A 72089-nucleotide genomic window follows, 5' to 3' on the forward strand; every position below is an offset into this window, starting at 1 on the left:
TTACATGCATTTGCTTGGCATATATGAAGGATACTAATCTTTGAAAGTTGATTTTTAACCCTGTCATGTTGCTGAAATTGTTGATTGTTTCTAGTTTTCTGTTGGGATTTTCAGGGTCTCTTATGTATACTATATTATCTGCAAATAGTGATAACTTTACTTCTTTTTCCTATTTGTATCTCTTTAATTTCTTCTCTTGCCTTACTCTGGCTAGTGCTTTCAACACTATGCTGAAAAGGAGTAGAGATAGTGGGCAGCTATTTCTCCTTTCTGATTTAATAGGATTGCTTTGAATTTTTTCCATTCAGGATAATGTTGACTGTGGGTTTGTCATATATACCCTTTATTTCATTGGGTTCTACTCTTTCTGGGACTTTTATCATGAAAGCATGTTGAATTTTGTCCAAGATTTCTTCTATATCTATTGAAATGGTCATGTGATTTTGTCTTTAAGTCCATTTTATATGATTTTATATAAATATTGTATTTCCAAGATAAGGCCAACTTGATCATGGTGGATGATCTTTTTGATATGTTCTTGTATTAAGTTTGCTGGTACTTTAATGGAGATTTTTTTTTTTGCGTTGATGTTTATCAGGAATATCAGTTTGTACTTTAGGGGTTTCTGTTTTGTTTTGTTTTTGTTTTTTGTTTTATCTTTTCCTGGTTTGGGTATTAGAGGCTTTGTAGAACAAGTTTGGATGATGGGAAATTTCCCTTTTCCCTTCAACTATGGCAGATAATGTTTCTGGGTGCAGTTGTCTAGATTAGGAGTCTTGGTCTTTTGGGATGTGTATATATGTTCCATTCTTTTCTGTCTTTTAGCGTTTCCATTGAGAAATCAACTGTTATTCTTATGAGTTTTCTTTTATATGTGACTTGTGTTTGTTCTCTTGCTGCTTTCATTATTTTTTCTTTGTTTTATTTAATAAATGTTTTGACCATGGAAAGCCATAGGCTATTTGTCTTTTGGTCTTGTCTAGTTGGGGTTCAGAGTGCTTTATGTATCTGTATGGCTAGGTCTTTTCATAGTTTAGAGAAGTTTTCTTCTACCATTTTTCTAAGAATATGATCGATTCCAGTGGTGTGGGATTTTTCTCTCTTTTATTCCCATAATTCAAAGATTTGGTCTTTTGATGCTTTCTTACATGTCCTGTTTGCTCCTTTCTCATACTTTTATTTCTGTCCCTTTTTCTTAATTTTTTCTAGATTCTCTACTATCTCAGAGTTCTGATATTCTATCTTCTGTTTGATTTGTTGCATATGTAAGACTCTCCTTTGTTTTCTAGTCAGGTTATTAGGTTTTCAATTCCATCTTTATTACAACTTGAGTCATCTTCAACATTTCCATCTCGTTTTAACTCAGTTTTCAAATCTTAAATTGTCTTCATTATTTGTATATTTGTATTTTCTTCAACATTACTCAAGTGCTTATTGTTTTTCTTTTGGTGTTCACTAAGTACTTATTTATGTCTTCTTTCCATTCCTTGAGTTCTTTGATAAAGCTTATTATTGTTCACAATGAAGAGGCTCATGGCTACAGGTCTTAAACTAGACTTGTGTTTGCAGATGGCAGGAGGTTGGGGGGAAGGGCAAAGTGAGAGAACTGACTTACCAAGAAAAGGTGGTTTATTCACTAAAAGGATGCCTTGTGTCATTAATTCTTGTGATAAAAAAGATCTGGAAAGCAACAGATTAAAATGTAGGCTATAAAGTGAAAGACTGAAAATTGGCAATTTTAAATTAATTCTTGCAAGTGTGAGTGGAACTAGTATTAAAAACACAAAAGGATGCTCAGGCAGTAAATATATATTGATTTTATATTTAGATATATATTAACATAATAAAGTATGTGTAAATATATAAATCAAAGCATATTTTCATATTTATTATAGTAATCCATTTTACTGTGATAATGTGGTAGAGAATAAATTAAATTTATTTTATCCATGAGGCTATTTTACTGTGTTTTGGTTCTATGAGACTTTGAATCATTTTAGCATAACTTCTTAAAAATTAAAGATTATTTTTGCAATTAGAACTTAATGTTGAAAGCCAGCACATTTCATTTATCAATAAACCTGAGATTAACTGATAGCTAAGTTCTCAGAAACGCTGAAATAAATGATCTTTCTTTCTACTCTTCTCACCTCTGCTCTCCTCTAAAATAAATCATTTCCAAACTGTCAACAAGGATGAGAAATTTCTAGCTAAAGACCTTTTTTTCCCTCCTCTAAGGCCTTGAAAAGGGGGGCTTAGACTGAAAAGCGTCATAACTACAATAGTAAGTGCATTCTAGCAAGAATAAATAAAATTGCAAAGCCTGACAGTGAAGAATACGGAGAGGAATTCAAGTGACTAAACCTCAAATAAAGGATTATCCTTGTTTGTGAGAAATCTATTCCAGTAAGAAATCGATACAGCAGCCTCTGCATGCAGAAGCAGCTGTGCAGGCTTGGGTGCTACAGGAAAACTGCAGCTGAGACCCATGGTCATATAGGACAGTAGTCTGCCAACAGATTTTTGGGCCAACACCTGCCTTGGCCTCCTTCTGTATGGTTATTGGGCACTGGACACACTATTTAGAGAGTAGCTGTCCTAAATTAATGGTACTCACACTGTGATTGGCACTTTATTTTTATAGCTCTATTAACTTTTATAATTTGAATTTCTACTCAGTGAAAGAGAGAAAGAAAGCAGAAAACTATGAACAAATTGTTAATTGGTGCTAATTGCATTAAAATACCCTGGCAGTAGTGGAAGTAACAGAAATAAAGTGAAATTTAACATCCTTTAGCATTTTAGAGTTCGAAGTAATGGGTTTTCTGAGGCCCCTTGAAATGGTGTGATGTCACTAACTGTAGTATCTGCAGACATTCAAACTTGGATTGAAGTTTTAATATGTGGAAAGGTATGTGCACTTGTCAAGCAAATTGCTACTGTTAGGTCACATTTTGTTAGTTAAAAATGTGCTTATTCATATTAAATTTTCTGAAACAAAGTTATTGAAATGTATGTATTTTTTTGTCAATCATTTATTAAGTACCTCCAATGAACCTGTCTGTACAAGTCAAAGTAGAAGAGAATTGAAAGTCAAACACAAAGATCTCTGCTATTTTGAAATTGTTCCTCTAATTAAATATGTTCTTTCCAAATTCATTATTAATTTAGTTAATATTTAATGTTTTCTTTTAAAAAATAAGATCTATCCTAATAAAAATTATGTGTATGTGTACATGTCTGCATATGGGTTTGTGCATATGAATGCAGTTTCTCTAGAGTCCAGAAGAGGACACTGTGTCCCCTGGAGCTGGAATTACTAGGCAAGTCTATATGAGCCACCCCATATGGGTACTGGAAACCCAACCTGGGTACTCTGCAAGAACAGCAAACGTTCTTAATCACTCAGCCATCTATCATTTCTCTAGCTTCTCTTCACGTTTTGAACATGTTCTCTTTATATATGTTTTAGATATCTCTGTCTCTATTTTGTGATACAAAAGCAAAACAATGAAAACATACTTCTGCCTTAGGAGCTGAAAATAAAAAAAACCCCAGAAAATCCTGATTTACCCAGGATTTTCTTGCATGAAGGTTTTCCTTCTGCATGAAGGATTGTGCATTTCTACTAGAGTATCCTTTTCCTTTGTTAATTGCCCTAATTAGGGTTATCATTGTTATGGTAATATTTTATTTTTGGTAACACCAGGACCAAAAGCAAGTTAGGGAGGGAAAGGGTTATTTGGCTTTCATTTCATTGTGGTCATCTCTAAAAGAAGTCAGGACAGGAACCTGGAGGCATGAGCTGTTACAGAAACCATGGAGGGGTGCTACCTACTGGATTGCTCCCCAAGGCTTGCTCGGTCTGCTTTCTTATCGAAGCCAGGACCACCAGCCCAGGGGTGGCACCAGCCAAAATGGGTTGGGTCTTCCACCATCTATCACTAAATAAGAAAATGCCTTGCAGCTGGATATGGTGGGATCATTTTCTCAATTAAGGTTTTCTCCTTTCTGATAACTCCAGCTTGTATCAAGTTGATAGAAAGCTAAGTCAGCACATTAATTTGAGGAAAAAAAAAATCATGCTAAGTTCAAAATTTGTCACAATGCTAGAAAAGTAATGCATGTCACACTTTGAACTTAGATATGCAAATTTATAGGAAGACATAACAGCCATTGAGTCAAAAGAATTTGTTCTTTATGGATGTGAGGAAAGGGAGCCCTTATTCACTGTTGGTGAGATTGTAAACTGGTCTACCCATTCTGAAACTCAGTGTGGCAAATTGCCTAAGAGTTAAAAACAAACCTGCTATATGACCCAGCGATATCACTCATCAGCATATTCCCTTAGTAGTCAACATTCTACTTTACAAATACTTGCTCAGCCACATTTATTGCTGTTCTGCACACAACAGCACAACCAAATTTGTTTCAATTGAAGAATGGCTATTAAAAATGAGGTACATATACACTATGGACTATTCAGCTATAAAGAAAAATAAAATCATGAAATTGTAGGTAATTGGATAGGACTAGAGATAATCGTATGAGGGAGGTAAGCCATAAGTGTAGCTTCTGTCATTTCTAGGAGACATAATCTCACAGCAAACTCCCTGATCCTCTCAGTCTTTTTCCTCCTCTTCTGCATTGATGCCTGGGCCTTAGGTGCTGAAGTTGTGTTGTAGATTTAGTTGGGTCTGTAGCCCTGAAACTTTGATTTTGACGATTTTAATCCATTTTGGTTTTCTATAATGGTCTCTATTTCAAAAGGAAGTTTCCTTGATGAGAGATGAGAACTACACGTATATGTGGGCTTAAGGATAAATATTTAGAAACTTGCTAATGATAATGCTTGTTTAGTGAATCATTGGTGGTAGGTTTTCCTCCAAATCACTGACTTTACTAACTCTGGGTAGTTGACTAGTTTTCCAATACCAGGTATGATTTCCCTCTTGTTCACTGGGCTTTCAGTCCAAGTAGAGAGCTGTTTGGCACTTCCAAAGTATGGGTATCACTTCTATGCCCTCAGGGTTATCATGACATGCTGCCATCAGGATAGGCCCCTTAAACGTAGGTGTGTGATTTCTATTGCAAATGATGTAACATCCACTTACTAGGAAAGGCATTGCATATATTAGTACTCCTAACACTTCTTGGGAGTGTGCCTCAGGGATCACAACCTGTATAAATTTGAAAGTTCTAAAAGGCAATCATGACTTTGTGTGTTAGTTCAGATAGTGCCCTGATTGTTATGCCATCCTTATGAGGATGTACTGAACTATTAAGATCCTGTTGCTAGAAACTTAGTAAGACACAAAAGAGAGTTGGGGATTACTCTGGCAATTATCTTAGGGCTGAGTTTAGGTGCTGCAGAGCCATCTACAGGGACATCCGCCATTGCCCTGCAACATAAAGCTTATGGAGAATTGAGAACTGCCATTGACTTAGATATAAAAAGAATAGAAAAGACTTTAACTGACCTCCAAGAATCCCTGACCTCCCTTTCAGAAGTGGTCCTTCAAAATAGGAGAGGATTAGACCAGTTATTCCTTAAAAAAGGAGGTCTGTGCTACATTAAAAGAAGAATGTTGTTTTTATATAGATCACTCAGGAAGAGTTAAAGACAATTTAGCTAAGATTAGAGAAGTATTAGAACAAAGTTTTTAAAAACATAGAGAGCTCAAGACAAAAGTTGGTTTGAAACTTGGTTCAATTCTTCCCCTTGGTTCACAACTCTGGTTTATTGCTTATTAAAGAACATATTGTTAAGACAACAATATAGGCCCATCACTAATGATGAGACTGAGTTATGATTTTAAGATTAAAACTACAACAAAAGAAAAAGGGGAGAATGAAGAAATAAAGTTTCATAGATGTGAAAATAAAGCTCTAAAAACAAGATTTTGAGAAATACATCTGATGGTCAGGATGCCTATGACAAACTTATGACCTTTCCGAGAGATACATCTGACGTCAGGATGCCCAGTGATATGATAAAGTTTTGGTGATCAAGATATTGAGGCAATTTTGACTAAGCTAATTAAGACAAAATAATAACAACTGTTCTCAGAAAGATCCCCTACCCCTCCCTGTGGTAAATTCCGAGAACAACTGCAAGATGTCATCCTGACCCTGTCCAACCACCCAGTTCACCCCACTCTTAAGAGACGTGCCAACTTAGCCCTTTCCCAGTGATTCTCCAAGTCCACTTGGAGGAGGAAAGTATCTAACTGAGCTAAGAACAGCCCTTTGAGCAGGCAGGCCAATACCTGACCAGATACTTTGTCCTGTGTAGCACCAATGAGAATAAGCCAGCTAACTCTGTTGCTGAAGTCTGCCCTCTGTAACAAACAAAAGTTGTGTGGTTTTTGGATTCCAGGTTGCCTCTCCCTGTGTGGATGAGCAACTCCACGAACATGGATTAAAAACCTTATACCCTCATGCAGCAGTCACTTTGTCAATCCGTGCTCTATGGGTGGTGCTCCTGAGGTAAGGCCACTATGGGGTCTTACAACACTAATCTTCAGAGTATTGCTATTGTGGCTAGAATTCTTGTCCCCAGAAACTAATATTCAAGCAGAAATAGAGAGTAACAGAAAGTTCAGATGTCAAAATCATGAGAATTCTGTTTCATAAAGCTTGTCTGTAGGAATTAAAGCATATTAGTTGAGAAACATAGTTTGTCCTATATTTACTCTGAACAGATGCCCCATGTGCCCACTAAGTACAAGGCACTCTTAGGAATCAGATTTGTCTTTATTGTTCAGTCACATTCTAGAGATCCTGAATGAACATTAGGAATTTATTTTTATGAGTACTTTGGGTGAATCCAATTAGACATACTTTTATTATTTGAAGATTTCAGATGGTTCATAATGTATTTTGATCAACTCCACTTTCCCCACTCCTCCTAGACTCCTACCCTACCCCCAATACTTTTCTTACATGTTCTTTTTAAATATACTCAGTCCACTATCACTATAATACTACTTACTAACACTAATAAATACTAATACTCAGTCTACTATAACATTATAATACTTTAATACTATCACTATACCCACAGGTATAGGGCAAAATATTGAAGCATGGGTAGCCTATCAGAGTCAAATCCTTGAATAAAACTGACTTACTCTTCTTCTCCAGAAGCCCTAAATTGCCAATAGCTTCCCCAAATTTAGGTGAAACAGTCCTAAATGATAATCCCTCCTTTATCTATGCTAGAATTTTGTCAAATTTGGTTTTATGTATGTCTTGTATATATAGTCACAGCTGGTGTGAGTTCATTTGTATAGTGGCCCTGTCATGTCCTGAAATACTGTTTTGCAACAGTTAGTCACTACTCTGCCTCATCTTTTGTAATGAGCCTTGAGCCTTGGCAGGGGTGGAGTCAGTGGTAGTGTTGTGATATATATGTCTCATTTAGGATTGGGTGTCCCACACTCTCTCAGTCTCTGAACATTGACCAGTTGTGCATCTTTGTATTAATATCTATTGCCAAAAGAAGTTTCTCTAATGAGAGTTGAGAGAGCCATTAATCAATGAATATAAAGATGCATACTTTGAAGATAGTTTAATAGAGTAGTTTGCTGAGTAGTACAATAGTATCAAAATTTCTTCTATGTTCTATGACCTATCCAGTCATGGGGTCTTGAATCATCAGGTTTGAATTCTGTCTTGTGGAGTGGACTTTAAATAGAATTAGAAAACGGTTAGTGACTCCCACAATATTCAGGCCAGCATTGCATCAGAGAAAATATCTTGTAAGGCTAGTTATTATTGTAACTCACAGGGTTTAAAGTTAGGTAAGACTATGTATGGTTGCTTTTTTCTCCCATGTATAGAACTTACAACTTAATATCTTTTGAAAATTGGTTTGATGAGAACTATGTGGCAGAAAATTCACAGTGGGAAGCAATAGTAAGCACAATGTGATGATATCTTGTATCCCGTGTTTCTGAGTGTTGAAAAACCATTGTGATCTTAATCACCATCTGATGATAGAGATGGTACTTCGGAATGAACACTGAAGAGCTTCTCATCTATTCTTACTATGATGAAAATTCAACTCATATTAACTTCAGAAATATGTCAGTATTTAAAAATGTTTTCCTAAATAAAAAAACCCCAAACCTTTCTATTCAAGTGCCCAAAGAAGCATTTTGATGTGACAGAATTAATCAGAGTGACCCTTTAAGAGATTTGTGTTAAGGTTTTGAGGGTTGGATGTTAGTATGGATCTTGAACCATGATTGATTTTTAATTACAAACAATTAAGCAATTGTTGCAGTTCAATAGGGAAACTTGGATTAAGGTAGGAAGGTAGAGTGATGACTAAATTTGGTTGTCAACTTGATACACTTGGGAGGAGGAAACCTCAACTGAGGAACTGCCTCCATCAGATTGGCATGTGAGCATGTCTACAGGGAAATTTCTTGGTTAATGCTTGAAGACAGAGGGCCTAGCTCATTGTTTTCAGTGACATCCTTGAGCAGGTAGTCCGGTGTTGTGTAAGAAAGGTAGATGAACAGCCATGAAGAGCAAGCCAGTAAGCAGAATTCCTTCATGGCTTCTGCTTCCTTTCCCCATATTCATGTTCTACTCGAGTTTCCTTTGATGAGAGACTATGGTATAGAACTTTCAGATGAACGAAACCCTTTCCTCCTTTAGTTGCTTTTGGTCATGGTGTTTTTTTTTTAACACAGCAATGGAAACTTTAAGAAGATAGGAAGCAAGAAATTAACATCATAAAAATTAAGGATGTTAAATGAACCACAGTTACTGCTTCAATAAATAGAAGTAGATATTCAATGATAATCATTTTTTTCCATTCATTTATTGACTGGCTGCTCCATTAGCCATCTAACCAATGTTAAATATACACAATCATTTGGAAATGCCAACATACAAGATGGACACAATCCTTGACCTTCTAGAACAATATTCTTCTCAAGAAAAAGTGGGTAACAGATGATGAAATATTATTTAGCTGAATAATTACTTGGCATAGTTGGGAATTTTGAAGATTAATACATTTTTCTCTAGTACTTCCAACAAATCAAAGTTAGCATCCTGCTCTCCTGGAAAGAGGTAAAGGAATTTAAGCTTTTGCTGTAGGTTTCTCTTGATATTCAAGAGTTTATGGAGGTCGCTAGGATAAAAGCTTCATGAGGGCAAAGACTGATTTCTTTAATATCGTATGTTCAAATTCCTTGAAAAAATACTTGCTGATTGACTTTTTGAGCCAAATGGGGTCAGGAACTAAGTCACATTTCTTGGTGCAGCAACAAATTGAATGAAGAAAGAAAGAAAGATGTTTTGTTTACACCTTAACACTTGTTGGCACTTAGCAGACTTGTATCTTCACAAACTAAACATTTTGTGATGATTCTTTCTGGAGAAGTTACACACCAGACAATTAATACTTGGTTCTTGTAATACTCTTAGAATTGTCTTAGAGGGTTTGGACATCATAGAGAATATTCTGAATTTCCCCATTTGAAAGGATGTCATAGAAGTTACTCAGGTTGGTCCTACTAGCTTTATTGCATAAAAAAAAAAACAAATTAGTGGATGATGACCCTCAAGTTCTATTTACTTTAGTTTGAAAGATAGACATCTGTTGTAGGATATATTTAGTCTTAGTCAAGGGGCTTTTATTCCTCCTTAGATTATTTAGTTCCTGGATAAAAGACACATATAACCTTTATATTTATATTAATCCTTAATTAGCACTAGAGCTGGACAGATATCCTCTATGCTATTATGTCTATTTCACTGCCAATAACCCTACTATATGATTTGCTATGTTTTATTTGGGCTGCTATTAACTCCAATTAGCCAGCCCTCATAGCCATTATTTTAAGATAATTTACCCCACACTCTCTTCTCCTCTCTCCACCTTCCTCTTTCTTCACATGGTCTCCTCAGATGCCTAGCCCAAGAACACCATACCCCAGATATGTCTATTCTGCTCAGCTACACTACAGGAATCTTTGTAAATTTTTGGATTTCTACCAGAACTTTCCTGTATAAAATTCTTGATGTATTTCCTTGACTAGATGCAAAAAGAATGAAAGAAAGGAAGAGAGAGAGAAGGAAAGAAAGAGAGAAAGAAAGATTTAGTTGAGACACAAGTCTGATGGGTAGATAGTTTATCAGAGCCCATATATTTTTATTGCTTAGGGTTATCTTCATAGCAGTTCTAAATTGTTTTGTGGACAACATTGCTACAAAAGTTCCATGCAGTTTTAAAAATCAAAGTGTCATGATCTCCGAGGGAGTGGAGTTGGAAGAGCAGAAAAGGTAATTTGGTTTTCTATCACAACTATTTTCAAAATGGACAATTTTCAGAATTGGACTGTCAATAATTGTGGATGATTTTAGTTAATATTACATTTTTCATTAGAGTTGACAAAATCTGTTTAGAGAATTAGGTGTGAAAAGCTAGAGATAAATAATCAGAAGAAAGAATCAAATATTTATTGGGCATATATCCAGTGTCCAAATTATCATTGCTTTATTCCTTAATAAGATTAATAAAAATATAAACTTCTTCAAGAAGGGAAAACTGATATGAGTAAAAGTTATTAGAAGGCTAAAAATCTGGCAAATGGTAAATAATTGCTGATGACTAGTGAATAAAGCTAACATATAATACAAATAACTAGCTTCTGAAATCATGAGAAACATTAAGATTTTATTCAAGCAGTGAAGATACATTGGAGTTCTCTGTGAACCTAGTAATGTTTCTTGAGTGCAGGTGACAGATCTCTAAAATTCTCCAGTGTGGGAAGCCAGCAGATTAGTCGCCATTACAAGATAGTGCTGGCTTCTGCAGGCACTATCAGTAAACAAGCTGTGTACGCATGTGCAAGCCAGCATTCGCGCCAAGTCATAGCCCACCCCGGGGCGTGTCTGTGTGGTCATGGGCAAGCAGCCAGTTGGAAACGGACACGCTGCCCCTGGGGCTATAAAAAAGCCTGACCGACCTTGCTTCTTAATAAAAAGAAAAGGAGGACTCCAGAATCTCAATTTACCTTTAGCAGATCAGCATGAGTAATAACAACCGTGATAACCTTAGTTCAGATGGACATACAAAGCATTTCAGTTGTCTTTCCCCAGGACGCCGAGCATGGAGAACCAAGGCCCAGGTCAGCTGTACCATTATACTCCCTTTAAAAATAAAGTTATTTGCATAAATTGAATTGAAAGCTTATTGTCATATTCCAGACCATAATGCTTTAATAAATAATGAAACTCCAAATGGGATTAATTCTTAGTGATGTTAGTACCGAATTATCAATCTAAGAGAATACATTAATGAAAGCTTGCCTTACTAAGAAATTTCGCAATTTTTGTTTAGCTTAAACCTTGCTTGTTTTTCTTTGTTCATTTGTTTTTGTTTTTGACCTAACACATTACATCTAACAATTTTATCTCATGCCTTTACATTGTTACCTATACTATGAAGGAAGAGCTGTGCTTACAACCTAAAGTCAGTGTTATTTGAAACCAGTGGGATGAGGCTGTATGTCTTCATTGGGAGCAGTTTCTACTTGGCATTGACAAGATGAATTCACACAATTCACAGGCCTGAGATTGGGAGAATTTGTAGAGTGCTTTATCTGTGCTTTACCTGTGAAAAGGTTGGGGGTGGACAATGGATAAATTGTGAGTTTGCAACAATAATTGAATTACAAATTTGCTTTTGGCCTGCAGTGAGTGACATGGGTGTTAGAGAAAAAGAGATTCACACCATTCCCTTATGTTTTAATATTTAAGGAATGCCTTTACTATCAGAAATAAGTACATCAATTCAAAAGGAAGGTCGTGACCAAATTTACGATGAAACATTTTCTGCATATTCTGCATAACCAACGTGGATTAGCAAGACCTGAAAATGCTGAGGAATAATTGTTGGCTACTTAAGCTTTAAAAATGTTCAATTAAATATGTTGGGGCAGTAAGATGGCTCAGGGGATAAAAGCAATTCCTTAACAAGCCTGATGACTTGCCTTTAATAATCCCTCCAACCCATGGGAAAATAAAATAATAAACTTTTAAAAATTGTCCTATGACTTACACACACACACACACACACACACACACACACACACACACACACACACACAGAGAGAGAGAGAAAGAGAGATAGAGAGAGACATACACCCACTTTCACACCATACACACTCACTCACACACCACAACACTCTTACACCATACACACTCACACACACCACACACACTCTTATACCATACACACTCACATCAAACACACTCTCACACTATACACACGCACGCACACTTACACCACATCATACACACTCACACTCACATCACACATACACACATACATATTAACACACCACACTCACGCATCATATTCACATACACACTTTCTCACTCACAGATACACAACACTCATATATATACACTCACACATCACATTCATACACACAGCACACACACACCCACACGCTGTCTCTCACATGAACACACAAACACAAATTATAAATAAAATAATATTAAATGTTAACTCCAAGCTCTAATCTAAATATAAAAAATTTATGATATATTTTCAACAGCATTATATATGTTTTATATTTTATGAATATTATATCTAATATTTTTGATATTGCACATTATGGAGGATGTTTTAGACATCCACCATGTTTATAATGCTTCAAAACTAGTGACATATCGATAAAATTGTAACTGAGTCATACATGAATAGCTTTGTTTTATACAGGACATAATTTGTATGGGATACTGTAGATTGAATCTCAGTGCAGCAATGCATGCTTCCTGCAGTAATTTCTTATTACCAGTAACAGTAATGCTTATGCAGCAGTGCCAGCTGCAGAAAACTCACCTTCCATAAAGTGGATGGAAGTACTTAGTATACAGATTTGGTATGAATTGACAGCACGTTTTGTGGTGAGACTCCCAGATTACCAATGGGACAGGAGAAGCTTTGGTGGTTACCTGATGTACCTTGGATTTAGACCATCTTATTTGTTTTCATTCAATAATTTATTTATTTTCCATTCCAATTGCAGCTTTTTCTCCTTCCTGTCCTCCCAGTCTCTACCTCTCTTCTCCCCTCCCTCATTTCTTTCTCCTCAGAAAAAGGGAGAACTCCCATGGATATCATCTCACCTTGGCATATCAAGTTGCAGTACCACTAGGAGCATCTTCTCATATTGAGGTTAGGCAAGGCAGCCCATTTAGGGGAAAAGGATCCAAAGACAGGCAACAGACAGAACCAGCCCCTGCCTCTCTTGTTAGGAAGGAGTCCTGAGAGAAGACTAAGCTGTACATCTGTTACATATGTACAAAGGTTCTACGTCCATCTTATGCATGCTTTCTGATTGGTGGTTCAGTTTCTGTGAACTCCTATGGGCCTAGGTTAGTTGATTCTGCAGGTTTTCTTGTGGTGTCCTTCACCTCTCTGGCTCCTTCAATCCTTCTTCCCCTTCTTCCACAGGATCCCCCTAGCTCCACCTAATGTTTGGCTGTGGGTCTTTGCATCTGTTTCTATCAGTCACTAGGGGAAGCCTCGCAGATGACAGTCAATAATAGATAGGCTCCTGTGTTCAAGAACATTGTAAATAGTGTCAGGGGTGGGCTCTCTCTCATGGCATGGGACTCAAGTTGAGCCACTCCTTGGATGGCCAATCCTTCAATTTCTGATCCATTTATATTCCTGCACATCTTGAGGGTCAAAGGTTAAGCAGTTGCCCTAGAGTCCCCATTCCTCCATTGGAAGACTTGCCTGGTTACAGGAGATGGCCATTTTAGCTTCCATATCCCAAATTAGGATTGTTAGGAGTTTTAGCTAGGGTCATCCTCATAGATCCCTGGGAGTTCCCATTGTCCTAGGTTTCTAACTTGTCCCAGAGATTCCCCTACCCCACCCCCGCCACTGATTCCAGTTTCTCTTTGTCCTCCTCACACCTGATTTCTCCTGCTCCCCTCCCTAACCCCTCTCAGACCCAGATCCCTCCCTCAATCCACCTCCTATATCTGTTTTATTTCCCTTTCTCAGTGAGATTGAAGCATCCCATCTTGGGCCCTCCTTGTTACTTATCTTTTTTGGATCTATTGTTTGTAGCATGGTTATGTGGTACTTTATAGCTAATATCCACTTATAAGTACTCATTAACTTATGCCATTGCTTTTAATAGCTTAGTAACATTCCATTGTGTATCTGTCCCACATTTTTTTAATATCCATTCTTCAGTTTAAGGACAAGAGTTTGTTTCCAGTTTCTGGCTATGGAGGTCCATGTCTGCTGGCCTTGACCAAGGGGCAGGAACCATGATATTCTGTTCCAATCAATGTCTCTTCCTGCAGGACAGTCAACGATCGTGCAGAGGGTACCTGGAAGAGAATGGGGGACAAGAGACATGAAGAAAGACACGATCAGACAAGATCAGACAAGAGTCTGATCAAGGCGACAATTTTATTTTTTCCCAAGGCTGAATTTATACCATAACAGGAGTAACAAAGAGAGGGAGGAAGTGGGAAACATTTACGCAGGCCAAGGACACAGTATTCGTGTGGTCAGTTGATGTCAACAGGATGTTGGTTTTTCAGAAAGGTTACAGGTTATCACATTGGGCATCTTGACCTCAGATGTATTTCTCAGCAAAGTCACAACTTTATCATATCATTATTCATCCTGACCATCAGATTTGTATTAGTCTTCTGCAGCTGGCTGGAGATTTTTCCATGAACCCAGTCATACTTAACTCTAACTATACTATTAACATCAATAATGAAGGGTTTTAAGAGCATCACTCCCAACACACCAAGGCCATGTAGGACTTGACAATGAACACGGGAGATCTTTCTATCTTCTGTAGGCTTGCTGTAAATTGCCTTATTATGTTTAGGTATGACCCTTGTTTCCCTGATCTCTCCCCAAGAACTTACATCATGAAGGGGTATTGAACTTTGTCAAAGGCTTTTGCAGTATTGAACAAGAATCTTAGTTGGTGTAAGCCACCAGGAATACAGGCAGAGTTGTGGGGGAAGAAATGGAGTGCAGGATAGGGAGTGCAATTTACCACTTTGGGGTGTGCTTTCAGGGGTATCAGCCAGCTTTATACCATCTTGACACATATAAAAACTGCGAATTAACAATCTGCTTACATATGTAGCAGAGAATAGCTTTGTTGGGCACCAGTGGAAGGAGAAGCCCTTGGTCCTGCCAAGGCTTGACCCCCAGTGCAGGGGAATGTCGGGGGTGGGTGGTAAGGGAGGTGGATGGGGGGGACACCCTTATAGAAGAAGGGGAAGGGGAGAGGATAGGGGGCTTATGAACAGGAATCTGGGAACCGGAATAACATTTGAAATGTAAATAAAAATATATCCCATAAAAAAGTAAAAAAATCTGTTTACATAAATATTTTTGTGTTTCATTTGAATTAAATGCACAGCATATATTATATAAATTACATATATGGGATTATAACCATTCATTAGCAGTAAAAATGGATTCTCATAGAATGAATTGCTATAGTGAATCCTGCATACTTTATATACAATATATATTAATAAAATGTAAAAGTGGATTTAATATTTTAAAATACACAACATATAAGTAATTCATAAAGAAATTAAAACATGCGTACAATATAGTTTCTTCTAAATTTTCTTTGTGTTTATAAAGCATACTGAATACTTTACATTTTAATTTTTTTTCTCAGTGTGACTGCAAGGCATCACTGTAGGCTTAGATTTTTTTCAAAACATCTTTTGTTTAGGGGCTCTTAAATGCTTCAACCTCCCTTCTAACCCTCCAACCAGAGTAGGAGAAAAAGAAGATTAATAGGAAAAGGGGGTCATGGACCTGTTTAGAAGTAGTTCCTTGGGGTGATTCCACTCTTTGTTGTCAGGGTAATATCAGTCCAGTTCAATCGCAAACATCAAACATGAATCAGTAGTGCAGGCGACACTGAATCGGCCCAAATCAGCCAGAATACCATGAGAAGTCCTTTGGTGAATTTCTCCTACAAAGTGAAGACAATGCAAAGCTTTGCTCAGCATAGCCATGTAAGAGTGTCCTCTCACTGTTTATAGGGTTCTGTTTATATTCTTTTAAACATTACACGCATTCTCAAGTGTCTGTTTTCTGCAAAACATCACATGCCCTCTCACAAGACAGTTTACAGGAAAACAGCTGAGTTGTTAAAGGAACCAGAAACTTGCACTTCACGTCACCTTGAATAGCTTCAGCTCTTTGCTTTGAGTGGATATGGACCTTCCTGAAACAGTCAGATCACAGATCTAAGATCCGTCTCTTCTGATAACTTGGGCTGTAGCTGAGGAGCAAAGCCCCAGCAGAATGAACAGCCCCTTCTCATGGCCTTTTCACTCCGAATAGATGACTGTACTCACTGATAGTGGATATTAGGAAAAAAGCTCAGAATACCCGTGATAACTCACAGACCAAGAAGGAAGCTCAAGAAGGAAGACCAAAGTGTTGATGCTTCAGTCTTACTTAGAAGGGGGAACAAAATACTCAAGGGAGGTAGAGGGTGGGAGGAACTTGGGAGGAAGAGAAGAGGGAGAGAGGAAAAAAAGGGGGACAGGATCAGGTGTGGTTGGAGACGAGGGATATGTATAGAGGGTCAGGAAATTGAACAGAGGTGTGTAGCAGTGGGGGGTGGGGAACAAGTGTAGTTGACAGAAAGTCCCAGACACCAGGAAAGCAAGAAGCTCCCAGGATCCAATAGGGATGACATTAGCTGAAATACCCAACAAAGGGGAGAGAGAACCTTTAGAGACCATACGAAGAGGTTAGGCATGATCCCAATTGAGGGATGGGGTCACCCACTCATCTCCGAAATTTTAATCCAGAATTGCTCCTGTCTAAAGGAAATATAGGAACGAAGAGTGGAGCAGAGACTGAAGGAAAGGCCATTCAGAGACGGCCCCACCTAGGGATCCATCCCATATGCAGCCACCAAACCCAATCACTATTGCTGATGCCAAGAAGTGCTTGCTGACAGGAGCCTGATATAGCTATTTCCTGAGAAGCTCTGCCAGAGTCCTACCAATACAGACACAGATGCTTGCAGCCAACCATTGGACTGAGCATGGGGACCCCAATGAGGAGTTAGAGGAAGAACTAAAGATCAACTCTATCAACCAACCAGATAACCCAGAGTTCCCAGAGACTAAACCAAAGAATACACATGGAGAGACCCATGACTCCAGCTGGATATGTAGCAGAGGATGGCCTTATCTGGCATCAATGAGAGGGGAGGCCCTTGGTCCTGTGAAGGATTGATGCCCTACCATAGGGGAGTGCTAGGGAGGTGAGGTGGGAGTGGGAACACCCTCATAGAAGCAGGGGAGAAGGGTTCAGGTAGGGAGTTTACAGAAGGGAAACCAGAAAGAAGGATAACATTTGAAATGTAAATAAACAAAATAACCAATAAAATTTTTAAAAAACAAGTTTGTATGCTACTTCTGTAATTAAGTCAACAACATGGTACAACAAATCATCTAACTGAATATACTTTTTCCTCTGTATTAATATATTATGATTCTTTGAGCAGAGAAAATGATTGCTTGGATGCTTTTTCCCCATCAATGGGCCTATTTAGAAATTTTTCTGTCCTCTGAAACAGTTCTTTAGAAAATTGAAACAGAGCATGTGGTACTTTTGTTAAAATCGCAGTGATCTCTTACACAGAGCTGAGACCTGGTCTAGAGAGATGAGCCAGTGTAAATTCTGCCTTAGGGATATGTCAATGCTATGTGACTACATGGAGGTGAACATTACATTCCTTCTCAATGTTACACATCGATAGGTACTATATGTAGCTCATCTGTCCGAATAAATGCTAACTAAATTGGAACTATGCTGAACAACTTTGCTTTAAGTAGTGAGGGTAAATGTTTTAAGCATAGCTGTGTTAGGCATTCATAATGTTCAGGACTGTCTTCTGAGTTAGTTAGAAAGCTATCTTGTTTTCTTGTTCCCCACCAGCAAAACTTTGAATCCTCTGAAAATCGTCTTAATCAGGGGACAATCAGAGTCCATATGGGGGCAGGACTGACATCTTAAAGATGGTGTTTATTCTCACATTGGTTTGAGCTAAGATGCGCATAAAGAAAGCAAGGTAACAGCGTGAGTGCATAGCTGTATAATACTGGAAAAGAGCTTCCTGTGTCCTGTCAGGGATGTGACACCTGTATGGCATGACGTCCTTTCCTCTAGTCGATTGCTGTGAAAATAGTTTATGTTGTTTACAGATTGAATGCCTCGATAGTTAAAATTTGTTTTGGTAGCACTATAATCAGTTTGTGGACTATAAGAAGTAAATAATTTGGATTATTTAAAAATTTTAAGCTATTTTTAAAAAGTTAGCATACAAAGTAATGGGTTTCATTATGGATTTCCATACATATTTCTTTATGCCGACCCTTCTCCATGGAATCTTCTAGTCCCCTGCCTTTTGTCTTCCTCCAGGAGCTCACTCTTCTTTCGAGTCAAGTGATGGTTTTCCTTTCTCTCAGTGGCTCTGGTCCTCACCTTGTCTTGCCTTTACTCTTGACTCCCCACTGACATACCCTTTTGCTTTTTCCTGTTTTTGTGAATGATAATTCCATATATATAAGTACACACATATAAAAATTAAATCTAGGATCTGCATATGAGAGAAAATAAGTGCTCTTCCTTGTTTCCTGTCTGGTTCTTTTGTCCGACATACTTCTAGCTCCACCCATTTTCCTAACAATGCCATGACTTCATTTTCTTCCTTACAGCTGGGTAAAATCTCGTCTATGCAGCATACCTTCCACACCCATGCATTGATGGATGGATATTTGGGCTGGTTCCACTTCCTAGCTACTGAGACAGAGAGAAGCATGGCTGTGCAAGTAACTCCCAAGAGCTACAGTCGGCAGGGCCATGTGGGAGTCCTAATGTTAGTGTTTTGAGAAATCTACATACGATTTCGTAGTGTCCATACTGGGTTACACTCCCTCTGTAGTGAATAAGGCTTCCTCCCAACACCCTTACCAGGATTTTTTTTTTTTTTGTCATATGTTTTCTAGATGTTAGCTACTCCAACTGTGTGTGGATTGGAATCCCAAAGTACTTTTAATTTACATTTTCCCACTGGCTAAGGATATTGAACATTTTTTTAATCATAAAAAGTAAATATTCTTTGCAAAAATAAATAAGCAATAATACCAGCCACACATGAAAATTTATTGCTATTTCAACTGCAGGTAGAAACTTACATGAAGTATGTAAGTCCTGAAAGACTTGATAGAACATAAATTTTATAACTTCTGAGCGCTTACTATGGTCTATAACCAGCTAGGTTATAAATTTTAAAATTGCTAACAATTCAAATTTAAATGTGAATGCATGCTGTTATTTAGAAATATGGTACAGAAAAATTTGAACGTGAAGCCCTCCTCCCCCCCAGGACATTCACTTTCTTGGTTGGAGAGAAAATATTACTTTCTTATGTCGTGATTAATCAACCTAAGTTTTTAGGTATTTTAGTGATTGGATCTGTCTGGCAAGCAGCCACTAATTTCCTAAGGTTTCTTTGTAGTGCAGTTGTCACACACTTCTGTAAGTGGAAGTTTGGAAACTTTAAATGAAAGTGTATAAAGTTTTCCTTGCTGAGTGTTATTAACTAAGGGACTCTGGATTAATTTAGCATCCAGGTCTGTTCTTTCAGCCATAAGCCATGCTGTCAGGGAAACTTAATTACACTTTAAGTGGGATGCAAATGAGTTGTGACACTACATCATTTCACGTGAAGGGTTCATTACTTACATTAACTCACACAGCACTCCCTCCTAAGCCTGGACCTCATTACAATATTTTTGGGATTTTTTTTTGAAAAGCATATTTAATGCAAGTAGGGTTTTAACTTTTAATAGCCTGTTTTTTCTTAACATCATTTAAGACTACAAACGTTCATTTTATTAAACCATTATGAGTTGAACTTCTGTTACATGACTGTATTAAAGCCTTAAGGACAAAAAAAAATGTAGGCTCCCTTGCATGTCTCAGGACCAGAACATCTTTTAAAGCTACATTTTGTGAATTCCTTCCTTATCCTTCCTATACATGATGAGGCAGAAAATTAACAAGCCTTAAAATCAGAAGGCTAACAACTTTATTCAAAGATGCAAACAGATTTTTATGAGCATAAATTAGGAGAAGAAATATGTACATATGATGAAATGACTTGTTCCACATTGATAGATTAACACCTTGAGTGACAGAGATAAATCAATTGTGATTATCTGACAGTGTTGGAATGGGTATACAGAATATGTTCATTCCCCTTTTGGAAAAAATGGGTAAATGGGTCTGGAAAGAATTCACTTTAGATTTATATCTCTATTCTCTGTTGTGGCGATTAGAGAGCTTTAGAAGAAATTAGTTGTTTCTTACCTTAATCAGCCACCATAATCAATCAAGTTTTGACAGTTATTCTCAAGTTCTCAAGTATATATATATATATATATATATATATATATGAAAATGGCAATGAATATTTATTGAGCATGTATTCTCATGGTAAAGTCCTAAGTGTTTTGCTTATATAAGCTCACTTACTACTCTCTCTCTCTCCTTCTCTCTCTCTCCTTCTCTCTCTCTCTCTCTCTCCCTCCCTCTCTCTCTCTCTCTCTCTCTCTCTTACACACACACACACACACACACACACACACACACACACACACACACAATATTGTGTTTGCTTTTGAATCCCTTCATTGTCTGCTTTCTGCTAATAGAGGTGAATCCTGTAAGGATTTCTTTTGCTATCATGCACGGTACTAAATTGTATCAACTGGGACCACTGGACAGAAAAAATAAAGGGAATTGAGATTGTTTCAGGGGCTTCTGGTGTCCTCTCTGTTCCTATTTTATTTCCAGTGACATATGAGCTGAGGACATCCTGTTGTGGTGCACCTTCCTAGCACTTTATAAGCTTATAGTTCTGGCCCTGACTTAGTGACATCCTCATTGCCAGTATGAACAAGATAAACCCTGACTGCTACATAAAGAAATGTGTATGTGAAGTTGGTGAAGAATATTAACATATAAGAGATGAATGAGATCTTAGGCATCAGCTACTGTAATTCTTCAAATTTTTTTTTTTTGCAGGAATCCCGAGAAGCTGATTCTCTGTGTTGCTACATTTTTGTTTTTATTATGTCTTTGGGAATTTTATGTGTTCTATTTTGATCACATCCACCCCCTCATTTCCTTCCACACACACACATATCCTACCCACCCAACTTTGTGACCTCACGTTTTTATGTGACAATGAACATTTTCTTAGTCTTCTCTTTAAGAGCTTCTTTTTGAAATAATGACACCATCTGTGTTTATTTAAAACCATCATTGTGAAATGCACATTTTATTTTGGAATTCAGTGAGTATTTATTGACTTGTTAAATTCCCAAAGTGCTTCATGAAGCATAAGATTGCAAACAATGTTTTTATAGACAAGACTAAAGCAACAGTTTAAAACCTCAATGAAACAATAGCATAAGTTGGAATATAATAAGCATGACAAAAGTTGTTTAGCAAGAGACTGGAGTCATGTTTGTGGCAAAAGGGAATGATTTTGTAAAGAAAGAAGGCATTTAAAGAAGTCTTATGGTACATATGGCTTTATGTGTTAGACTTGAGGCATCAGAAGATGTCTTGCCGATAGGATGTTGCAGAAGAACAGACACAGAAAAAAAACTTACTGTAAAAATATTTTTACTACATTTTATTTATATATTTATCTGTTTGTTTATCTTTGTAGCACATTGTGGATGTCAGAGAACAGTTAAGACCCTCTTACCACCAAGTTGGACCTGGGGATTCAACTTTGTTAGTTTTGACATTAAGCTGCTTACTCTCTGAGACATCTTGTCAACCCTCAAAATATTTTGCTCAATTGAGGGATTAATATGTTTTACATTTCCATGATAAAATACGCAAGAAAAGCTACTTTGCAAAGAAAAATATGTTTATTTTGGATACAGTTACATGAAGGTCTAAGACCAAAGACCCACATATGGTAATGATGTTTCTGGCAGAATCCTGAGGGGCTGCTGTTTATCATATGGTAAGAATCGGGATGCATATGTCTCTGTGGTCTGTGCTTTGGTCTCTCCTTGAAAAGTAGGATTCATTCACTGGATTTCATCCTGATAAATTTACCTAATTTTCATGATGTTCCCAAGTACCACTGCTAATTAGGTTCTTTCCATTCTTTTTATATATCAAATAAGGGATTAAGTTTCATGGACTCTTTGGTGGCTGTTGTGTAACAATTTTTCTGAGGAGACATGAACCGATGTCTACTCCCTGTAAATAGGGAACCTATAACAGAATAAAGTAACAGCACCACCAGTGTCCAAATTAATGAAGCAATGGGTTGATTGGGATTACTTACAGGGATATGAGTAACTTATAGGAGTGTTAGTGACTCAAAGGCAAATGCACCACTGAAAACCTGCTCCACTGCGGTTGATGACCCAGGAAAGTTGGAACTGTGGAGTTCTCTTTATGACTTGTAGGCAGCATGGCAATTTGGACAGTCTCCTTTCCTTAGCAATTTCTAATGCTCATATAGCATTGAGGAGAAAGAGGTCTTGTGAATCTGCTATGTATCAGAGACTTCCGGGGACTTGTGAGTTGTCCTTTCTTGAGCATTAACAGACCTCCTTTTAGAACTTCCTGAGGAGCCACTCCTTAGAACTTCCCTAGTCTTTGCAAGCTTTCCCCTTCCTGGTCCCCTCCCCACAAGTATTCTTTGCCTCATCTTCCCTCCCCTTTGCTTCTGAAAAATGGCTGTAGATAAAATCTAAGTTTAGTATGATAATGGTGATTGTGGCCATTGCTACTAAAGGCCAAAAGTTTTTGAAGTTATGAAGAGTTCACCTTCCCTAGCTCTGAGGATGCTTTTTGACATGTGATAAAGCCCAGTTCACAGTGATCAAATAATTTGCTCATATCTGCTTGGGTAGGTAGCTTAGAAGCTGATGCTTTCATTCCCTAACCTAGAGTTCTGACGGCAACATGTTAAGCTTCCCTTTTGCTAGATAATAAAGTGTGACATAAAAAGCAGCTGAAGCCACACTGCTTGTTATCTCCAATATTACATTTTCATTTCAGTTTTCCTCAATCCATGCATTTACACTTCTAAATTTCAATAAGCAACAAATTACAAAAGATGATTGACAATGGAAAACGCACCAGAGAGGGTCTTTATTATTTCACAGCTTTGTTTTTTGTTTTTTCCTTTGGCAAAGCATAGGTAATGCATCTTTAGCTATGAAATCTGGCCAATTTGTCAAAAACATACCGGTGTTCAGGCACCAGTGGATTCAGCTTTCTATGGCCCCATCAGCAGCTCACACCTGAAAACTTAATGCCTCTCAACCACTGTAACAGTGATGAAAAGTGAGCCAGGCCACTGAAGGAGAACCTTAGGAGGACATTCCACCCTCTTCCCTGTCTGTGGCAGACACATTTTTAACTATGTAACCCTGGCTGGCCTGGAATTCAGATTGCCCCCCTCCCCGCTCCCCTCCCGGCCCCTTTCACAGAGACTCACTTGCCTCTGCCTCCCAGGTGCGGACCTTGATGGTATGCACTGATGTGCCTGGCAGAAAGAAATTTATCTTTTCTAATTTGGACTTTAGAAGAGCTGCTTCTCTGAAGGTTTTCTGATCCATCTGATGTCTCTGGAGGGCAAAGCAATGTACACTGGGATTTGGGGCCTGAAAAATGTCCCACATGTAATCATCACTGTTCCATTATCAGCCTTTAATCTGCGCTCCCTGCCTTTCACTGCTGGGGAATCCTATTTTAAGATGATTTTCTCTTTTGACAAAAATATCACACTCCCCCATAGTAGTTTTTTCCTGAAACAATATCTTAGAAAGCAGACTTTGGGAGAAGTAGTACTGCAGAAATGAGTTTCCTTAGCCTCTGGTTACTTTTAGACTCAGACCATTTTAAATTATGCCTAAGTAACAGCTGTTCTGGCGTGTGGTGTGGGAACTCCAATTTGTGAATTTGTGATGTAGAATGAACAAAGTGACAGGATCTCTGCAGCTGATTCCTTTTTCTTCTAAATCACCACTAAGATGAAAAATCAGTGCAATTGGGGGGAAAACAATGGTTTAAAACGTTTGGAAGAAAGAAAGCATCCCAATAAATCACTTGTCATTGTGGATAATGGAATACTGCATCATCTCCTATCAGCCAGAATGAAGGTGAAGATGCTGCTTGCCCCAGAAACTCTGGGTCCGTGCTGGCATATTCAATAGCAGACTCCAGCAGTGCCATCCTTTTAGTAATGGAGACACTACTCTTTTCTGCAATTGTTTGTAATTCCTGAAGACTCTCAGGAAATGTCATCTTCTCTAATAAGTAATAAATCCTCTGCTGAATGTGTTGAGAACTAGTGTAACAGCAAGCAAGCAAGAAATTTCACTTTGCAGCAAGCATAAAAGACTGGCAGAATGCTTCAAAAATTATTTAAAACATTAGGCATTAAAGGGGGGACTTTAGAAAAGAAAGGTTGTCTTGCTCCAAAAAAAATGATAGGGTTTAAGTACAAGGGTATAGCATTGAAAACTTAATTTGAAAACCTTGAGGTATTCTAGCCAGGCCATTATCAGCAGCAATCTGTCACTCAACCCAGCCATTAGTTCTTCTGAAGTTTACCTCTTGACTCCAATCATCCCTTGGTACTTATTCTTTTCTCATTTCCATTTTCTTTTTGAACAAAAAATTGAAGGTGTTATTTAAATGAAAATTGTATGTGCATTTAATTTACAGAACAGAAATATTCTTTTAGTATCCTGACAGAAGCATCGATCTGCAGACACACCTCCCACTTTCATCTACCCAATGAGTGAACTCATGCCTGACCAATTAGTTATTTATTTTATGCTCCTAATAAAATGTTTATAGTGAGGAATTTAGTAGTTCTATTTCAGTTGTCGTTTCTTATCTTCCCACTAGAGGATAAAGCTATAGCTCCTTTTCCTTCATGTCTCCATCAATTATATACTTATACACACATATATACATACACATACACACATACATACATACATACATACATACATACATACATACATACATACATACATTCACTGAACCTTTTCAATGAAGTTCTTTTATGAAATGGATAAATCAATTTCCAGTGATTTCACAGTGATAGCTAGGTAGGTTCAGAAAGCTATTTGTAAACTACATGTTACTTTTTCTAGATTGTTTTTCATTTTCTCACAAACATCTCACTTATTTGGTTTTGTTGTTGTTCTTCAATGAACCTTTTTAAAAAATAAATTTAGTGCCCTCTTTAGTTAGTTGCTCACATAGTCCATAAATATTTCTAAAAGATTTATTTATTCTTATTTTTTGTGTGTATGGGTGTCCTTAATGTGTGTATAACTATGCATGATGTCTAGTGCCCAAGGAGGGCCAAAGGCAGTGTCGGATTCTCTGGAATTTGAGTGACAGAGGGTTGTGAGACAACACATGGGTGCTGAGAATTAAACCTGGGTCATCTGGAAGAACACCCAATGCTCTTAACGACTGAACTATCTTTCTAGCCCCCAATAAATCATTGTTTTGGAGACATCTTTTCAGGTTGCTCCAGTATGGGCTGCTTTTCTACACATCTGGATATAATTGTTATATATACCTTGAGTTGTACAAATCATTAATACTGCTTTTATAAATGTATATGAGTTTTATAAGCCACCAAAATTAACACATATAACACCTTCATTAGTTAAAAGGGTTAGTTCCCAATGCTATTCAGTAAAACACTTTATAGGTTAATATTACTGTGATTATGACATTGATTAATTTTATTTTTAAAAACCTAAAATAATACTAAGTAATATATTATGCATTTTTGTATTTACATATGTGTAAACCTGGTATGTTTTGTGACTGATTTATGTAATATAATTGCAGTAGTTTCCACTTGTTTAATGTTACACACATGACTAGAATATAAAATACTTCACATTTTCTTCTAGAAGATTTAAAAAACATAATTTACGTTTAATACTTGCACCTCTCTAATTGCACATTTCTTTAAAATTATTTTTACATGTGGCATAAAACAAGGATCAAGATTTATTTTTATATGGATGTCCAATATCTAGCAGTATTTATGAGAAAAGCATGATGTTCTCTACTGAATTGCAGTATCACCTTTGAGATAAATCAGATAGCTACAGTGTGGATCTTTATCACTCCTCTCTTCCAATCTCTTGATCTATGTATCTGTTTAGAACATTAACATTGTCTTGGTAGCTTTAGATTTATAGTGAGTTGATGTCTAGACCTAGAAATCCTCTGATTTTATTCTTTAAGGATGTCTTGGTCATTTAGGCTCCTCTGCATGTCATGTATGTTTAAAAACTCAGTCTGCAATGTCATCAGACCGGATGAGACCAAACCAATCGATCTGAAACCAAACCAGGCCAAACCAAACCAGCTATTGACAGAACTGAGACAGAATCAAACCTAGAGATTCTTTAGGTAAGAATTTATAATTTGATATTTTTGATTCTTCATACTCACAAACACCATTTCTCTGACTTAGATCTGTCAGTGCTGTTTGTGGTTCCTTGCTTAGTGGTTTCCTGTACCTTATGCTGACTTTATTATACTTTTTGTTTTAATTTCATTTCATCTCGATTTCATCCCATATTTGATGGGTTTTAGGGATGCTATTGTTTAAGATGTCATCTGCCAATTATTTGTTGATAGTATATAAAATATAACTAATTTTTATGTGTTGAACTAATTTTTATACGTATCCAAAGCTCTTACTCAATTTGGCCACTCAAATAGTTTGGTTTTTTTTGCATCATTTTGTATTTTCTACATGCACAATGTATCATATATAATTTCAAATGTTGTACTTTAATTAGATGTTCATCTAGTCTTACTGTATCGCAGACTCCTCTCAGCAGTACTCAACACATGTGGTGATAGAAGGGAGTCTTATCTGTTTATTTATTTATCTCTATTTGTCTTAGGGAGACATAAAACTTTTCTTTAGTGCCTGCACTCAATTTGAGAAATCGGAATTTTCTTATTGCTAGCTTTTTGGGAACTTTTAGTATTAATGGATATTGAGCTTTACTTACTGCTTTCTTAGTTTAATGATACATTGTCTTAGTAGGTATTCTATTGCCATAGATAGACGATGTAGTCATAGCAACTCTTATATAAAAGCATTTAATTGGGGCTTATTTAAAGTTTCAGAGGTTTAGTCTATTCTTGTTATGATGGAGAGCATGAGGCCATGGTAATGGAGAGATAGCTGAGAATCCAACATATGAACCTACAGGAATTGAGAAGAGACAGCCACTGGGCCTGGCTTGGCCTCTTGAAACCTCAGAGCCCATTTAGTGAAACACTTCCTCCAACAAGGCCTCCAACTATGCCTTTCAAATAGTTTCACTCCTTGATGACCAAGTATTTCGATCTATTAGCCTATGGAGTGCTATTTTCATTCAAACCATCTCATAAATATTAATATATAATATTAATTTTCCTTTGTCCTATTGATACAGAAATATGTGCTGATTGTGGTTAAGCCAATCTTGTATTCTGAGGAATGGGATGCTGACTGTTTACTTGGTTGGTATACCGCTGTGTTTGTTTTGCTGGCATTTAACAGTTTTAACATGTAAGAGATACTACTCTGAAGTTTTATTTTTTGCAATGTCTCTATCAGGTTTTGTTATGAGGATTATAATAATGTCACACTTGAACAATAGATTAATCGGTTGCAGAATACTGGGGTGGAAATAACTTTCTTTAAAAATGTGAAATATTGCCTGTCTGTCTTCTAACATCCAGAAGCTCTTGGGCTAGGTGAGTTGACTGTGAACTATATTGTAGTTTGCAGTGCCTTCTGAGTTTTCATTGTGCTGGGGTTTGCTGTGGCTCTGCTTTCATCCTGGCTGTGGAGTATAATGGTATCTCTTATTCACCTGATGTAACTGTCATCTTGGAGGCTTATTGCTAAACTAGACCTAGTACTAGAAGCTTCTAGCCTCTGTACAATCTAATCTAGGCCTAGAATGTTTTTAGCTTCTGAGACTTAACTGTTGAATAAGCTCACCCTTTCTAGTTATATCTAAATTCTGGCTGGCCAGTTCAACCCAGCTGTTCTTGTCTAAACTCCTCTCCAAGCATATTGATTCAATCTGGCTTCTCTCTTTTTGTTCTGCTTAAGCTCAAACTAACTCTGGAAGTCTGTTCTAATCTTCTGGCTCCTTCTCATTCCATGGCTTGTTCTGCCTTCACCTGTGTCAAGCTTATTCTCTGTTCAACCTCTCTCTGTAAAGCTCTCCTAGTAAAACTGCCTCCTTCACTCCTCTTTTTCTCTCTCTGTGTTGCTCTCTCTTAAGTAGCCTCTCTGTTCTCTCTGTTCTTGTGAGAGTTTGCCATATCCTATTCTGTCAAATCTTTCTCTGATTCATCACTTTGTCTACCTCTTTTTTAAAAAAAGATTTATTTATTTTATGTACACAAGTACACAGTCACTGTCTTAAAACACACCAGAAGAGGGCATCAGATCCCATTGCAGATGGTTGTGAGCCACCATATGATTGCTGGGAATTGAACTCAGGACCTTTGGAAGAGCAGTCAGTGTTCTTAATTGCTGAGCAACCTCCCCAGGCCCTGTCTACCTCTTAATTAGATGGCACTTTCAAACATGGCCGCTTCCTTCTACAAACTAACTTTATCTTCATTGTTTGGAATTGAAGGTGGATACTAAGCATGTCTGTATTCTAGTCAGGGGAATTAAAGGTGTGTGCTAGAGTTGAGTGACACCATAACGGGAAACAGGAATTTTTCAGTAAATAATGTAATCTTGGGGTTCATAGTGTGATCAAATATTCTGCAACAGTGGAGAGTGGGTATCTTTTAAGCTTGAGACTAAAACTCTTTGGTTATGGGAACTTTTCATGACTATTCAGGATAACAGTTAAGCAATACCCCATCTCACCATGCTGAAATAGCAGAAAGGACTTCACAGATATTATAATGTGTCTTAAGATGAGAAAATCACTCTGGGTTGTATGAATGGTGTGGCTGGAGGGACACAGGAGGAGTCACGGTTACAATGACAGCAATATGGTGATAGCAACAGATATAAGGTAAATCTCTTTGAGGATGAGGAAAGGGCACTAACCAAAGAGTTTAAGCAGTTTCCATCAGTTGAAAAATGCAAGAAAACTGATTCCTCCCAAGGGCCTCTTGAAGGAGTCAACACATTGCTGTTGACCTATTAGAACTTATTCTAGACTTCATGCACCTGGAATTATAATAGAATACATTTGTGTTGCTTTTGGCCATTCAGTTTGACTTATTGGTACAGGCATTGAGATTCAATAGCAATGAGTCTCTGCCTCTCTCTGTCTTTTGTTCTTTCTGTAGGAAGTCCTCTCACACCATCACCTCTAGGCCATAATTTTTTCTCATCTTATTTAATCTTGTTTTCTGTCTGATTTTCTAGAACATTTCGTAAATTCCCCTTTAAGCTCATCCTTTTGAAAATTTTATTTATTATAACAAATTGTTCTTTTAATTTGGTCTTGGAATTTTATGTTTAAAAATGCTATTATCTTCTTATTCATGGTTGCAGTATTTTATTTTACTTTTCCTAAAGAAATTTAATAATACTTTTCTTAGCAGTTTTATTCTCCTGGAAAAACCACATGAAAATCTAATACTGTAGAAGTTTCCTAAAATATGTACATACATAAAAATAATTTAAATAGTTACTATGATGGGGAATGCAATGTCCCAACAAATAAGACTTCCAAAGTCAAAAATGGGTTATACTCTGTTGAATAATTGGGCAAAAGGGTCCCATGGACACCTTCCAAACATCTGAGCTATTGCTCTTCATAACTTGAAGGTAAGGTCCTATTATAAAATACTACTTACTTATCTGATTGAATATGGAGAAATCAAGCTGGTATTTGACTAGAACTTCACCCCTACTGACTAGCATTTGTGGTGCTGGAAAAGACTCTGAACACTACCAAAAGAGAAAGATAATATCAATGCCACTAAGCTACAAACCCTGCAACCTACAATGTTGACCTTCCTGTAAGATATACTGGGGCAAGAGTGGTGAAATATCATGCGAGTAACTAACCACTTTCCGGTTAGGGTTAAAGCCCACTTCATGAAACTAAACCCATGCTTGATACTGCTAAAGAACTCTGGAGTAGATTTGTCAGGGGCCTAGGGGAAAACCTAATGCTAGTATTCTACTAAAGTAATATAGCAGTAAAATGACTCCGAATGAATTATTGCTATACTCATAGATCAGTGTCTCACAGACTCATAAGAGAAGTTTCTTCCTGAAGTAGATGGGAATTAACACAGAGAGCTACAACTGGACAATGTACAGAGAATGAGAGACTTCAGATTACTGAGTCTTAATAGGGTGTTTTCATCAAATCCCTTTTTTCAAGACTATAAAGAGAAAGTGGAAATATTCTAAAAGCCAGAGATGATGATGACTCCAAGGAAACAGTGTCTTCTAGAGACAAAAGACTAAATGACGCATGTGTGAACTGACAGAAACAGGGCAGCATGTACAAGAAATAGCTAGGTGAAGGTAGGTGGGGTGTCAGCATTGAAAGGGGAAGTAGACATAGGGTCCCACCTATATCTATCTGCAATTGGTACTTGCTGGCAAAGGGAAAAATAGTTTTCTCTAGTGGAGTGCCACTTGGTATAGTAAAAACACTTTAGGAAAGGCTCCATGTCCAGGCCAATACAACACCACTGTGTGTGTGTGTGTGTGTGTGTGTGTGTGTGTGTGTGTGTGTGTGTCTGTGTCTGTGTCTGTGTGTCTGTGTGTGTGTACTTTTTGTTTCATTTTGTTTTACTACATTTTATCTTATTGAGATTTTTTATTTTTATTTTGATTTTTGTTTGGGTTTTTTTTTTTGGTGGGGGAGAGAGAAAGAGAGAGAATAAGATAGAATATGAAGTTGGGTGAGTAGGGAGGTGGGAGCATCTGAGAAGGAAATATATAATCAATATATTGTATGAAAAAATACGAAAAAGAAAAATAAGAGAAAAATTGGTCTGCTTCAAGTCTTACCCAGGTGCTTTAATTTTTTATAATTTATGGTAGAGATTTTCTTTGCATCTTCATAATACTTATTTGCCTGCTAAAATTTAGCTGAGCAGTTAAATTCAAATGAAAGTGATGAATGTGTGGATGGAGCTTTATCTCAACCTTGAGTGTCTTCACTTCTTCCCGAGCTACCTGTTGGGATGGTGCTTACATTGGTGTGATTCATGGCTATCTTCAGTAATGGATAAGATTCCAGTGGGTTAACCCTCACTTAGCAAGCTATTTGTTTAGATGCTCTCTACCTTCCACAGGTCTGTGCTATTTTTCTCTTATCTTGCTATTATACTGCCTACTCTGAGTCCCCTTCATACAGAAATGCAATCTTTATCATAGCATGGTTTATAGTGGGGCTGAAATTAGACATATATTCAGTTTTCTATTTTGAATGGAAAGGATTGTGTTCATTAGTGCACAGTCTTTAATGTAGGTGCTTTACAGGTAGGAACCATCTGCCCTGCTTTCCTTTTCATCCCATGTGATTACTTCTCAAACTTATTCATTTCCTCCACACCAACCACCAACTTCCAACTTTGTGTCTACTTTTACTTAGAGGTTTACTTCCAGATGAAGTTCTCATTCAGCAGTGGGCTCTCCTATTGTACACTCAAACCACATGTGTTCAAAACTAATATCATTATGATTCCAGAGGCTTATTGAGTTTTACCTACACACCTTGATGGACTTTTTGGGAGAGAGGGTTTCTATTTTATAACCATCACTTGCCATCTAAGATTTAGAACTGGGAACCATTCTTAATTTTACATACACACTGAGTGCTAATGATCAATGTAGTTGCCAAATTTAACATGTACACATCTTTCCGTGTACTCTTCATTCTCCATCCATTATTTAACACTCCTGTCTATGCTTTCTATGTCAGTTGCTATAGACTGTCGTGGCAACCTAGGTTCATACCTTCCCTCTGATCTCTTAAACCTTCTACCAGTGTAAATCACCTAAAGAGATGCATACAGAATCCCAAGTCTGCACTATGGATAGTGCACACTGTCAGTATTATGGGAGAGAGATGTGATTATTCTTTGTGCTAATAGAAAGCATAGTTTACAGGTAAATTATTACATTTGTGGGGAATCCCAAAAGTCTGTCGGTATTATGATAAGGAATGTAGAAGATACTAGCTAGTCATATAAGAGGAAATTCTGAATTCTTGGGGATATTTGGAAGTATTACCAAGATGAAAGTTACAATATTTAGACCAAATATTAAGACATATACTCCACATAGAAGAAATATTTCCTGCCAAAATCTAGAATGGCAGGTATACTGATGGACAGAGAGAAGCTCCATTTAGCTATCGGAGAAGAAACAGGGATAAGGCTGGAGAGATGATCAAGAGTCAATTTACTCATCTTCCAACCAACATCAGGAGATTAGGAATTTTTTTCTAAGAAAACAAGAAACAGATCACTTAATGTTTTAATTTGCATTTGATGAAATTTATCTTATGGGGAGAATGGATTAAAACATTAATATTGTACTGGCAGAGAGATACTAATTGTAGTACACCAGATGGGAATAACAATGGCATAGAGTAGGTAAAGGCAGTGGAGTGAGACTAGAATAGTTAGCTTTTCAGTATATGTAGCATATAGACACAGAAGATTAAAGTACTGGACGGAATTTAGAAATAGAAAAAGCAGGTTTAATGGTTCATTATGTCCTTTAAAGTGTGGTTAGACATCTAAGTACATAGAAATGTGTCCTCAGGCATGAGCACCCTCCACATACTACTGAGTGATGCTATTCTTGCTTTGAATGGCTAAATTCTTCCACTATTATGCAAAAGCAATTGGTCTCTTCAGACTCTTGTTAATTTACTTATCCATCCTACCAAGGATCTCCCATTTTATATATATGCAAAACATATACACAAAAACATACATACACACATATAATATATACATTATTATCTAATATATCTTAGACACACATGCATAAATATATACATTATTTAATATATGTACTATTACATATGTAATAATTATATAGTAGATAATAATGTATATTTCAAAAGTGGATTTATATAGTGAAAACAAAGCAATTTAAAGTACAAAATATTTACATGCCTATCTTTAGTACCGACTGAATTGTCATGTGATTGCTTTTAAAGGATTTCTTTTTTGACTCATCTGTGAAAAAGTTGCATGTATCATTCATCTTTTTGTGTCTAATACACAGTAGCAAACACAAAAACATTTGTTAATGATGTGATCAGTTCTTCATGATGCAAAGAAAGTGTTAGTTAAGCTTATCTTTTGTATTATTAAATTTATTTATTTATTCACTTTATATCACAATATTAGCCCCCCCTCCTAGAACCACCTCACACAGATCCACAGATCCTCCCCCAGTCCGCTCTCCCTTTCTCATATGTGCAGGGGGCCTAGGTCCAGCCTGTGCTGGCTCTTTGGTTGGTGATTTCGGTTCTGGGAAACCCCAAGGGTCCAGGATAGTTGACTCTGTCGGTCTTGCTGTGGAGTCCCTGTCCTCTTTGGGTACTACAGTCCTTCTTCCAACTCTTTCTTAAGACTCCTCGAGCTCAATTTAATATTTGGCTGTGGGTCCCTGCATCTCATTGGCTTCTGGGTGGAGTCTCTCAGAGAACAATTATGCTAGGTTCCTGTCTGTAAGCGTAACAGAATATCCTTAATAGTGCCAGGGATTGGGGTGGGGGATTCCAAACTGGTTTGTCTTGGGTCCCCAAAGGCTCCCACTGGGAGCAAGATTCTTGGGGCCCTGCAAAGCTCCTTGGACGGAAGAGCGAGCCCAGAGCTAGACAATGGATTACTGGAGACCGCACACAACTCACCTCTGCAGCCTGCACCGCGGGCAGAGCCGGCAGGGAAGGTGAGCCTCACAGTTTTAGTGGAAACTTGTTAGGTATGAATTGAGAACAGCAGTAAAAAGAGCTTAGTATATTTTTATCCATTTGCTTTCTTCAGACTATGTAGACATGATGACCATGTTAAGCAGCTTATTACATCTTGTCACAAAGTCTGGGCTAATGTTCTCTTGTAGTCATAGGGATTGAATCAGAGAAGGAACTCAAATCGATAAAATTAACAGACAAACTGGAGAAGTAGAGCCAGTCACTTAACATGTGAGATAAAGGGTCTATTGACAATTCTAGTAACTAAGCAGACTGTATTGATATCAGAAGTCATTATGAAGTGGACACTCACTGGGGAATGTGTTGACACCAGTGGTCATAGGCAGCAGATATTCGAATGTGAATTCCACTATAGTACTATCCTTAGTCCACAGTATTAGGAATTATAAATACCATTTCTTTAATGCTTATTTTAAAATTTGAAACACACTTGCTGACTTCACACGACCTCAGTCCCCTAATGACATGAACTTGGCCTGCACTTCAGAAGAAAATTTCCAGAGAGGCCAAGCATAAAGTGGTTTGGTTAAAAATGAGCATATAAATTGAACTAGATTTCTCCTATGGTTTAGGTTCATCTTGGTTTTTAAAAACTTTGGAAACTACATAAAGTTTATAAGAGCACACATTCTATAATGTCAAGTGTTGGCATGTTTTCTGTTCAGGGGCCGATATAGGTTTTAAGAGAATAGGAATAGGTAAATTCTTGATTGGATTTTAGGCATTCAACCTGTTAACATCTGAAGCTCTGATGTTTCCAGGTATGGGGTGTCACTTTCCAACAGAATAAAGGGTGATACCTAACATGAAAGTAACGAGTTGGTATTATGTGTCTGGGAGCCATGGTGACCCATGACACAGAGCCAGGGTGGCCCACAGCACAGAGCCAGGGTGGCCAAATTGTATTCTGTCATGCCTGAAATGTCTGCCTTTCTTTGGCTTCAGTCCTCTAAGAAGAAAAGAGCAGATTAAAGACATGTCAACCACTCTATTACTTATCTGCATTTAGGCCATGCTTTGTCAGGGCTGGGTGTGCAGAAGAATGAAGAAACAATGATCACCATCACACAGTTCTGTCAATGGGCCATTAACCAATAGTTAAGAAAAGGCCTATCAAGAAACCCTTGCCAAGGCTAGACCCCCTCAGTGTAGGATAATGTTAGGGAGGGGAGGCGGGGAGGGGTGGGTAGTTGAGGAGGGGGAGCACCCTCATAGAAGAAGGGGGAAGAGGGATGGAATAGGGGGTTCATGGATGGGAAACCGGGAAAGGGGATGACATTTGAAATGTAAATTAAAAATATCCATTAAAAAAGCAGTAGAATTTAATAAGTATTGGGGTCCCTGCATTATACTGAGGAAAAATTTTATGAATATCTATCTATCTATCTATCTATCTATCTATCTATCTATCTATCTATCTATCTATCTATCTATCTATGTAGTGTGTGGGTGTCTTATAAAAATAAAAACTGAATGCCATCAATTAAAAAAAATAAATTCTTTTACATTTATTTGTTTGCATGTGTGTGTGTGTGTGTGTGGGGGGGGGAGCAGGGGTAGAGCTCATGCTAGGCAGAAATCAGATGACAATGTGAGGAAGATAACAGAAAGAGTCAATTCTCTTTATCATGTAGGCCCAGAGATTGAGCTCATGTTATCAGGCTTGGCAATGATCTCACAGTCACAGCAAGTCTGCTGATTTCATCCAAATCAGTAAATTTGCCAGAAATAGAAAACATTTGACATGTTCTGTACTCTACTCTACTCTATTCTCTGTACTGTTCTCTATCTTCTCTTCTCTCCTTTCCTCCCTCCCTTCTCTTCCCTCCTCCTCTTCTCTCCTCTTTCTACTCTTCACTGTTCTCAAACCATCAACAAGGAGCCAGCCACCTCTTCCTAGAAGTTCAGAGATGCTGTAATGTGGCTCAAACTCCATTGGACATTGTATTTTAGTGTAATATGGATTTTAACTTGGAAAAGTAGTTTACTGCAGTAAATCATCTACTATGAAGATCAACCCCTATTTCTCTCTTAAAACAAAAGATACAAATGTATCTTTCTGAGAAGATACATTACACAATTACAGCATAGCTACTTGGCTCATTTGGAGGACTTATGAAAGTAACCATCACAGACTCACAGAAGTTATACATACCATCAGATAGAGAAGAGAATGAAATAGAGGGAAGAGTGTCGACTTCCATTGACCTATTCATATATATCCTCAAGACCTGGGTCTTGAGGACCCTAAAGAATTGGGCAGACTACCGTCTAGTGCTGCAGACAACCTTACTGCAGTTTCAGCACAGGAAAATAACAGAGAAACCAATGATCCAAAGAATGTTGTTTGAGTTCAGATAAACATGATCAGGTAAAACATCTAAAAAAATGCCAGTAAGCACATACTAAATATTAACAGAGCAGCCCTTTACCAGAACTTTCTCAGGGAAGACCAATTTAAGAACAGTTACCTGGCACAGATTGTAGATTATATGCGGGAAAGCACAAAAGCAAGGCAGAAGTCTACATTCAGATGCAGAGTACACCGAAGACAGCATTCTGTATATCGTTTCACCAGAGTGGCTTCAATATCTTTGCTCTGACTTCCAACAAGAATGAATATGTCTTATGAATTGAATATAAATGTTCAACACAGAAGGCACAAAATCACATCCAGGAACAATTCATGGAATGAAATGTACCCAATGTAAAAGTCTGTTTGCCTTTTCCTTGAAGCCTCTCCTCTCACAATTTCCCAAGGCATTCTTCACCATGGGGTCATTCTTTTGACCATGTTCCCACAAGCATGTAAAGAAGGAGGGAGGGAAAGAATAACAGAGGGAAGAGGAAGAAGAGGGAAAGGAAGAGGAGGAGGAGGAGGAGAAAGAAGAAGAAGAGAGAATAGTTAAGGGGTAATTTAATAATCTGATTTTATATAACACTGGTCACAAGAAAAAAAAACTTCAAAATATGGAAATTGGCCAGGCAGCAAACCTAACTATAATTTATCACACAACAAGAAAGCAGAACAGGAGAGAATAGTAATTTTCATTCCAATGCTTCCGTGACTCCAAAGCCATTTTTCATTAAGAAAAGGTTTTAGTTATTCACAATATTCATCCTCCTTGAAATTAACAAACTCTTTAACACCCAAACTTTTAAATTTTCTCTGTCCTAGCTGATCACTTTGTAGTTCTATTCTAGAAAAGCCCAGAGTAATATTCCTTCCAAAGTATTTCTTTGCCTTGTAAAGTAGAGAAGGCTGATGGGCCAAGAAAAACTACTGGAGCTGGAAGCCATTCTGGGCTTCCAGAGCCAGCCTCCGAGCCTCTTCCAGTCCTTGGGATGATCTCTCTCTATCTAAAGCGCTGTATCTCACAAGGAGCACATTTGAAGTAACTCCTTCATGTGCACTGAACCAGCCACGGGAGGAAGTCACATCTCATAATCCTCATGCTTTTGCAGCTGCTGCACTGAATACTGCAGACAGACATTCAGAGTCCCCAACTTAGGTTTAGAGAGAGGGAGAGGGACGTGGTGAAGAACTCAGGGAGGGGGTACCGGGAAGGGGGATGACCTTTGGAATGTAAGTAAATAAAATAATTAAAAACACAGAAACAGACAATTCTATTAAGAAACTGTAACTTCTCAAGGTCAGTAGTGGAGACAAATACTTCTCTCCATTTTCCTTCAAATTTATGGTCTTTTTTAAAAAGATTGTTATTTCATGCACATATTATTTGCATAAACACATATATTTCTAAATATAACAGTTGAAAACTATAAGAAGAAAGGGTGGCGCAGATCTTCCTGGTTACTGCCGCCGCGGAGAGCTCGTAGGCAGCACCCCACGAGCAAACTTGAGCCTCGGGACCACAGGTAAGACCAACTTTTCTGCTGCAAGAGACCTGCCTGCTGAACTCAGGACACACAGAGGCAAAATTTCTCTAGGACTGGACACTTCCAGTGTTTACCCGGAGTCCCAAACCCGCAGATCCCGGCCCGCAGCAGCCCTCTGCTCCCAAACCCCGTGGGAGAGAGACCTCACCGCCTGGTCAGGTGGGCACTCCTGAGGCTGCAGGGCGGAAGAGATCACCAACACTGCCCACCCCTGCCCACATCTCTGGCCTGAGAGGAAACTGTATACGACCTCTGGGTTCCCGTAGAGGAGGGCCCAGGAGCAGCAGGACCGCTGCGTCTGAGACACCGCCAGAACCTGAAGAGACCTACCGGATAAACAGTTCTCTGCACCCAAATCCCGTGGGAGGGAGAGCTAAACCTTCAGAGAGGCAGACACGCCTGGGAAACCAGAAGAGACTGCACTCTGCACACATCTCTGACGCCAGAGGAAAACACCAAATGCCATCTGGAACCCTGGTGCATGGAAGCTGCCAGAAAGGGCGGCGCAGATCTTCCTGGTTGCTGCCACCGGGGAGAGCTCATAAGCAACACCCCACGAGCAAACTTGAGCCTCAGGACCACAGGTAAGACCAACTTTTCAGCTGCAAGTGACCTGCCTGGTGAACTCCAGAAACAGGCCCACAGGAACAGCTGAAGACCTGTAGATAGGAAAAACTACATGCCCAAAAGCAGAACACTCTGTCCCCATAACTGGCTGAAAGAAAACAGGAAAACAGGTCTACAGCACTCCTGACACACAGGCTTATAGGACAGTCTAGCCACTGTCAGAAATAGCAGAACAAAGTAACACTAGAGATAATATGATGGCGAGATGCAAGTGCAGGAACCCAAGCAACAGAAACCAAGACTACATGGCATCATTGGAGCCCAATTATCCCACCAAAGCAAACACAGAATATCCAAACACACCAGAAAAGCAAGATCTAGTTTCAAAATCATATTTGATCATCATGCTGGAGGACTTCAAGAAAGACATGAAGAACTCCCTTAGAGAACAAGTAGAAGCCTACAGAGAGGAATCGCAAAAATCCCTGAAAGAATTCCAGGAAAACACAATCAAACAGTTGAAGGAATTAAAAATGGAAATAGAAGCAATCAAGAAAGAACACATGGAAACAACCCTGGATATAGAAAACCAAAAGAAGAGACAAGGAGCTGTAGATACGAGCTTCACCAACAGAATACAAGAGATGGAAGAGAGAATCTCAGGAGCAGAAGATTCCATAGAAATCATCGACTCAACTGTCAAAGATAATGTAAAGCAGAAAAAGCTACTGGTCCAAAACATACAGGAAATCCAGGACTCAATGAGAAGATCAAACCTAAGGATAATAGGTATAGAGGAGAGTGAAGACTCCCAGCTCAAAGGACAAGTAAATATCTTCAACAAAATCATAGAAGAAAACTTCCCTAACCTAAAAAAAGAGATACCCATAGGTATAGAAGAAGCCTACAGAACTCCAAATAGATTGGACCAGAAAAGAAACACCTCCGGTCACATAATAGTCAAAACACCAAATGCACAAAATAAAGAAAGAATATTAAAAGCAGTAAGGGAAAAAGGTCAAGTAACATATAAAGGCAGACCTATCAGAATCACACCAGACTTTTCGCCAGAAACTATGAAAGCCAGAAGATCCTGGACAGATGTCATACAGACCCTAAGAGAACACAAATGCCAGCCCAGGTTACTGTATCCTGCAAAACTCTCAATTAACATAGATGGAGAAACCAAGATATTCCATGACAAAACCAAATTTACACAATATCTTTCTACAAATCCAGCACTACAAAGGATAATAAAGGGTAAAGCCCAACATAAGGAGGCAAGCTATACCCTAGAAGAAGCAAGAAACTAATCGTCTTGGCAACAAAACAAAGAGAAGAAAAGCACACAAACATAACCTCACATCCAAATATGAATATAACAGGAAGCAATAATCACTATTCCTTAATATCTCTCAACATCAATGGCCTCAACTCCCCAATAAAAAGACATAGATTAACAAACTGGATACGCAACGAGGACCCTGCATTCTGCTACCTACAGGAAACACACCTCAGAGACAAAGACAGACACTACCTCAGAGTGAAAGGCTGGAAAACAATTTTCCAAGCAAATGGTCGGAAGAAGTAAGCTGGAGTAGCCATTCTAATATCAAATAAAATCAATTTTCAACTAAAAGTGATCAAAAAAGATAAGGAAGGACACTTCATATTCATCAAAGGAAAAATCCACCAAGACGAACTCTCAATCCTAAATATCTATGCCCCAAATACAAGGGCACCTACATAAGTAAAAGAAACCTTACTAAAGCTCAAAACACACATTGCACCTCACACAATAATAGTAGGAGATTTCAACACCCCACTCTCATCAATGGACAGATCATGGAAACAGAAATTAAACAGAGATGTAGACAGACAAAGAGAAGTCATGAGCCAAATGGACTTAAAAGATATCTATAGAAGATTCTATCCTAAAGCAAAAGGATATACATTCTTCTCAGCTCCTCATGGTACTTTCTCCAAAATTGACCATATAATTGGTCAAAAAACGGGCCTCAACAGGTACAGAAAGATAGAAATAATCCCATGCGTGCTATCAGACCACCACGGCCTAAAACTGGTCTTCAATAACAATAAAGGAAGAATGCCCACATATACGTGGAAATTGAACAATGCTCTACTCAATGATAACCTGGTCAAGGAAGAAATAAAGAAAGAAATTAAAGACTTTTTGGAATTTAATGAAAATGAAGGTACAACATATCCAAACTTATGGGACACAATGAAAGCTGTGCTAAGAGGAAAACTCATAGCGCTGAGTGCCTGCAGAAAGGAAAAGGAGGGAGCATATGTCACCAGCTTGAGAGCACACCTAAAAGCTCTAGAACAAAAAGAAGCAAATACACCCAGGAGGAATAGAAGACAGGAAATAATCAAACTCAGAGTGGAAATCAACCAAGTAGAAACAAAAAGGACCATAGAAAGAATCAACAGAACCAAAAGTTGGTTCTTTGAGAAAATCAACAAGATAGATAAACCCTTAGCCAGACTAACGAGAGGACACAGAGAGTGCGTCCAAATTAACAAAATCAGAAATGAAAAGAGAGACATAACTACAGATTCAGAGGAAATTCAAAAAATCATCAGATCTTACTATAAAAACCTATATTCAACAAAACTTGAAAATCTTCAGGAAATGGACAATTTCCTAGACAGATACCCGGTACCGAAGTTAAATCAGGAACAGATAAACCAGTTAAACAACCCCATAACTCCTAAGGAAATAGAAGCAGTCATTAACGGTCTCCCAACCAAAAAGAGCCCAGGTCCAGACGGGTTTAGTGCAGAATTCTATCAAACCTTCATAGAAGACCTCATACCAATATTATCCAAACTATTCCACAAAATTGAAACAGATGGATCACTACCGAATACCTTCTACGAAGCCACAATTACTCTTATACCTAAACCACACAAAGACACAACAAAGAAAGAGAACTTCAGACCAATTTCCCTTATGAATATCGATGCAAAAATACTCAATAAAATTCTGGCAAACCGAATCCAAGTGCACATCAAAACAATCATCCACCATGATCAAGTAGGCTTCATCCCAGGCATGCAGGGATGGTTTAATATACGGAAAACCATCAACGTGATCCATTATATAAACAAACTGAAAGATCAAAACCACATGATCATTTCATTAGATGCTGAGAAAGCATTTGACAAAATTCATCACCCCTTCATGATAAAAGTCCTGGAAAGAATAGGAATTCAAGGCCCATACCTAAACATAGTAAAAGTCATATACAGCAAACCAGTTGCTAACATTAAACTAAATGGAGAGAAACTTGAAGCAATCCCACTAAAATCAGGGACTAGACAAGGCTGCCCACTCTCTCCCTACTTATTCAATATAGTTCTTGAAGTTCTAGCCAGAGCAATCAGACAACAAAAGGAGGTCAAGGGGATACAGATTGGAAAAGAAGAAGTCAAAATATCACTATTTGCAGATGATATGATAGTATATTTAAGTGATCCCAAAAGTTCCACCAGAGAACTACTAAAGTTGATAAACAACTTCAGCCAAGTGGCTGGGTATAAAATTAACTCAAATAAATCAGTAGCCTTCCTCTACACAAAAGAGAAACAAGCCGAGAAGGAAATTAGGGCAACGACACCCTTCATAATAGACCCAAATAATATAAAGTACCTCGGTGTGACTTTAACCAAGCAAGTAAAAGATTTGTACAATAAGAACTTCAAGACTCTGAAGAAAGAAATTGAGGAAGACCTCAGAAGATGGAAAGATCTCCCATGCTCATGGATTGGCAGGATTAATATAGTAAAAATGGCCATTTTACCAAAAGCGATCTACAGATTCAATGCAATCCCCATCAAAATACCAATCCAATTCTTCAAAGAGTTAGACAGAACAATTTGCAAATTCATCTGGAATAACAAAAAACCCAGGATAGCTAAAGGTATCCTCAACAATAAAAGGACTTCAGGGGGAATCAATATCCTTGAACTCAAGCAGTATTACAGAGCAATAGTGATAAAAACTGCATGGTATTGGTACAGAGACAGATATATAGACCAGTGGAACAGAATTGAAGACCCAGAAATGAACCCACACACCTATGGGCACTTGATTTTTGACAAAGGAGCCAAAACCATCCAATGGAAGAAAGATAGCATTTTCAGCAAATGGTGCTGGTTCAACTGGAGGTCAACATGTAGAAGAATGCAGATCGATCCATGCTTATCACCCTGTACAAAGCTTAAGTCCAAGTGGATCAAGGACCTCCACATCAAACCAGATACACTCAAACTAATAGAAGAAAAACTAGGGAAGCATCTGGAACGCGTGGGCACTGGAAAAAATTTCCTGAACAAAACACCAATGGCTTACGCTCTAAGATCAAGAACCCACAAATGGGATCTCATACAACTGCAATGCTTCTGTAAGGCAAAGGACACTGTGGTTAGGACAAAACGGCAACCAACAGATTGGGAAAAGATCTTTACCAATCCTACAACAGATGGAGGCCTTATATCCAAAATATACAAAGAACTCAAGAAGTTAGACCGCAGGGAGACAAATAACCCTATTAAAACATGGGGTTCAGAGCTAAACAAAGATTTCACAGCAGAGGAATGCCAAATGGCTGAGAAACACCTAAAGAAATGTTCAACATCTTTAGTCATAAGGGAAATGCAAATCAAAACAACCCTGAGATTTCACCTCACACCAGTGAGAATGGCTAAGATCAAAAACTCAGGTGACCCCAGTGAACTAGACTGTTGGGGGGAGGGCGGCAATGGGGGGAGGGTTGGGAGGGGAACACCCATAAGGAAGGGGAGAGGGGAGGGGGATGTTTGCTCAGAAACCAAAGAATAATTATTAAGTATTAAATAAATTTAAAAAAATGAAAAAAAAAGCATTAGAGCTCCACAGGAGGGAAAAAAAACTCAGGTGACAGCAGATGCTGGCGAGGATGCAGCGAAAGAGGAACACTCCTCCATTGTTGGTGGGATTGCAGACTGGTACAACCATTCTGGAAATCAGTCTGGAGGTTCCTCAGACAATTGGACATTGAACTGCCTTAGGATCCAGCTATACCTCTCTTGGGCATATACCCAAAAGATGCCCCAACATATAAAAAAGACACGTGCTCCACTATGTTCATTGCAGCCTTATTTATAATAGCCAGAAGCTGGATAGAACCCAGATGCCCTTCAACAGAGGAATCGATACAGAAAATGTGGTACATCTACACAATGGAATATTACTCAGCTATCAAAAACAATGACTTTATGAAATTCGTAGGCAAATGTTTGGAACTGGAAAATATCATCCTGAGTGAGCTAACCCAATCACAGAAAGACATACATGGTATGCACTCATTGACAAGTGGCTATTAGCCCAAATGCTTGAAGTACCCTTGATGCCTAGAACAAATGAAACTCAAGACGGATGATGAAAATGTGAATGCTTCACCCCTTCTTTAAAAGGGGAACAAGAATACCCTTGGTAGGTAATAGAGAGGCAAAGATTAAAACAGACACAGAAAGAACACTCATTCAGAGCCTGCCCCACATGTGGCCTATACATATACAGCCATCCAACTAGACAAGATGGATGAAGCATAAGTGCAGGCCGACAGGAGCTGGATGTAGATCGCTTCTGAGAGACACAGCCAGAAAACAGCAAACACAGAGGCGAATGCCAGCAACAAACCACGGAACTGAGAATAGGACCCCCGTTGAAGGAATCAGAGAAAGAACTGGAAGAGCTTGGAGGGACTCAAGACCCCATATGTACAACAATGCCAAGCAACCAGAGCTTCCAGGGACTAAGCCACCACCTAAAGACTATACATGGACTGACCCTGGACTCTGACCTCATAGGTAGCAATGAATATCCTAGTAAGAGCACCAGTGGAAGGGGAAGACCTTGGTCCTGCTATGACTGAACCCCCAGTGAACTAGATTGTTGGGGGGAGGGCGGCAATGGGGGGAGGATGGGAAGGGGAACACCCATAAAGAAGGGGAGGGCGGAGGGGGATGTTTGCCCGGATACTGGGAAAGGGAATAATACTCGAAATGTATATAAGAAATACTCAAGTAAATAAAAAAAAAAAAGAAACGAAAACTATAGGAAACTGATTAAAATCGAGAGTGGCACTGGCCCTCCCCAGAGAAGATCACACTAATTGGTTGTCTAGTAGTAGACCTTTATAGACGATGGGAATAAATGAGAAACCATGGATTTGTGTTAGTAGCTAGTTATCTGATCACAAAAATAATGATTAGTTTAATTTTAGAGGGACCTCAAGTGGTTCCTGGAGAGAGGAGCTGCACTTTCCTCTTGGCATTCTTGTTTACTTTTTGTCCTCTGCTGTATCCCCACTGGGTTTTAACAAAAGAAAAGAAATGATTTATCTTCAAAGAGAAAAGAAAGAACTGTTCATGCCCCAGCAAGGCATTTCTACCTCTGAACCAAGTGTGGTCTGGTTGAACTCCAGAGTCCTGACTGGACCTGACTTTTCAGAACATCATATTCAAAGATAAGCTTCTAAAAAGAATGTCACTCTTTATACTTGTTGCTTTATGATAACTAATGCAGATACCAGGAGGTTAGACTGACTGTCCCATCTGCCATGTAAAGTAGCCCACCTAGTACGTCATCCTGGAGACAGAAAGGGAGATCTTGGCTAGAGTCAGAAAGCTGTCCTGCAGGTTAATTATCTGGGTGGAAATAAACCTGCCTATCTTCACCAGCTGATCTATAGCTGGACGACTTCACTACTGCATAAAACACTGCGTTTCCCTCACCCTTTATTCTGTGTGCTGCTCTGGTCTCCGGTCTCTTTACAGAGTCTCTCACAGTTGCCTATTTGCACACCAGCCTTTTCCACACTTTAGCTTTTAAGTTCAACAAGGACAGGCTTTATTTTATCGGCATCTCCCATGTGTGGTAGGTAAATGTTTGCTGAATAAATGAATTGACTGTGTTTGCCTTGGTGAGAGTGTTTAGAGTATGGCTTAAATGTATATTTTGAATAAATAAATAGGATTACCTTAATAGTTGTGCTGTGTAAACACCTGTAAGAATACATAACTGGAGGTAAGTGACGCATGCAGATAAGATTCACGTATGAAATTTTAATGTTACCTCAGCAGAGAATATCAAAATGAAATTAAAATAAGAGAGATAGGGCTGCGTCCATGCTTTGAGTTCTTTTAGGCACGGGAAACAATGAAACAGCTGCAATTATAAATGATCTTGCATGGGGCTTCGCTTTGAAGATGCAGCCCATGGAGTATCAAGACAAAGGGCATATTCACAAGAGAAGTTAATATATCAATTTTTACTCTATTATTGACAAAAGCAATCACAGTGGCTTGTCACCTTGTTCAGGTTAATGTGAGTATGTGAAATGAATATTCAAGAAATTTGTTGGAAAAATATGAACATTTTTGGTTTTCTTTATTATAATTAATCAGTGCCAAGATTATTCTAAGAGTGCAAAATGGACTATAAGTATTCATTACTTTATTATTTAATTTGATTTAATTTACTCTTCTCTCATACATTCTGTCCTGATTGCTTCTGCTTCCTCCTCTCCTTCTTACCCCTCCCCCCTGAACGTCCATTTTTAACAGAAGTTATTCTCTGGGAAGCAAAATTGCAAGTTTTGTTAAATTTAACAAAATAATTCTTTTTGACCAAATTATTTGTGGTATAATCAAAAGATAATTATATTTTGTAATCAAGCTTGGCAATAAAATGAATGATAACTACAAGGCAGCTTAGTTTTCCATGGAATAAAACAGTAAAATGTAAAGCAATATCTTCAGAAGTGCTCAAAGTAATGCATTGTAAACATGTTAGAGGCGAGCTGGAGCCTTAGTCAAATTACTTATTTTATAGATAGGTAAAGCACTGGAGTGTGAAACTGTAAACCATTATTTGAAGTCATAAATACAATTATATTTTGATTTCGAAGTGACTTTATAGATATTACAGATCACTCTAGCCTCCCCATTCATTCTGACATACCTTGCTGGTATATGAAGGTCGGCCTAAGGTGTGTAGACAAACTGTGTCAGCCAAAAAGAAGGGTAGATAGAGAACAAATGAGGAAATAAAGAAAGAACAGGTTTTTAAAAATTTTTTTTACCTATTCTTTGAAAGTTTTATATGTTTATGTAATGTTAATTTGGTCATGTCCACCCACCACTTCTCTCTCAAACCCCCTTGGTGCTCACTGGCTCGTGTTCTCCCACCTTCAGGTTCTTCTTCTTTAGCATTTATAACCTCCGAGTTCAGGGTTTTTTCTGCCCTATGCACATGGGACAAAACCATTTACTCAAGTAGCAATGTCCCAAAAGGAGATTGACTCTCCCTCAGATAGCATCAGGGCTAATAGTTCCTCCCCCAATAATGAGGCTCCTTGCCTACCCATGCTAGGAGTTTTGTCTTTCTTGATCTTGTGTGGGTGACCACAGCTGCTGTGAATAGATGTGTGCAATGGTTACGTCTGCTAACGAGTCAGCATCTCACAGCCCTCTTCCCCACCTGTCTGCTCAGGTGTTTTTTCTCCCTTCATTTCTGCAAAAAGAAGCTTCTCAAATCAATTTTGAAAGGCACATACATCTACGGATATACTCATAAATGCATAAATGTTCAGGAGACAGTTTGATGGTATGACCATGTAGCATAACAACAACTGTAGGATCTTCCACTACAGCTCTGACCTCCCCCGTCATAGGTTTTTGACTGGTTTACAGTACCAGATGTGAAACCCATGCTGCAAAGCAGTGCAGCTGGAAATCTGTAGGTTTTCTGACGCACTCTCGAGCCACTAGTCACATTTTTGCCAGGCAGGTCAATATTGTAGTGCTCAGGGTCTAGCACTGGGTGAGACCACCACAGTCTCCTTTCTGAGCAGCTGCACAGTTCCTTCTGGCAGTATGAAAGCCAAATCATCAGCAAAAGTTTCCTGGTCAGTTGTGATTGATTTCTATAAGTCCTAAATAGAAAGTGGGTGGTGTCTCAGTAAGAGGGACTTACTACCTCGTTTTAGTGCACAGATTAAAAGAGCAATGGTAAGACTGTGTTGTTTGAGTGTCTCTGGGACCTCCTGACCAGCAATTTATAGGATGGAATCCCTTACTTGGCACTGATGCTTTCATTTAATAACTCACGTCATTAAAAATAAAAAAGATATTAAAATTAAATGTCAAAATGCAAGACTATTTACTTTTATGCTTCTAAGTCCTAAAATTGTTTTTATCCTAAATATTTAAAAAATGTAGAAATATTTAAAAGTTGCTATTTTCCCTTTCTTTTTCTATGTCCATAAGATAATCAATATCAATATTTTGGTAGTATTTTCTATTTTTCTAACATGTGCTTGAATACATGCATGTATATGTGTACATATATGTGAGCACAATTTTAATTTTTATATTATAATATACTAATATATCTATTGTCCTTCAAGTTGCATCTTTTTACTTTGTTGTATTTTTCAGGTCAGTTTAGAAACTAACTCTTTCTTATTAACTACACAATTCTTTGGGATCTATTGTGCAATGTTTAACCATTACTGTGTTGATGACCGTCCAAGTGGGTTCCAGTTGCTTTGTTATTACAGACAACACTGTTATGAGCATTCTTCTAAATGGACCACTTCATTTTAGGTTTCTGGTTTTGTTTCCTTAGGAAACAAATTTCTAAAAGGAGAAGGACTATTTGGAATTTTAATAAAAATTGCCAGTTGCTTTCCACAATGAAGCATCCAAGCTCCCACCAGAAGATCATTGAACTGTCTCCACTTCTTGTTAGTGTTGGGGCGCAAACATCTTTTATTTAAGGAGAGGAAAAACTTTATTTTGGTTAATTTGTCTTAGGTGTTTGTAAAAACCATTAGTTAAAAAGTTATTTGGTTGTTTCACTTCCATTTTTTAAGATTTTTTTTGAAGTTTGCTATATCACCTTTTTATTTCTGAACATTATTATCGTTAAACATATATATGCCAATAGAATTTTGTATAGTAAGAATGAATTTTACACCTGACTCTTGTGGAATACAATTTATTGGTTGACTTTATGACATTTTATACTAAGAAGAATTGTTTTTGTTTTGTTATAGAAACATAACCATGTTTATTCATGGCTTCCATGATTCTTTTATTGCTTAAGGATTTCCCCAACTTCAAGTATATTTTAAATATATACCTTACAAGTTTTAGAAGTATACCTTAAAAGATTTATACTTTAAGTTATATTATATATATAGTATATATATACATATATATATATGAATTTTCCATTTTGTTTCATTTATCTATTGGATACTTCTATGCCAATATTATACTAATTTGATTGATGTGGTTTAATAATTTAAATAACAGGTAGGTATGGTATTACTGTTATCCTTCCCTTCCCCAGTAATTTGCTATTGATCATGTATTGGTTTTTCTACATCAACTTCACAGTATTCTCTGTTTCTTAGGAAATTCATCAATAATTACATTAAATATGGGTTTTTTACTTGGGTTAGTTTCCATTTTGTCGCTTAGGTTTGCTCTTCCCTTTCCTCAATATTTAGTGTATATTTTGTTCTAAATATTTCCTAAGGCGTGACAGATTGTCTAAGATATACTAGCCACTGAGTTCTTGGTGATTCGACATTGAATTGACAATGTACTGCTCCCAACAACGTCCGCCCTTCCCTCCCTCCAGCCCAGCACAAGGGCATGGCAGTGCACAATGAGCATGGCTACCCTGGGGCAGAAGCAGATGTGGGTTGGCAGTCTTTTTACAATGTCCCAGATTGCCTGAATGTTTTGTGTTAGGGATTTAATGTTTTCATTAACTGATATATCTATTTCTTTTATCCTATCTTCAATGCCTGAGATTCTCTCTTCCATCTCTTGTTGCTGATGCTTGTGTCTGTAATTACAGCTGCTGGTGATGACGTATTGCCCTGGCTGTTCAGTAGGTTCTTACACTGGCATCTAGCTATCTGAGTTTGGGATGATTGTAGGTTTAGGTGCTGATTTCTGAGTTTATCTTTATTGGATGGGCGTTTTGTTCCCTAGTTTCTGTTCCCTCTTTGATCTTCTGTCTTGTAGCCTGGATTTCTGGTGGCTGGTGTGACTCTGATCCAATAGAAAATCTTCCTCCAAGTTTGGAAATTGGATTCTTGGGGCTAGTATAGCATTTGGTTCAGCAGGGGTTGGTCCTGAGTTGGGGTTGGTGGGACATGGTGAAAATAAGTGAAGTGGGGATTAGACATTGCTTCATGGGGATACAATGAAAGAGTGGAGAAAGTCCATGAGTGGGCTGCCTATCTTGGGTTATGGCGGTGGTGTGGTCTCTGGTCCAGTATGGAGTTTCCACCAGAGTTGAGTCTGGAGTTCCGGTGGCTGAAGTCGCCTTTTGTACAGCAGAGAGTTCTGTCTGAGTTTAGCTATCTGTTCTTCTCGATGCCGTGTATCTGTTCTTCAGACTGGTGAGGGCTCATATGCTGTTTTTTCATGTTGTGGGGCCAGTGGACTGTGTCAGGTAAGGTTGAATGGGTTGGAAGCCCTGGAACCTCTGAAGAGGATGGTAGGTGCTTCACCTGCTTCTGACCAGGCTCCTGTTGTGCGATCATAGCACCCCATGGAGAGGATCATGACCATCAGTCAAGTAGGGGCAGCGCCCCCAAGCCCCTCCACATGCAGATGAGGCATCTGCAACATCTCAGACTAAGAGAAAACATCTGCTATCGGACCCCAACCCAGTCCAAGTGTGCATAAGTAAAGGTGCATGAGAATTACTCTACCGCCTGAGAGCATCTGTCATCTATGAGCTGTGACACTTCCAGCTGCTCTGCACCCTCCTTGCTACTCCCCTCCCAACTCCCTGCTTCTGTGCAGTCTTGCTGGCTAGGCAAGAGATCTCCACAGATAGCATCCAGTACACAGACTGACATTATGTAGCTGAACTGATATGTTAAACAGAGAAAACATCAATGAAGAAGAGGAGTCAAACAATGGAGAGGCTACACATGGTCACCACTGCTGTAAAACTAGCAAACAGAGTACACAAGATCAGATTGGAAGATCATAGGCCAATTGGTTTCCTGTGAGTGTAGCAGCAAGGTAGTGCTCATCTTTAGACACTTGGATACCATTGAGGTCAGAGTTCAAGAGCCTGAATCACTTCAAAGAGATTCTGGCTCAGCTGCAATAGGTTGTCAGTGGAAACAATGCATCAAGGCACTGTTTTGTCTTAAGTAGACTGTCCCAGAGCATCACAGACCTCTGTAATCCTTTGTAGCATTTGCTTCATCTCGATCAGCAGGAGAACAATGCTTCTACACTGTAGCTTGGCCTTACATGTTCACCAACATTATACATCTAGTTATCATGAGAACCAGGTAAATGAATTTATTTCTGGAAAATGGACAAAAACCGTTTTCCAAACATGCACCTGTCATTCTATAGACAATGTTTCCATGTTCACATTTATGCTTGAGTCTAAAAGCTATCTTTCAAACTATCATTAAGTGCTAGCAGAACTTACCTTTTAAAAGGCTGATTTATGTTGTACAGTAGAATTGGTTTAGAGCAGACTCACAACTGTGCCTGCATTCTATTTGGTATGCTAGACAACCAAGATTTTTTGCAACTATTTTGGCATAAAAACAACTTCAAGATTTGAGTTACCTAGTATGCGTGCCCACTTAATCAATCTGAGTACATTTGGTAGGTTATAAGGATCAAATTAAGTGTTCGTTGTTTTGTCTACCTGCCTACCTGCCTTTCTTCTTCCCTTCCTCCCTTCCTCCTTAGCTCCCCCTCTCCCCATCTCCCTCCCTAGCCCCTCCCTTTCTTTGTTGTAATGGTGATTGAACTCAAGGCCTTGCCCAGGACAGAAAAGTTCTTCCCCTTTGAAGTAGGCTCTAACCTTTACTGTGATTGTTATTGTCTTTGCAGATGAAGTTCAGGTAAGCGGTGTGTAGAAAGGTCTTCTTTTCAAAAAGCTAAAGGTAAAACATTTCAGAGAAAACCATAATGCAAACATGATAAACATCATGGGAAAATTAGCAGGCATAGAAAAAGGTGACTCAATTATTTTTTAAATCAAGACAGAGATTAAGGTCATAATCAGAGATGCCTGCGGTTCAAACAAGTCACAGGGACATTTGGGAAATGAACTGCAGAACCATTTAAAATCAAAAGTCTATTAGTAAGACTTCCAAAGATTACTTAATGGGGACTGTTTACTCCTGTCTCTTCCTCTTGAGGTTTTTGTAGTAAACCGTAGCCTTTGCTTCCCAGCTGCTTAGCATAAAAGACACAGCCCAGTGCAGTGGCCGTGGAGGAGGGAGATGAGAAGGTGATTGGCTGTGAGTCATCATCCTCACCACTGATCTAGAGACACCATTCATTGTGTCACTTCTCGAGCCCATTGCTTCCTGAATCACAAATAACCCCGTGTACTTTATAGTCATACTTTATAGTACGTATTATGGAAACATTGATTATGGCCACGTTTCAGTGACTGCAGCGAGTCCACTTAAGAAATGAGACTTTAGCTTGACTTTCAGATATGTACAACAGTATTTGGTTTAAATGTGTGTGTGTGTGTGTGTGTGTGTGTGTGTGTGTGTTGTGTTTAGTAGAGGATAATACATGTGATGACCTTGATAGTCTGTGAAGTTCAGGAAAAAACCCATATTCAAACTAGCAAAAATTGGTAAAGTACTTTTATAAGTACTTAAGTATTTACTGCTCTAATGAGTATTAAAAAATTTTGCCTTAAAATAGACTTATAATATACAAAGGAAGGAGTGTTTAATTGATGAGAAATGTTTTTTAGACTGGATCACACAAACATATGAACAATATTTGAGGAAGTTATAGGATATATAGAGGAGAATACTGGAAGATTCTAGAAGTATTTATGTTGTGAATTTTAGAAATCTTAATTTTCCTTTGTTGGGTAGGTAACATTGGAGCCAGTCCGTGAACTCTCAAGAGAAACATACTTCCTCGCTTAGCTGTGCCTCAGTTATAGACACCAGCTGTGGTCTGTAGCTGAGAGAGGCATCAGGAGACATGCATCTCTTAGATCCTGGCATTAAGATATCAACATCCTTCCGGAAACAAGTGAAGTGCATCCTGAGGCCCTGCCCTTTCCTATGCCATCTCCCTAATGGGAGGTAGGCTTATTATCTGAATAAGCCAAGGAGTGAAACGTTCATGGCTCACTCATTCAGCATGGTTCCGTTTCAGGAAGTCTGTGCTGCTGGGAGAGCTCAGGGAGGACTATTTTCTGAATGATAGTTATGAGTTTCATGTTTTCCACTAACTGGCAGCGAGAACTGGCTCTTCTATGTCTTTGGCCTGCTGTTAAGAAAATGGCAAGAAGAGTGTGTGAATTCTAAAAATGGGTCATTTTCCTATTGGATGGAGCAGACAACAGTAAGAAGTAAATTTGACCGCACTCTTTGTGGCAAGCCAGGCTGTATGGCAAACTGTTTTTGTAATGGCAAGGTTAGAAACGTTACAATCATCAATTTATACCACTCTTTCTTGATGGCTTAGTGACTATAGCTGTAGCTACAGAGCCCAGACACTGTTCTGGTATAACTCCAGTCCAGCCCACTGGATTTAGATTTTGAGCATAGGTTGTGCAGATTTTATGTGTTAAGACTCTCTTAAAATATAGCTATTCTAGTTTCATTTTTATTGTTAAGATAAGATATACTGACAAAAACAACTTTGACAGAGGAAAGGGTTTATTTGGCTTACAATTTTATGTTCCTGTCTATCATTGAAGGGAAGTCAAAACAGGAGTATAATAATTGGCTTTTCTATAGCCAAGAGCAGGGACAAATGAAGGCTTAGATAATGTTTGCGCTGCTCCCATCTTGCTTGTTCATGTTCTATATAATTCAGGACCCCATGCCCAAGGAATGCTGCCGTGCATAATCGGTTGGTCTTACTATACCAACTAACAATCAAGATAATCCCCTACAGACATGCCACAGGCCAACCTGATTTAAATAACTCCCCCAACTGAAACCTGATCTTACGTATTGCATCAAGAGGGCATTTAAAACTAGCTACGACAATACTTGAGGGTTTATTCTTTTGTATTATATATTGAGAATATACATTTTTTGAGTGCCTGTCACTGAGAGTTTATTTTCAATGTAGCTATGTAATATTCATATACTGAACATTATCTACACAATAAGGAGTTGTGAAGTCATTGGAGTGTGTGTGTTTTTAAAAATCAAACACACATAATCAAAATCAAAGCTGGCATTGTTTCTTCCCCCCAAAGCCTTAGTTTCTCCTGAATTTTGACACTGTGAACAACATCTTGTGCATGCTATTTTTATGCATGCTATTACATTTCTGGGCACTTGTTGTGTGCTCATGGTGAAGGAGCACACGAGCTTTCCCCGAAGGCTAGAAGAACACGTTTCCTTCTGAATACGAGATCCAGGGGGCAGTTTCAGGAATAACCATCCTATAGAAAGACGCTTAGAAAATTTAAAGGTCGCAGAACTCCTCTAGATTTAAGATGTTTTCTACAGAAAATACAGATTTCTGCCTGTCTTTAGATTTTTTTTTTTAAATTCTACCCACTTACAGTCACTAGCAAATGGAGTCTCAGTGCATACTACCTCCCTATAGAGAACTTGGTCACAAACATTTGCCAATGAAGATCAGTTCATCACAGATGCTTCGGACTATTGCAGAATCAGACATTTATGACAAGCTATTTTTTATTGCGTTTAACTGTGTGGAAATTAGAAGGCTTATTTTCATTGTTTTTTTTTTTTCTTCATGATTTTGGCATTTTGCTAATGCAGCTTTTATTTTAGCATGATTTATTCTAAACCAACAATAAATAGCTGCAAACAGTTCAAGTTTCTAAAATAATTTCTTCCCCAAAGCAGGGTTTTCTGTTATTACTCCCATTGAAAATCCCACGGCGTCTCCCAAGACTGTACGAAGCCTGCAGGCTGGGCTGCTTTTGTCGTCAGACTTCCCTGCAGATGGCAGCAGAGTCCGCAAAGCCAGGGCACCAAGCTACCTCATAAACAAGTGAAATTAATGGTGCTCTGCAGCTCTGGGGATGGCTCTGACGAAACGCATCAGCCTCTTCTGCTCTCGAATGACAGGGCAGGCAAATAGAGAGATGATGTATGTATTAATTTGATTTTTAATTGTATTGGGTCGCTTCCAAAAAAAACCTGTTCACACTGCAGCTTTTGCTTTCCACCTGTGGCCAGGTCCAAGTTCCCCCCACCCCCTGCCATTGTGTGTGTGTGTGTGTGTGTGTGTGTGTCTGTCTGTCTGTCTGTCTGTCTGTCTGTCTGTCTGTGTATATATGTGCACTTTCATTTCTTTTCCAGTGAAAGTATTGGGAAATCTTCAAAACAAAAATCTTGTGAATCCCTTATTTCACGGGTCCATCTACAACATTTGTTATCCTTCCTTCGTTTTCATATAGCTATTTCTAATCTTGTAGCACAGTGCATTTCAATCCCTCTGGGTTGTCAGATGTTTCGAATCTATAATGGGATGATTAACTGGCAAGGCAATGCACAGCCTAATAACAGATTGCAAAGTACATCATATTAGACATTGTAAAAGCCCTCTTTATTCCAAAGTATACATCCAATAATGCCCCAGCAGACATGAGTAATGAGCACTGTTTCCAGAATAACAGGGACCCCATTGCTTCAGAATTCGTGCAGAAATGTTATTAAAATGAAAAAGAGAGAACTTCGCTGTACTGAATTGCAACTGTTGGTTTCAATGCTAAACTTGTTTGTCAAGCACAGTTGCCTGGGATCAGTTGAAAGCTCATATAAGACCAAAATATGTCATGAGGAGGTTGGGTGCTAGAAGAAATTCTACTTTGGAGGAAGCTAAATGGAAGACGTTTTAGTTTAAAGATCTGTTTTATTTAAAGATCTACTGCTATTTTTTTTTCAGGTAAAATGAACGATTGTCACCTGAGAATACTTTCAAAGTAAAGTTTCCTCTTACTCTGAGAATAAAGAGCCCTGTGAGGAGAGGATGCGAACCCAGCTGAACCTAAGATGCTTTGTCACTTTGGCAGACAATAGATAAACAAAATGAATTGGCCAAATCACTATTTTGGTTAGAATGTCCTGCTAGAATAATGCAGTTTTTGTTCTTGTTTTTGTAATGGAGAGCTATTTTTTTTTACCAGCAAATATTCCAGCAGCATTATTGTATAGATGTGCAATATGATAATTGTGAACTATTGATTTACATTCTGATAATTGTAGCTAACCAGTAGCCATTTCTGCCTGTTCATTTGTGGGGGCAACCTGAGCTAAGGGAAAGGAGCACTGGAAGACAGGCTTCCACTCAGCTTAAGATTTAGAGTTTTAAATTGCAATTATTTTACCCCTGATGCTTTGCAGTTGGGTGAGGGCTTGTGTACCTGCAGGGGAACATCCTTAAGGTGAGATGTCATTATATCTATTGTGATTTAATGGACACACTTATGAGCCCCAACAGAATGGTAAAATAGCTATATTTAAGCATGGACATGAAGTATTATTTAAAAAAACCCACATTGGTCTTTATTTTCCTTGTCCTATCTCGTGGAAATGTATTGAGAGAGAAAGCATATAAGAGCCAAATCCCCCCTCCCCCATCTTTGGAGGTTGTTTGCTTCAGTGTCTTGAGAGGTGTGTGGACTAAGAGAGTTTTGTCGTGGGGAGGTAAAGTGAACATGTCTGGGAGTATCAGGGACGGAAATACTGAATGAGTTTGAGATTAGAAGCAGTTTGGAAGTTTGTGTTCCCCTTAGCACCTCTTGGGTAGGAGCTGCTGCAGGCTCTTATCCTAGTGATGTTGGGAAGGATAGCGACGTTTAACTGCAAAGTCGCCAAGCCCCAGGTATTCTCTAGAATTCTTTATGAATGCTAACAAATTTAATATTCAACATCATTCCTTTGTGGAAGATTCTAGTATTTGTAGCACATTCTACAAAAAAAAAAAGAGAGAGGCATAAATGAATTAAATAATTTAGAGAAGTCAAAAAGTGACCTTGAGTCTGGTAGTTAGAGCATGTTCTTTAAATGACTGGAAACCTGAACTATGTCCTGAAGGCCACTGGTGTCTCCCTGAGGACAGTTCAGGGCTCTCAGGGATAAAAGACCAGTTTTTGATTGCAGTTTGAAGTAGAAGCAGCAACCACAACGTTTGGGGTCAATATGAACTGAAGGCCTGCCTGGTGTGCTTTCTGGAATAAATATGAGCCTATGGTTTTGGTGTCCAGTGAAAAGGAAAGCTATTCTAATGGTGATTGAACCTGGATTCTCTGCCAGCCAAGCAGGTGGGAGCCTGCAGCTGAATCTGCCAAGCATACATCTGAATGTCTTCTGGATCTCCTCACTGGATAACTGACATGTCGAGCTAAACATGTCCATAATTAGACTTGTGACCTTCCCTCACACCACTTCCCCCGACAGTCCCTTCCATTTATCAGGCCTGGCAACTGCATTTCCTACTTGTTAGGCCCTCACACTCTGATTAATCTCCCAGCCCTCTCAGAGTCTGGGCATTCCTCACTGCCCCATGGATAATGCCTGGTACAAATTGCCATCATGTCTGAATTACTGCAGTAGCTTTTGGAATGGTTCCCCCTTTCTTCGATGATGCTGTCAATGTAGCAGCCAGGCTGACTCTGTTTGTCTCTCTCTCCACACTAGCCCAGCATCTTCCTATTTCAAAATGAAAAAAAGCCATTGTCTCAACTGTGGCTTCAAACCTGTCATCCTGCTCTGGTTTTATCATGGACACTTCCAGCACTGTCACTCAGCTCTCATGAGATCAGTTTTCTTTTGTCTACCTTTGGGACCTTTGAACACACTTCCTCTTTGTTGAGCCTTTCACAGGATTCATTACTTCCTTCTCATCTCAACTTTACATTTTAGTTAAGGGATTCTCTGACTATCCTATCTCAAATTAATAACTTCATGCTTGAACTTTTTATATCCCTTTCCTCTCTTCATTTTCCCCCCTCTGGATCCCAAATACTGTCTAACAGCTTATTTATTTACCGTGCATGATGCCCACATTTCTTATCAATTGCTAGCTTTTCTATAAAAGCCAGGTGTTTGTTTGTGCTGTTGTTGTTGTTGTTGTTGTTGTTGTTGTTGTTGTAGGGGCTCCTGTGGCCTAGGCTGTCCTCGAAATTATTACTCACAGTGTAGCTTAAACTTCTGATCCTCCTGGGATTACAGGTGTTTACCGCCATGCCCATTTTGCAAGAATTATCTCAATCTTGTCTTTGTGTTTGATGGAGAGTCTGGCACACTGCTAGATGCTCTGTGACTGTGTCCTGAGTGAGTGAGTTCATAGAAATAAAAGATTTGATATGTCCTGGGCCCTAGGCATGTGGCAAAGTTCCATTTCCTGCCAAGATGTGCCGTGTACAATGGAAGTTAACTCTGTCATCTAACATGACAAGCAGCCTGATCAGTGAACAAGCCTATGAGATGACTGCCAGGTAAACCTCTAAGGCATTTAAAATATAAAAAAGGCTTACTGTTTGACTTGTGAGATCTCTCTCTCTCTCTCTCTCTCTCTCTCTCTCTCTCTCTCTCTCTCTGTGTGTGTGTGTGTGTGTGTGTAAGTGTAGGTGCCTGCAAAGTACAAAATCAGATGTCAGGTACCCAATAATTGTAGTTACAGGTGGTTGTGAGCATGTCCTGGGTACTGGGACACATATGCCCTGACAGTAGATCTGAGGAACTCTTAGTATGAATCAAGAGCATTCTCCCAGCTCTATCTGTTCTCTCCATATAATTGTATGTATTAATAATGCAAAGCCTATCGCTTTTCTGATTTGTAACACCCAGTAGCATCTGAGTTTACAAAGTACTTTTTAAACCCAGGCAAACACTAGGAACACAGCTTAAATGACTTTATAGTATTTGTTTAGTTTGTCTATGTAGTTTCCATCGAGTCAGCTAATAAATAAATAATATTTAATACTTTTACAATTCTCATTATTGTTAAAACTGCAGTTTCCTAAATACCCCGTTCTTGTGATAAAAAGTATAACAGAAACGGAAACACAATGCTGTTTGAATTTTGTTTTAAATCAGAGACGAGAACAAGAATGGCCCAACAGTATGAAGTGTCTGTACTGTTTCTCCAAGTCATACTCATTAAAGTCTGAGGACTGTACACATATTGGGCTCCTTCTAGGATAATGTCTTCCCTACTGTTATAGTTCCTCCCATGAACCCATCTGTGAGCATCTACAGGATGCTTATGACCTGCATTTAAATTGCCTGTTGTGTTCCAGAAACCTCTTCCTCTTACAAACAAGTGGTGACCTCTGTGCTCCATGTTCATTCAAGGGACAGACACTGGGCATCATCCCAGGCTGGCAGCCAAATGATGGCCACATCCTGTTCTACGCAAAAGCACACATTTTCATTACACCAAGATAATTAGAAAAAGTAGCATAGAGGAATATGAGTAATTCCATCAGTAATTACAGCAATTACACCCTTAATTGCCATGCCACCTCCAGTGTCACATTATATGTATGTGCCGGCATTTTACTGAGAAAACACTCATATGCTTTCTGTTAAAAATGTACCTGGTTGTGTCAGCTTCCTCTCTAGGTTAAAAGATAATTGAAGTAAAATGGCTTCATTGCCATGATCAAAGCAAAATGCATTATACTGTTACGGTCATTATCGTTGAGCCTTTTCAGCACATGGATTCCTGTGATTTTGAGAAAAGTGGGAACAAAAGCCAAGGTACTAAAAAATATTTCAGAAGGGGAAGAGCTGAGTTGGGGAAGTGGTTCAGTTGGGAAGAACTTGACAAGGGGAACGGCTGTGCAGGGGAGGAGCTGTGTGGGGGAGGGGCTGTGCAGGGGAGGGACTGTGCAGGGGAGGAGCTGTGCAGGGCAGCGGCTGTGCAGGGGAGGAGCTGTGTGGGGGAGGGGCTGTGTGGGGGAGGGACTGTGCAGGGGAGGAGCTGTGCGGGGGAGGGGCTGTGCAGGGGAGGGACTGTGCAGGGGAGGGGCTGTGCAGGGGAGGGGCTGTGCAGGTGAGGAGCTGTGCAGGGCAGCGGCTGTGCAGGGGAGGGGCTGTGCCTGTGGGGTGTAGGGTTGGGGTAGAATTTGGAGTTGGGATTGTCTGGTGGAAGAAATGGGCAGGGGAGTAGCTGTGCAGGGCAGCGGCTGTGCAGGGGAGGGGCTGTGCCTGTGGGGTGTAGGGTTGGGGTAGAATTTGGAGTTGGGATTGTCTGGTGGAAGAAATGGGCAGGGGAGGAGCTGTGCAGGGGAAGGCGATGGTCGAGAGAATAAAATTTGCATAGAGTAAAATCCGCAGCGCTCTACATGTCAACGAGTTTGAATAGAAATTTCAACAAGCTGGAGATGATTTCCATCACCATCCAGGGTGTTTGTGGTCTTATCTCATTCTGAGTTTGCTCTGCGGGTCCAGTGATGCACAGTTGTTCACCAACCATTCTGTCTTTGTGAAACATGCACTGGGGCTCTTCTCTACTGTTTAAATGGTCTTGACTTTCTGTCATCAAGCTCATTGACAGTGAGATATGAGGTACTTGACATACTTGACCATTGTGAAATTGTCTCCCAGCCTGTGACTTGCTTTTTAATTGTTTTCAGTGGTTCCTCCCACCCCCAACAAATTTTATTTAAATGGAGTTATTATATTATAATTAGTACTATTTTGTTTCTTAGGAAATAGTTTCCCACTTCAACTAATGAGAGCATTCATTTTAAGGTTCTAAAATCTGCAAGCTGTACATATGTGCATTGATAATTCATTTCAAATCAGTTTTATGCAGTGGCTGAAGGAGAGGCCAGTCTTCTTTCACATGTTGGAAATTACTCCAAATTTGTTTAGTGGCAAGTCTCTCTTCATTGATATTCTCTGTGTGGTTTAAAATGCACTGACTACACAGATATGGGCCTACTTTTGAGTACCATACTATATATTTATTTGTCCATCATTATTTCATAACTACACTGTCTTGACTTTTGATACTATACTGAATAATACTGATTTTTAATATATGTAATTCCTCCATTTTTAGTAGATACAGATCACTCTTTGTATGTTGACCTTGGGTAATTTGAAGTTCTAGTAGCTTTTCTGTAGACCTATGATTTTTATCTTCATAATTAGTAAACTTACAAATGAAAACAGCTTGATTTTTTCTTTCTATTCTTGGTGCCTTTTGCCTTTCAGTTCCAAGTTCTGATTTTAACAGCAACAAGAAAAAATGAACTTAAATTTCCTAAATAAATAAATAAATAAATAAATAAATAAATAAAATTTTAAAAAAGTACATTTTGATTACCCAGTTGTCTTGCTATTCCTCGGAAAAGGTTGGCTAGGACATGCCTGATTTGGATGTACTGTCATTGGGAATGTTTTACCTACAGAAAAATCTATGAGGATGTAAAGATCTAGAAGGGTGAATGCTATTGCTGCTTGTCTGGATTCATTATCCCAGTACCACAAGCGAGGATTTGTTCTGTGGATAGTCAGGGACTGAAATACATGATTACTCTGAGTTCCAGTTTTAAGATTTCACAATTTCACAGTTTTACAAGACTTGTACTTCATAGCTTTTCATATCTCCAGGCCCAACTATCTTTCTACACGTTTTATTAACCACCTTCAGCACAGAAGAAAATTTTGTAGAACATACTGAAATTCATTAGCAACACCCAACAAAAGAGATAAAAGAGTTTCTACCCTGGGTTACACCTCCTCTGGCCAGATTCAGTGAGATTCTAAGTCAATTTAAGTGAAGATTCTCCCACATCCCCAGAAAAGGGAGTTAAAAGTTTTAAGTGAAGGAGTGTGTTTTGTCTGTGTGCTGAGGATCCCGTGGTGGAGGGGAGGTCTTCCTATGCTCCTTCATTATCCTAGGCAAACAAGCACCAGACTTCTGTGTGTGCTCCAGCACAGCCTGAATTAAGGTGCATTGTTTGCCCAGTTAATGTGTGCTTTGGAGGCACAATTATTTGCTTCTAAAGCTCCGAAATCCCTTTGTAGATCCATCATCTTGGGATGACAGCTTTGAGAGGTGGAGGCTGATGGACCGCTTCCTCCCGCAACTCTGTTTGCACTGCCATGGGTACAGCCCACAGAGAGGGGGCTGTTGATGGGCGATGCTTCTTTCTGTCACCCCAGTGATGGTACCGCCAGAAATAGCAGACAGCAAGTGAAGAGACGATGATAGAGTATGAAGGAGACCCAGAGCGACAATTACCCAGAGTATGGCAGGCCTTCTCCTCAAGTAACTGAGAACTGGCTGAATCACGGCTTAACGAGAGGCTCAAAAGTGGGGATCTTTTTATGTCCTGCTTGAATAAAAGCTCTCTCCATGTTCAGCAGGAGGGAAACTCTGCTTATCTTCTCCCCTGTCCTGCTCAGTCTCCCAAAACATGACAGGGAAGAGAGTGAGAGCTGCTGCTTTGTGCTGAATTATGGACATCTGGCTTTTCCGAGTGCAGACATAATCACGGCTCCCTTTCTCCTCACTTCCAAAGGTTGGCATGCTGCAATCTGGGCTGATGGCTTTGCATTTGAAAGCCTAGCAGATGTATTTAACATCTTCCTATATCTGAGTGACCTCAGAATCGCACTGCATGTGTTCCATGTAGATAAATGACTTCTAGATTATGTGGTTTGAATGTGAAATGTCTCCTGTAGGTTCAGGGATTTGAACACTTGTTCCTGAGTTGGTGGTACTGTTTGGAAACTGTGTGGAATATTTACCAGGTGGAGTCTTGCTGCACAGAGTGAGTTATTGGGGGCTGGATTTGAGGTTGGCTCCCACTGCTGCCCAATTTCTGCTCCTTGATTGTAGGCACACTAAGGCTCACATCTGCTTCCATACCTTTTCTGCTATGATGGGCTATAATTCCCCCCCTCCATTCATGAGTCACAATAAGCCCTTTCCCCTCAAGATGCTTTCTGCCAGGTATTGACTGAGTCACAGCAAGCAGGAAAGTAAGCGGTATAGGATGTAATCAGGAACTGGGTTCCACACAGATAAATGTCATCTTGACATTATTTAGAAGCACTTGGTGTCTTCTAGGGATGGGCAGCAAACTGCAAGTCAGAAAGGAGTGCTCGGAGCAAAGCCCTCTCAGTGCTTAGTTGATGTGTGTCTTACGACAAAAGAGCCCATCAAATGAGTTGTACAGACACATCTCCTAATCTCGTTTCTGTTTATTTTGGCTCAAGAGGAAGTACATGAATACAGAGGCGTAAAGAGAAGGAGTTGGAATGGACATTTAATGATTAGAATGGATAGCTTATTCTGTACATTTTCTGAGGAAAATATATTTGGCGTACGTACACTTTTATGGAGCTCGTAGGTTGGACAGACAGTCATAAAATCAAAAGTTTTGAGAGGCCTGGGGGAATGGCTTAGTCAGTAAAATACTTGCCATGCAAAGATAAGGACCTGAGTGTGAACTCCACCCCTGTAAAAAGATATGTGTGATAGCACGGTTGTGAGCTCAGCATTTATGAGACAAGGACTGCTAGTCTAGGCTATTCAGCTAGACCCTGATCCAATGGAGAGCACCCGTCTCAAAAAATAAGGTGGACTCCTGAAGGATGATACCAAAGGTTGACTTCTGGCCTCTGAAGAAACACACACACACACACACACACACACACACACACACACACACACACACACACACGCGCGCGCGCATGTTGAAGTGTGAGACACCACATGATAGTATCAGTGAACTCTCTCCATAGCATAAAGATCAACTGCTCAAAAGCACAAAGCCAAGCTTCTGTGCCTGCCACTTCCTTGAAGTTGTCCTGTTGCTTTCACAAAGCTAAACTGTGGCCTAGTCATCAGGCAGCCAGGAGCATGAGGGTACCCATTTTGGACATATTCCATCTGAAAGCCATTAAGAATCTGCTCCATCAGCCCCATGTCATTCTCATTAAACACTAATCAAAAGGCTGGGCTCATCCTTCGCCGTGTCCCCTATTTCTTTTAATGCACCTGCAAATAAAACGAAATAGACTTAATAGACTGAGCCTTTGACTGATTCTCATAGCTCAGCGGCATGGTCACAAGTTGCTTCTCCTGGTAATTTACAAGGTTTCCTGCTGTATGATAAAACACAGGTGCTCAGCCTGTCATCCAGAGCGATGATTTATTAGCTTTAGTGGTACCACAGACCTCAGGCAGCAGGCACTAAATCAAGAGAATATATACTGAAATAATGTGTTTTCCAATGGGGACCCATGGAGACTCTTTAGCTGTTCATGCCCTCTACCCAACCTGGTTGGTTTTGCCATTTCTCCTCATTATTTCAAAGCCCACAGGATTCACTTCCTGTCTTAATTTCTCACCTGCCAGGATGGTCTCGGCACTGGCTTTATTGCTATAGATTTCTAGTTGATCTCTCGGACCACCAAAGAGTTCCAGCTAATGAGTAGGAAAAAGGGGACCTCAGGGGCTTTGTGGGCCTCTGGGACCCGGGATCTGTGTTCTGGCTTCACTTTGATCTAGTTACTGGACAACAGAAAACTCACATTGGCCTTTCAAATAACTCTTTTTTGAGGTTTAATATGTCTGGACATCTATTTAAAATTTTTGATATACTGAGTTTCTCTTCATGGAAATTTGTTAAGAGGGCCTGCCTTCCTGTTCTCACGACCGTGGCTATCCATCAAAGTGTCTTCTTGATCATCGGAGAGCCCTATGAACATAACTGAGGAATCTCTAATTACTATTAAATGGCTGCCTAGCCTGGAACAGGGAAAACAAAAATCACCCAGGCAATCAAAATGGAAGCATGGTGTGGGTTCTGAATTTTCCGTGAAGGGACAAAGAGGAGCTGCAAAGGGAGTCTTAGGTCAGAAAGTAAACCCAGTGGGGCAGGGAATAGGCACTGCTCCAAGCCCTAGTGAGATCTGAAAAAGAGTAGATCTATGACAAGAAAGTCAGAAATCCACATTCTTAAACAAGGAGCTAATAAAGTAGACACTAGTTACATTCACCAGCAAAGAACCCAGAACCTACATTTCCTCATATTATCAACACACAGGCACAGCCAGGCCAGCTCTCAGCTTCCTCGTGTGAACTCCACAGCCAGTTCTTTCCTACTGACAAAGTTCTTCCAAGTCTTGTCCTCTTTTTGGAGAGTGTAGGAGACAAAGCTCTGACCAAGCTGTGAATTAGTGAGTCTGCCTTTATGTGGCTGTAGGTGACAGGTGTAAAACAGATTCTCCAGAGCAGGGGACATGGAGGTGTGCTGTGTCTGGGAGATGCCAGCACGAAAGTGAAGCATCTGTGGGGAAGGTGGAGGGGACTGCTGAGGAATCTCAGAGTTAATAGTTATTCAGTTACTTAAAGAGAAAACATATACGGCTTTCAAAGGTCCTTCAAAACACCCAGCACTTAGTGAGTTAGTGCTATGACCCTTTGGAAGGACAGCCATAGTAGCAGGAGACAAGTCCTAGATTCCAGAACTTACAGTGTGGAAGGTCTGTGGACATGGAGGTGGCTCTGTGGCCAGGTCAGTGAGCAGGGCTTGTGAGTTTGAGAGCCCGGGTTTTAACACGCTGATGCTTTTTCAGCTGAACCAGTCCATACAAGTCCTTTCTGCTCTTCTTTGTTAACTCCTAACGTTGCAGACATTTTCTTTTATTTTTCCCTTTAAATTTTGCAATTGAGAAATAAGGGGGAAACTTGTAACTTTTAAATTTTAATTAAGTTTTTAAATGACTGAGTCTCATATCAACTCAGGCTGGCTGTGGACTCTGCAGTTATGAACGGCTTTGTAATTCTAATCCTCACTTAACCTCCTGAGAACTAGGATTACAGGAACGTGGCACCATGCCAGCTTATGTAGCACTAGGGACCAAATCCAGGGCTTGTGCATACTAGACCAACTAAAGCACAATCCTTACCTGAAGAAATAGGACCTTTGAGACCAATAAACGTGGTGGTCTTCCCTCTTCCAACTCCTTGTGTATCTAGCCAAAGGTAACGTGTATACTGTGTTCCTAGCCAGCTCCATCACAGATCTTCTCTAGTCACACAGGGCTATTTCATTTGCTCAGCTACTTCTTGGTGAGTTTTGGATTGTAGCTTAACTCTGAAATGCCAAAGAAGTCACCATCTCAGATCCTCCTAAATAACTAGAGTCACTGCCCTTACTATATTTGGAAAGGAAATAAAGTGAGGAGAGACCTTGTATAGCTATACAACTTATTTTCCAAGGTGGCATATTGAAAATAATTGTGGACTGAATGAAGGAGGGGATGAGTTCAGTGGAATTGTACCTAGATCAGACAACCAGGGAAACTCAATCAGTGTGGAGCATTCATTTATCTCCTGTTAGCTCTCTGTCATAATCATCACCATCATAATTCATCTTATCCTTGGTAATTTGAAATTACTACAAGCAAGTAATACAAGGTGTGAGAAATGTCTTTCTTTCCATCTTTTGGCTATACAGTTTTTATTGGTCAGAAGAAGTGTGATTTCTATAACCTAATTCTCACAGATGGATAATTTATTTTTTCAGCTATTAGCAAGTCTACAATGTTTAATTTTAAAAAAATGCATTCAATGTTTTCTCTAAGATATAGCTTAGGAGAAGTATATGCACAATTCAAACTATAATTCATAATGCCAGATCACTGTGAAATTTTATACTAATTTATTCTTTTATTCAAAATTGATGAGTTTTTATCCCATCTCCCCATTTTCAGCAAATATTGATGATCCAGTTTTTCAAGATTTTTAATTTACAAAGTAAATAATTCACCTCCATGTTTACTTTAAATTTTCTCAGTTACTGGTGAAACCAAGCATCATTTTATGTTTAGTGGCATGTTTCCTACAAGCATTTCTACCTTAGGTCTTTTGTTTTTTTCATTGTGGTGCTTAAAATGAACTGTTTTTTCTTATTTCTGTAGTGTTTATTTGTGTGTGTGTGTGTGTGTGTGTGTGTGTGTGTGTGTGTGTATGTGTGTGTATGCATGTGTGCACGCATGTGTGCGCGCATGCGCGTGTGTGCATGCATGCATGAAACAAACCTTAGGTTTCATTCCTTAGTAGATATCCACTTTGATTGGGACCATTTTCACTGGGACTTTGGGATCACTGGTTAGGCTATGATGGCTGGCCAGGCTTCTCCAGGCATCTTCCCAAACCTATAAGCCCAGCCCTGGGACTGGTGTTTTCTGTGGCTACATAAGTTTGAATAGAAACTCTACTTACGGAGTCATCTTCTCAGTCAATTTGCATTCTTGGAAGTTTGCTTTTCAACTTTCTGTTGTATTATGTGGTGCCTTTCTGTGTAGAATTTTGGACTTGCACTATTATTTTTTTTTAATGAATTTTGTGTTGTGTTTAGAAAGACTTCCTTCCAAATTGGATTAAGTATGACTGTGGGTCTCTATTAGTCCTTATATATATTTTTATGATTTACCTGTAATTCTTTATTCCTAATTTATGTTTAAAGAGTTCTAGAGAAAAGCCAGTAGAATATTCAATAGCCCAGCAAGAGGAAACTTCAGGATTCAATGTCAAGTGGGTTACATTGTTGAAACCAACATCCTGCTTCTGCTGGTTTGTGCATAAAGAGGCACAAATATGCCATCCATTTTTCCATGAGTATCAATCTGTTTTCTGACCCACTTTGGCCTCTCTCTGCATTTTTGCAAAGCTCCTGGCTTCTAACTGCCTGTCCATGGCTTTGGCCATCTGTTTTCCTTTGCTCTGTGATAGTCATACCTTCTTGTTGTTGGCCTGACTGCTTGACATCTGACCCTGTATTTGTCTGACTCTCCGGGAGCTGTGAACCTATGCCTTCCTCGTGTCTGTTTAATTCCTACCTCACTGCTTCTCCCTGCCCTTTGATGATCAGTCATTCTGAATGCCTGTGTGAACAACTCTCTGCTCTCCTGTCCGTCAGCCTGCCTTTTTGCATGTTTGCTCACCTGCCTGTTTGCTTGTTTGTCTGTCTGTCTGCATGCCTACATGCATGTCTGTCTGACTGCTGCTTGGTACTCTGTCTATCTGCTAGTCTGTTTGTCTGCCTGATGGCTTATCACACTTTTAACTTCAGTGAATTCTTGGCCCTCCCTGTTTCAGATTCTCACCACTTAAATTTTCAACATTCTGTTCTACCACAAAATCGAGGTATGATATTTTGGGGCCAAGAGTACTTTTTGCTTTTATGTATTTCAGAGCTGAATATATAACAGCAAAGGCATGAAGGCTGGCCAGGGTGAAAAGTCACACACAAGTCATATACACACAGGAACACTTGAAAGTGGTTCCTTTACTCAGGCTTATGTTTCGTGCATATATAACATTTTCTGATTGTTTTTATTAAGATTCCTCCCAATTCCTGGGTGCATTATCCTAATAAGGGAGTTCATCCAAACTTTCCTTGAAATCTTAGGAAATGGAATTCTTTAGATACTAGCATATGGTCTTAGAGCCACTATTTTAGTTCCAAATAAAAACAATTCTATTTAAACCTACCCAACTCAAGCCTATGAGAGTTCTGTGAACATTCTGCCAACCACTCATCTTTGGACACTTGGCGTCCTCTCTGTGTTGTCTTCAGCTCACTCTGAAGCCTTACATTCCATCATCGGCCTTGACTGTACAGCTCTTTCCTTCAATTCCCGTTTCATCCTGTGATGAACTCAGAAGGCCCACGGGAACTGGGCTTCTTCATAGCTTTGGCCACAGCACTGTCGGTTTCCTAGTGAGAGGTTCAGGATCTCCACGATTCTTAGCAGATCCAAAACTCTTTATTTTCTACATGCCCAGGATTCAGTCAAGATGTACTTTAACCTTTCCAAATGTCTCCTTCCTCTCTATGGTTACAGCTGGAATACCAAGTGTATACAGAACATTTACCGAATGGTGACTTCCTCATGTTTAATATCAACATACTTGCTTATTTCATTTCATTTTGTTTTAGGAATGAATTAAAAAATAGACTCCATTATTTCATTTTTATAAGAAATGTATCTTTTAGTTAAATAGTTCATTCAAAATGTTATATACACGACATAGAAAACCGCAGAAAGAAAAGTTGAAGTCCCTCCTATTAACTAAGTATTATAATTATGAACATTCTATTGCAAAATTTAGAGAAGTAATCTATAATTGTCACTGATATCTTAAGGATATGCTTTCTTTAACAATTATTTTATTCTACGTTTGTTTATTTATTTATTTATTTATTTATTTATTTATGGTTCATGATCTTAGTCTCCTTGCCTCAGTTTCTCTTAAGGTATCACTGTGGTGATACAGAAAGGAAAGTCTAGTCATGGTGTGCAAGTGTCAGGGCCAAGTTGCTAAGTGTGCACTTCATTGTGGATCCCAGAGGAGAACCCATTAGAAGCCAATGACATCAGCTCAGGTAGATCCAGTTGAAATCCACACATTGAGGTCTGTTTGTACATCCAGAAGGATTTACCTGATAGTCACAAGGAGGGATGTCAAGTCAGACATAGAATAGCTAAGAAGGAGGCTAAAGGCAATGCAAGGTAATTTGGCTTAGAACCAGCAACATTTCAGTTCGATGCGATGACAGAAGATCTAATTGGTCAGTTGTCAGGCTTTAACCCCGATTTGGATGTTTTTGGGTATGGACTCAGTTTGTTAACAAATTCATTGTGCTCCTAGAGTTCATATGCTCTTAAGTGAAGTGAAAGTGTGTACAAATGAATCAGAAAACAAATCTTTTCCCTGTTCTCTATCATGGGGGAAGGTGATAGATACAAAGAGATTTTGTAAGGAACAGAGCATCTAAAGGAACAGTTAGGCTGTAAAGGCTGTTGGGACAAGCATTATGGCCATTCTTGTTATATTTATTACTACTTAGGACTAAGGAGGAAGGGCCCAGCAGAAACAAGAACGAAGCTGATATGCTCTGAATTTTAACGAAGGCAATAGCTTATGCAACTCCCCTTATGGATCACATATAGGGGGAAACGTTGACATGAAGGGCAGCCTCCAGGAAGATTCCCTGCTGAGGCTGTCTTCTGCCTTAAAGGACTGGGCAGGAAATTATCCCTTAGAATGAGGAGCATGGTGTGCAGAATGGTAACCAGCTGTCTGGCAGAGAGCCAGTGGAGTCCGGAGGCAGGAGGTGGCTGGAATGATCTCGAAAGGCCAGCTATGTGGCATGAGGTATGTGAGGTGAAACTTTCTCTTTCGTTCTGTGAATATGTAATCAAATTTGAAATCACTCGCTACGAATGCTTTTGGAATTGGAATTTGGGAGTAGTTACAGAGGTAGGCAGATGAAATACGGAGTCTAGCCACAGGTAAACAGAGGCTGCCTGGTGGTGCCAGGTCACACCTTGACATCCATAGTGGAGTATCAAGTAAGTACAGAAGAAGCCAGTGTCTGAATTGTACATCTACATGCAGAAAGAGTAAAGGGAAAGATTTGTAGATGATGTCAGTTGGACTGGACTTTGGTAAATGTCATTGCAGACACTGGTCCATTCCAAAGCATCAAATACCCCAGATGAGGGTGAGAGACATGTGCACAATGTCTGTGACTTTCTGAGGTCTAGTCTCTGAGACGGACAGGGCCATTCTACCTGTACCTACTAGGTGGAGGAAGTAGCTTGGGGCTTCTGGCAAGAAGGACCACCTCTCCTCCTGGTGGGTGGAAATAGCAGTATGTTGACTCTGATTAGATGTTGTCAGGGCCCTTCCAGCCCCAGAGAAACTGATCTTCCTTAGAGTCCAGATGGAACACCCCAAAAAGCCTGCTTATTTATGGATGAGAGTGATGACTATGGAGTCCTAGAGCTCTGTGGGGTGAGAAACAAAAGCAGGTGGGGAAGCTAAAAGTCTGTACAGGAGCAGTCAGGGTTTCCCCAGAAGCACGTCTTTCTATACCCATGGGTCAGGTCTACACAGCATCTAGAAATGCCAGTAAACTCTTCTGCTATTTTGTGGGGTGGGGTTAGTGAAAATGTTATTTTAAGTTGATGCTTGTATTTAGTATTAACTTTTAATTTTATAGAATATGTAGGAAAAATAGCCTCTGTGATAATTATTCACTTTTCTTAATGGTGACATAATTTGCTGTGCCTTAAGTAGCTGTATCAGTAGCTTTCTTGGAGTCTGACTGCATTTTCTTTTCTAGTACTTTCTTTTGTAACAAGTTGTGTTGTGGGAAGAGCTTCGCACTCTTGTCCACAGCTTTGCATCCTGACTCTGGTGATGCTGTCGATAACTTCTAAAGCCATTTCTTCTGTTGTGCCCTTAGACATCCTTTCTGTTAAACGACACGGAGTCTTGTTCATCTTCCAAAGTTATTACATTTCTGGAATCTTGACCTATTGTTTGTCAAAAAGAAGAGCAACTTTCTCTCTTTCAGGGTAGTCAGAGAGAAACAACAGAGGAGGCCTACGAGGGGCCAGGTGAAGAGCAATTACTGTGCTGTGCAGGCCAAAGTCTGTCTGTAAGTTCGCATCTTATCTTCCAAGGATATACACTAACTTGAAACTAATCATGTTCAAGTGGATGCACATTTCCTTCTTGTGCCTTATTCTTGGTTTTAATGGAGTGGTATTGTTTAGCTGGACTATAAGTTTACTGAAGAGAGGAACTTTTTCATAGATATCATTCCTGGAAAAGTTGTGGAAATGTAACAAAATAGGTGTCTTTTGTGTTGCTGAATGAAATGCCCAGCATTAATACTTCTGCATCGGAAAGCTCTGAATTTCATTTGGGGAAGTTACTCTTTTTTTTTACTATATTTTTAACATTATAAATTAGATTAGTTACTTACTGGTAGTTATTTTGTTAAAAAAACAATAGTTGTATAATATCAGAGTATTTAAATTTGGATCATGTTATCTTTCTGCCTAATAAATTCTAAGAAAAATGCAGACTTTGCAAATAATACTGTAAACCGAGGCTAATGAGCAGCTTGATCTCTGAACATGTTTTGATCTTTTATAAGGAACAAAACAAAATAAATTAACATTTCTTCAATTCTTTTTCCCATGCTTAATATGGATATAACTAATTTTATTAGGTATTAGTATCATGCTGACACAGGATTCAAACAAACTAGAGAAGAGACTATCAGTTCAGCAGGTTGAGGCTTGTCACTTGTCTCATGATGGAGAAGGGACAGCCTAACAACAGCAACAAGTACAATAGCGATAAAAACAACAAGGAAGACAGAAGTCCCAAGTCTCCAGTGGCAATTTGACTGAAACAAAAGCACTTGAAACCAGCGGCTCAGCACCTTACGGTGCACACTGTTTCCTTGTTACAAGTCACTAGCTGCTCTGAGCAAGAGTCATTTTACATGGCTATAACTGCGGAGCATGCTTGGGGGGAGGCACATGCCTTTTCCCTTTATAGGTTTTATGACGACGTCTCACGTAGCACATGATGGCCTCAGATAT

The sequence above is a fragment of the Rattus norvegicus genome, chromosome 2, assembly GCF_021556685.1.
Source record: "Rattus norvegicus strain SHRSP/BbbUtx chromosome 2, alternate assembly SHRSP_T2T, whole genome shotgun sequence".
Taxonomy (NCBI): Eukaryota; Metazoa; Chordata; class Mammalia; order Rodentia; family Muridae; genus Rattus; species Rattus norvegicus.